This window comes from Pinus tabuliformis, chromosome 5_1, assembly GCF_031772625.1.
Source record: "Pinus tabuliformis cultivar Carrire ecotype Pingquan chromosome 5_1, CPIR1, whole genome shotgun sequence".
Taxonomy (NCBI): Eukaryota; Viridiplantae; Streptophyta; class Pinopsida; order Pinales; family Pinaceae; genus Pinus; species Pinus tabuliformis.
The window spans coordinates 208,415,581-208,487,669 of NC_142305.1; the positions used below are offsets into that span (position 1 = coordinate 208,415,581).

Sequence of the window (72,089 nt, forward strand, 5' to 3'; positions counted from 1 at the left end):
ATTTCTCCAGATCTCCAAAAAGTCATGGACAATCATTCCAAGGTATTTGAGACTCCCAAAGGTCTCCCACATATGCGTGATCATGATCATGCTATTCATCTGATTCCAGGAAGTGTTCCTCCAAACATCAGGCCGTAGAGATATCCCTATGTCGAAAAAAGTGAAATTGAACGTATGGTTGCAGAAATGCTAGAGGTTGGTATAATTCAACTGAGTCAAAGTTCTTTCTCTGCTCCAGTAGTATTGGTGCACAAGAAGGATGGATCATGGTGCATGTGTCCGGATTATAGGGAGCTCAACAAGCTCACTATTAAAGATAAGTTCCCCATTCCTGTCATTGATGAATTACTGGATGAATTGCATGGATCAATTTACTTCACCAAGTTGGATCTTCGTTCAGGATATCATCAAATCAGAATGAAGATTGAAGACATTCCGAAAACGGCATTTAGAACTCATGAGGGTCATTATGAATTTTTGGTCATGCCTTTTGGCCTTACCAATGCACCTTCAACATTTCAAGGTTTGATGAATTCAATTTTCAAACCATTCCTTAGAAAATTTGTGTTAGTATTTTTTGATGATATACTTATCTACAGCAAGTCTTGGAAGGATCATGTTGAACATGTTGACAGGGTGCTACAACTATTGGAGGAGAAACAATTATATGCCAAAAGATCCAAATGTTTTTTTGGAGTCCAGGAGGTGGAATATTTGGGTCATATTGTATCTCATGAAGGAGTTAAGGTAGACCCTAGCAAAATTAAAGCCATTAAGGAATGGAAAATCCCCACATCCATAAAGCATTTGCGCGGATTTCTTGGGTTGACAGGGTATTATCGCAAGTTTGTTAAGAATTATGGGAGAATAGCAGCACCTCTAACGACATTATTGAATAAAGATGCATTTTCATGGACTCCGGAAGCAACAAAGGCCTTTGAACATCTTAAAGAGGCAATGTGCCAAGCACCGGTCTTAGCTACACCGGACTTCACAAAAACCTTTATTGTGGAATGTGATGCTTCAGGAAATGGAATTGGTGTTGTTCTAATGCAAGATGAAAGACCCATTGCTTTTGAAAGTCGTCCAATCAAGGGAAAGTTTCTAAGAAAAGCTATTTATGAGAAGGAAATGTTGGCAATACTCCATGCACTTAAGAAATGGCGACCCTACCTAATGGGAAGACACTTCAAGGTAAAAACGGATCATGATAGCCTTAAATACTTTTTAGAACAAAGATTATCCTCTGAAGAGCAACAAAAGTGGGTCACAAAGATGTTGGGTTATGGCTTTGAAATCATCTACAAAAAAGGGAAGCAAAATGTGATGGCAGATGCACTCTCAAGAAAGGATGAGGATGTGGAAGCATTGTTGTGCGCTATTTCTATCATCCAACCAGATTGGATAAATGAAGCAAGGGAGGAATGGAAGAATGACGAAGAAGTGTGGGAACTTATTCGAAAGCTACAACAAGATTCCAGTACGTCTGATACATTTAGCTAGAAAAATGATTCGTTATGGTACAAAGATCACTTATACCTCTATAAGAATTCCTAGCTAAAACAAAAGATTCTTATGGAATTGCACACTTCTCCCTTAGGAGGGCACTCAGGATTTTTAAAAGCTTACCACAAGGTTAAGAAGGAATTTTTTTGGTATGGCCTTAAATCAGATATTCAAAAGTTTGTGGCAGAATATTTGGTTTTCCAACAAAATAAAGTTGAAACAATTAAGACACCGGGTCTATTACAACCTTTATCCATTCCAAGCCAACGTTGGGAGGAGGTACCAATGGATTTTATCACAGGTTTACCCAAGTCTGAGGGAAAGAGTGTCATCATGGTGGTAGTTGAAAGACTTACCAAGTATGCACACTTTTGTGCATTATCACATCCATTTAGAGCCAGTACAGTTTCTACTGCATTTATGGAAACAATTCAAAAGCTACATGGAAACCCAAAGATTATTGTAAGTGACAGAGATCCCATTTTCACTGGAAATTTTTGGACAGAATTATTTTCTCGTCTTGGTACTTAGTTAGCTCATAGCTCATCCTATCATCCTCAATCTGATGGGCAAACTGAGATAGTAAACAAATGTTTGGAAGGATATCTTCGTTGCTTTGTATCTAATAAATAGACACAATGGGTCAAATGGTTGCCTCTGGCTGAATGGTGGTATAACACTTCCTTTCATACAGCAACAAAAATGACCCAATTTATGGCACTTTATGGGTACCAACCACCATCCATCACATCATATTTAAGAGAAAATTCTAAGGTTCAAGCAGTGGAACATCACATCGAACATCAAAAAAACGTCCTCCAACTCTTAAAGGATAACCTCGTGTTGGCACAGAATAGAATGAAACAACAGGCAGATCAACATCGCAGTGAAAGAAGTTTTGATGTAGGTGATTGGGTATTCCTACGGCTACAACCATATAAGCAAATGTCCCTCAAGCAAGCTAAGAAGGATAATAAATTATCACCAAAGTATTATGGTCCGTACAAGTTGTTGCAAAAGATTGGTACTATGGCATACAAATTGGAGCTTCCTGCAGCTTCTAGGTTGCACCTAGTTTTCCATGTTTCATGCTTAAAGAATTTTATAAGCAACAAGCTCCCAGTTCAAACAATATTTCCAGAACTTGACGAGGAAGGAAAAATTATATTGGAACCGGAAGCAGTTATAGAAACAAGAACTCGACAGCTACGAAATCGATCAATTTCAGAGTACCTTATCAAGTGGAAGAAATTATCCGCTAAAGATTCCACATGGGAGGATGAGAATTTTATGCAGAAATATCCAGAACTACTTAAGCGTTGAGGACAACACTTTTTTGAAGGAGAGGGGCATGTTGGGTCCCTATAATACTAGTGATTACCCCATTACTATTGTAGTTATACCCCTTATTTATATTGTTGTGCCCCCATTGCCCCCATATTGTTATTAATGTGCCCATAGAATCCCTCTATTGTTATTTTTGTGGCTTTATATTATTATTGTTAGGTCGGCTGGATTATATTGTGACTCCTTAGACTCCTATATATAGAAAGGAGGTTTTGTCATTTGAATCATCCAAGAATTGTTCATTTATGTAATGTAAAGGAGGTTGCCCCCTCGAAGAGGCTGAATTCTAAGGCGTTGATCTATCTTTTCTATCTTTTCTTGAGCTGGTTTCATAACATATGGATCGGGATAATGAGACCTGAAATGACTTTCCATTGTATGATCTACTCATCGATTGACTAGATCTAAGTATTGATGCATGTTTTTGTCTTTGAATATTTTGATCTGGGTCTTTATAAAATTGTGAAGAGTTGTGCAATTTTAGGTCAAAATTTGCAGATCTATATGCAGTTTGGTCTCAGTGAAATCGTGTATACATGCGGGTTCATTTCTTCAAAGTCATGTATATAAAGGAATGGTTTCTACTCATAAATGATTGATCAACCTGATCAACGTTAATGTATCTCTGCTGTCCATAAATGATGTCCTTATGTTGATGTGGTTTGAGTGATAATGTCTGAAGTAGAACTGATTGAATGATGAAGTTGAATTTGGTTACATGTTTATTGGTTAAAAATACTATTGATGTTGTTAACTGTGTGAGGATTCTGTAAGCTAACAAAACATTTCAGAATAACTCTGGTCAACTCTATGTCTAATTCAGAATTACTAGTTTTTTGTATATTGAGATATGTACGAAGGTTTCTCTATAGGAAAGTGCATATACACACGGGTTCCCTTAATTGAAGTAGTGTATACATGTTGGCATATGAATGATCAGGGTTACAATTGATTCTTTATGTTGATGTAGTATTATGAGTTCAATTCCATGTTCTTATTACAATGATCTCACTGTTCTATTTGAATTAAGTTGGTGTTTACCTCAGTTGATCTATAAGTTGTCATGTATTAAAGCATATGGATCCATTGTGAAAATTTATGAAACATGGTCCACGAATGTTGCTGAAGGTTGGATCCTTCAATGAGGAAGTCGAAGCTTCCTTCTTGTAGTAGTTGGTAATCAGATCAGGGGGTTAGCACTCCCTTCCAAGTAGGAGGTAGATAACGAGAGAAGGTTGTAGCCTTCAACAGGTGGGTGCCTGTGTATTGGCATGAGTTTGGACTAGTACAAGAATGTAATAATTTTTTTATATTAATAAGTTTTGAATACTGAGACGACAACAACAGTGTTTGTATCCCACATTGGGTTTCCACCTTAAATCAAGGTGTTCATGTAGGTTGCTTATATGTGTTACTTTATTCTGTTCTTACTGCACTTGCTTACTACTTATCATATGCTTGATAGACCTATTAAATTTTGGTTTAAGTTTAAAAGATAAATAATTAGCTATTTTACAAGTTTACTAAGGATACACTAGTTTCTTTTACAATAGTCATGTACATATGCAAGTTGGGTTTAGTAAAGTTGTGTATAATTTTTAGAAAATAAAATTAGTATTATGAGTTTCTAAAATACTGATTCACCCCTCTGAGTACTTTTCCCAACAATTCAAATTAGATCCAGGTCCTTCAAAAGAAGCTTGATCACTTGAAGGAAGATCTCTCAAGATGAGCAATCAAAACAGAATGACATCTATCATACCACCACTCTTCAACGGAAATAATTTAATATATTGGAAGACAAGAACCATATACTATCTTCAGTCCCTTGAAACATATGTTTGGGAAATTGTGGAAGGAGGTTACCATTATCTAGCAACATTTCCCACAGATGCAACAGAAAATAAGTCATATGAAACCAATGCCAAAGTTGTCAATGCATTATTGGGAAGTCTAAAAGAATCATAATTTGTCAAAGTTATGCAGTTCAACATAACAAAAGAAATATGGGACAAAATACTCAAAGTTATGAAGTCGATACCAAGGTAAAAGTTGCTAAACTCCAAACTCTCAAAGTTCAATATGAAACTCTCATAATTCATAATGATGAAAGTATTGCTAGCTTCTTTCCACATATAGATGAGATTGTAAATCACATGAAAAATCTAGATGAAGAAATAAAGGACACCACTTTAGTAGAGAAAATCTTAAGATTGTTAACTCCTAAATTCAATTCAAAAGTGTCTGCCATTGAACGGAAGTGGGATATGGAAAATCTTACTATTGTTCAACGTCATGGGATCCTGACTCCTTTTGAAATGAGGAAAGGAGGTCCCTCAGAAGTTAGAGAAGCCACATTTAAAGCATCTACAAAATGAAAAGAGAAGGAAGAACACAAGGAATCAAGATATGTATCAAAAGAATATGAGGTGGACTTTGTAAAGAAAATTCAACTGGGCACCAAAGGTTCAGAGATAAGCTTCCCTTCAAATGATTTTCTTGTGGTAGAGTTGGTCATTATGTTGCTAAGTGTCCTCATAAAGACAACTGTGACAAAGGGAAGCATACTGAAAAATGTAATAGGAGATGGTTTGACAATACAATAAGTTATTATACTCATGAAGATCATGATGGCTTTTCAAATTGATCCAGGTGGATATTGGTGGCCACCTGCCAAGTCCACCTGGACCCCCACCATTGTCTTTCTCAGCATTTTCAGTTTCCTTAATTGTAGCACAACTTACTATTTTTAGCAGTTTTTCGGGTCCTGAACTTCCGGAGCCGTTTTGAGGCCCTAAACGACTTTTTTTGGGGAATCCAAGGGCAACATGGGGCCCATAGTTTGGCGTTTCATCTCCTAGGGTTAGGTTTTGGAATGTTAAGGGTTTTCCATTGTTTCTCAACAATAAATAGGCCTTTGAGCCTCATTGTAACACAGTTCAGAGGTAGGTAGCCATCACATCTCCTCTCATAGATAAGCTACCATCGCCCTAGCTGGTTTATTTCCATTTCTGATTCTAAGCATATTTCAGTATTTTCCATTAATGAAATGAAGTATTATTTCCGCTGCATCTTTGTGTATATGGGTATTTGTTGCGTTCCTGTTTAAATCCGGATCAGTGGTATCAGAGCGGTCTGCTTTTTCTCTGTTTTTCTTTGCATGTCCCCAACAAGGTCGGGATATAAGGAGTTAGGGCTTGAACTGGTTGAACCTTTGCAAGACCAGCCTCGCAAATCCCGACGGCCTCCCATGGCGGACGAGAAGAAAGACGAGGGGGCAGGAGATCCCATCAAAATCTTGCTCGAAGAAGCCCTCGAGCGACAACGGAACGCGATGATGGACAGCTTTGCTCAGATCCTTCAGCAGCTACCCAGAAGCAACGCATCGGCTTCCAGCAGCTACTCTGGAAACGCCACACCCTTTAAGGTACAAGTTAATTTTGAAATCCCCATATTCGAGGGACAGATAGATGCAGATGCCGTAGATAAATGGTTAAATCTGCTAGAGGGTTATTTTTCTGTTCATGAATTTTCGAGTCTGGAAAAGATTGTTTTTGCTCTCCTCAAAGCAGCCCCCAGGTCAAGGACTGGTGGGAAACCTACTGCGAGCAGAAGGATGAAAGTACTGGCTCACTATTTTCAGCCGCACCGACCTGGGATTCGTTCCGGGATGCCATTAAGGAGCAGTACTACCCTGTCGGGAGCTATGAGGATGAATACATAAAGTGGACCACGCTGCGGCAGGGAATGGACCAAGACGTGCCGGAGTTCACCAATCTTTTCCATACCCTTCGCACAAAGTTGGGTATCAAGGATTCAGAGCAACATTTGATACTCAAATACTGTGGCTGCCTGCACAAGTACATCCAGGAAGAAATACAATTCCTAAACATCCCCTTGCTCGGCGCAGCATACCGGTATGCCGTCAAGGTCGAGCAGAAGTTTAAACAAAAGAAGCGAGACTTTGGATCTGCGAATCCAAAGCAGGGGAAAGGTGCCCCTAAACCACAGAACAAAGGACAAAGCCAAGGCAGGATAGCCCAAGACAACCAGCTGAAGCTGCAAGCAAAGAACAACGCTCCGAAGCCGAGAAAGGACACTGGAAAATGGTGCGAGTTCCATAAGAGCTCCACTCACAACATAAGTGAGTGTCGGGCCAAGCAGTCACTAGTGGCTGAGCTAAAAGTTTCAGAATCAGATGCATGTTCCGACTCTGAGTCAGAACCCGATAAGGGGTATGAAAAAGGGAAGCAGATCATTGATGCGGACCCCAGTGCCACTGTTGCTACCGCAAAGATCCAGAAAAATGAACCCGAAGATCCAGAGGAGGAGGAGCGTCTCTTCCACTCCCAGATGTGGGTAAAGGGCTCCCCGATACAGTTCATTGTTTATAGCGGGAGTCAAAAGAACCTCATTTCGGCAGAGGTCGTGAAGCGGTTGGGCTTACCGACCACAGCACATCCACAACCATACACCATTGGGTGGCTTCACCAAGGACGAGATCTTCGCGTGAGCCAGCAGTGTCGCCTTCCATACAACATCAAGCCCTTCACGGATGAGGTATTGTGTGACATTTCTCCCCTTGAAGTTTGTGATGTATTACTAGGACAACCATACTTGTGGAAGCGACATGCTGTGTATGAATCAAGGCCCCGTGCTGTTATTATTACATTGGGAAATAAGTTGTTCAGGATACCAGAGGTAGCACCACTTGCCGCCCTCTCTTTGATTACTGCAAAACAATGCAGTAAGATCATTTCCAAAACCAGGAAATTTGTTTTCCTAATGATACGCCCTCAAGGAAAGAAGAAGACAGTGGCCACGGCCTCCAAACGGGGCCCCTCTGCACGACAACTACAGATGGACAAGATTGTGGAGGAATACGAGGACATCTTCACCTCCCCGGCAGGGGTTCCTCTACACTGTCAAGTCAAGCACTCCATCGATCTGACCCCAGGTGCGCCGCTACCCAATGGACCAATTTATCGGCGCTCCGTTCTGGAGAACGATGAAATCAAGAGGCAGATTCAAGAGCTCCTGCAGAAAGGTCACATCCGTCCGAGTTCATCGCCCTGTGGGAGCCCGATCGTGTTGGTACAGAAGAAGAATGGGACGTGGAGACTCTGTATTGACTATCAGGCGCTGAACAAGATCACTGTCCGTAATAGGTACCCGATCCCGCGGATTGATGACCTCCTAGACCAACTAAAGGGGGCGAAATATTTCAGCAAGATCGACCTGAAGTCGGGATATCACCAGGTACCAATCGAACCCTCTGATGTGTGGAAGACTGCCTTCAAATCCAAGGAGGGCCTCTTCGAATGGTTGGTCATGCCTTTCGGATTGACGAATGCTCCTGCAACCTTTATGAGGCTAATGGATGACATCTTGCGGCCATTCACCAACTCCTTTGTAGTAGTATACTTGGATGACATTCTGATCTTCAGCCAGAGTTGGGAAGAGCACCTCCACCACATCCGACAGGTCCTCCAAACACTGCGGCAACACAAGCTATGTGCCAATTGGGAGAAATGCACTTTTGGCATGACCCAGGTTCAGTATCTAGGATACATCATTGATGAACAGGGGGTGCATGTCGATCCAGCCAAGATCCAAGTCATTCGGGATTGGCCCTCTCCAACCACTCTAACAGAGCTCCGCAGCTTTCTAGGTCTTGCCAACTTCTACCGCAGGTTTGTGTTGGGGTTTTCTCATATTTCTTGGCCCTTGAGTCAAGTCACCAAGGGCGGGGCGAAAACAAAATTCTTTTGGTCTGAATCTCAACAGAAGGCATTCAGGGAGTTGAAGGATCGCCTCTGCACGGCACCAGTGCTCGCGTTACCAGATTTACAACAACCATTTGAGGTCGAGACAGATGCCTCTGACTATGCTATTGGGGCAGTCCTTACTCAACATGGACATCCAGTGGCATATCACAGTGAAACACTTTCAGACACAGTCCGGAAGTACCCCACTTATGATAAAGAGATGTATTCCATTGTACAGGCCTGTCGACAATGGAAGCATTACATATTGGGGAAGGAAACGGTCATCCACACAGACCGCTGACCTCTGCAGTTCATACAGACCCAAGGGAAATTGCAGAATGATCGCCATCAGAAGTGGTCTACATACCTGCAACAGTTTCACTTGAATATCAAGTATAAAAAGGGCAGCACCAATAATGTTGCAGATTGCCTCAGTCGACCACCAATCATGGCGCTAACCACCGTGCTCAACTCTTGTGGGCACGAGACTTCTGATTGGCCACTTCTCTACAAAAGCGACCCAGAATTCGGCCACACATACCAGACACTCTTGGAGGGTCGGTAGGTTGCAGATTTTCACCTCCAGGATGCCCTTTTATACCACCTCGGTCACCTTTGTGTTCCTTCAAGCGAGCGTGCCAAGATGATTTGGGAAGCACACTACAGTCGGGCTGCTGGGCATTTCGGGGTCAAGAAAACAGTGGCAGTACTGCAAAATTATTTCTATTGGTCGAATCTTCGACAGGATGTTGGGAAGTACATCCGATCATGTACTGCTTGTGCCATTGCCAAACCGGCCATTAAGAAGCACGACCTCTATACCCCGTTGCCTACCCCTAGTCGACCTTGGGAATCCATCTCCAAGGATTACATGTCAGGCCTTCCTTCCACTAAGCATGGAAATGATTGTGTTTTTGTGGTCGTCAACAGGTTCTCGAAGATGGCCATTATGGTGGCCTGCAAGAAGAATATCACAGCAGAAGCCACTGCTAAACTCTTCTTTGAACGAGTGTGGGTGCACTTTGGGATCCCACAGTCTATCATCTCAGATCGGGACAGTCAGTTTCTCATCACATTTTGGTCCAGTCTCTGGTCAATGCTGGACACCAAACTCACGAAGTCCACAGCCTTCCATCCTCAAACTGATGGCCAGACAGAGGTTGTCAATAGGATGATTGTGCACATTCTGTGCATGTATAACTCAAAGCATCCACGCACATGGGACGAGAGCCTCCCCTATGTTCAGCACAGCTACAACCGAGCTCTTCACAGCTCCACTGGCCATAGCCCTTTTCAGGTGGGTTTGGGATTCCAGCCACTATGCCCCATTGATGTGGCCATGCCACTTGCAGCTACTCACATGAATTCAGCTCATGTCCAGTCCGAAACAGATAAGGCCACCAGCTTCATTGAGCACATCCAACATATTCGCCAGCAGGTCCATGACATTCTTGAGAAATCAAATGCCAAGTACAAGCAGCGACATGATCAACATCGGGTGCCACACAAGTTTCAGGTGGGCGACAAAGTCTGGTTGCATTTGCAAAAGGAACGCCTTACTGGAGCCTATCGGAAATTGAGACCACTCCGATATGGTCCTTACACCATTACTAAGGCTATGGGAAACAATGCATTTGAGCTCAGAATTCCCCCATTCCTTGGCCTGCACCCAGTGTTCAATGTGGACCGCCTTCGGCCATACTTTCCACCATTTCTAGACACATCCGACATTGCAGAACAACTCAAACCCACAGAATTAAATCCAGATTGCATGGAACAAGTTGCAACTGATCGGATCATGGACACACAGATCAAGAACACTCGCCAACAGAATATCCAACTGTATCGAGTTGTCAAAGCAGGCCAACTCCTTGAGCAGGGCAAGTGGCTCACCAGGGAACAAGTTCAGCAGAAGTTTCCTCATCTCATGGAAGAACTCAACGCAATGGGGACCATTGCTTCCTAAGGGGGGAGGAATGATCCAGGTGGATATTGGTGGCCACCTGCCAAGTCCACCTGGACCCCCACCATTGTCTTTCTCAGCATTTTCAGTTTCCTTAATTGTAGCACAACTTACTATTTTTAGCAGTTTTTCGGGTCCTGAACTTCCGGAGCCGTTTTGAGGCCCTAAACGACGTTTTTTGGGGAATCCAAGGGCAACATGGGTCCATGGAATGGACCGATGTTGCACGTTCCAACAATGATAGTGCTCAGATAGATCTTTCTAAAGAGCTATTGTACACGTCAAACGGAGATCATGTGCCAAAGTTACGACCCCGGGAAGTTGATGTACCAACTTACCCCCAAACGGGGCCAATAGTTTGGCGTTTCATCTCCTAGGGTTAGGTTTTGGAATGTTAAGGGTTTTCCATTGTTTCTCAACAATAAATAGGCCTTCGAGCGTCATTGTAACACAGTTCAGAGGCAGGTAGCCATCACATCTCTTCTCAGAGATAAGCTACCATCGCCCTAGCTGGTTTATTTCCATTTCTGATTGTAAGCATATTTCAGTATTTTCCATTAATGAAATGAAGTATTATTTCCGCTGCATCTTTGTGTATATGGGTATTTGTTGCGTTCCTGTTTAAATCTGGATCACAAATCGTGAAGAAGGAGAATCTGATCACGACCTTAAATTACTTATGGCTTTTGAGAAAAATATTGATGATTCTAATGATAAATTTTTGGATGCTTTAGAGGAAAAAGATTTCTTTGAAGAAATTACTCAACTCAAAATTTGCTTGGAATAAAACAAAGTAGCCATAGATACTGTTATGCTCCTATACCAATAGGTGTCATAGATCATGATTGACTTCATGAGCTATGTAATATGTTCATACCTTTACTGGTTGCAAAGGTTTTCCATATTTGTAAAAAATCAAAAAATAAAAAGATGTAAAGAGGGTATACCCTAAAAGAAAAATCAAAGAGTAAAAAGATTAAGAGATGGTAAAAAAAATGAAAGAAAATGAACCCTAACAAAAAGAAAAGACCAAGGAAAGTGTGCAAGTCTAAATGCCACTGCTTTTTACTTTTGTATAATAAAAAATTGTGTGCAACTTGTAACCTATGCCACAATCCATGGTAACCAAACAATTTAATCTTGGTTATTCCATGTTCTCAATTTCATGTTTTAGAAATAGAGAATAAAGATCTGACCAAATAGTGTAATTTTGGTAGATAAGTAGATAGGTAGAGTGAATAAAAGGAGCTCAATAGTTTAATTTAAACCCTTGGATGTAATAAGTGTAGACTTAGATAGGAATTGCTATGTAAAAGAAAAGAAAAGTTTGATAAGGGTTTGCCAGTCTAAGTGCACCCAAATAAAGAAGTAAAAATGCTAGGATAATGTAGGTAGGTGTTAGGACTCCAATATGTATCATTTTGTTATATACTTTCATATCATTTTACTCTCAAAACCATAAGCTCCAATGTCTTTTTCATTCACTATATCCTAAGGTATATGGAAACCTTCTCTTTATTATATGATTAATCTGTCTTACATTTAATTCCATAATACTCTTATATTTTATCAATTATTGAAGTGCATTGTTGCTAACACAAGTCAAAGATCGCAGATAATATATGCCTTATTGGGAATGAGCGGTCGTTGCTGAAACAGCTGAAACAGTCAACTCCGTTGCTGAAACAGCTGTCCCGTTGCTGCAACAGCCAACGCAGTTGCTGAAACAACCGTCAAAGCACGCAACTCCCGCTATGCGTTTTGCGATTCTGGAAGAACTTTTTGTGGATAATAGCAGCAGCCAGAAGATACGGTTACCTGAATCATCTTGAAGATAGCATCTCTGTTGTCTCGGTTGTAACAGTATCTCTTTTTAAGAAAGAACAGAATAGTTTTGTTTAGAACAGAATCGAGATCTCCGTTCTTGTGTAAAATTGTAAATGATGCCTCCTCTTTAAAAAGAGGAGACATCATCATTAGAGAGGATCGATCAAATTGTAATTTTTGAGAACAGCATCGTGTGAGACAGGAGCTAGTCTCCTCTTTTGTATGTACCAGTTTTCTAGACAGATGAATAAAGACCTGTTTTGAGCATTCCAGTTTAATTCTTTCTCTTGGGGAATCTTGTGAGAAGGAAAGGGCCCGCCTTCCTCACAAGATTCACCCCTTCATTCCTGTAGTTGTTCATTTCTTATGTATTTGCGTTGTGTTTGGTTCTGTTGCTGAAACACTAGTTACATGGTTTGTGATACTCTGTTTCTTAGCGCTACATGTATTGATTGCACGAGTGGATGATGAGAGCATGTGCTGAAGATCCCGGTACAGAGGGATAGGGTCTTGCTCCATTGATTGCTTTCTTTTACTTGCAGTGTGATTAGAACAGAGAGGCCAAGTGCTGAAGATTCCTGTTCCTGGGAATAGGGTCTTGACCTTTCAAGATTACTTCTTTTGCAGTGTGATTAGTGCCAGGCGGCAGGTGCTGAAGTTCCCACCAAGGAATAGGGTCCTGTTCCTGCTATAGTTGAATGATTTCTTTCTTTATACATTTATTTTCCTTTTGCTGTAACAGAGAAATCGTGTCTGCTATAAGTTAATTGACTTCAGCTTTAATTAAGTAGACTGTAAATTGATAGATTACTGAATTTAACAATTGTGTGTGATTTTCTTTTACTACAACATTGAACTGCTTTTGAAATTGAGCACATACAGTGCGCTATTACCTTTGGAATAAAAAGACCTTCTCGGGTTGACAATTTATGTGGAGCTCGAATTGTGAAAACAATTAAAGCGACCAACATTTTGGCGCCGTTGCCGGGGAAGGTAATTATAGATTTCAAAAAGCATTTATCTATTTTTTTTCTAATGTGCAGGATTGTATGAGAGGACGAGGAAACCAGAAGAAAAATAACCGCGCAGGTGGCAAGGGCTGGGGAGGACGAAAAACGTTTATTGACGAAATTGTATCAAAGGCTGAATCATCACAAAGACTGAGTTCTCGGAAGTCAAAATTTCAGCGTTCCCCTCAGTCAGATTACAGAACAGAAGAAGTTGTGGGTCCTGAACATACAGAAGAAGTTGTGGGTCCTGAAAATACAGAAGAATCAGCAGGCAGCGCTGAAGAGTCAGAGGAAAGTAACAGAATAGAAGAACATATCGAGGAGATAGTAGAAAGCGTTGGACGACCGGTAGGAAATATTGAAGAATCAATAGAGGATTCTGACGATCGAGAAAGTGCAGTAGGAGGACCAACAATGGAAGACAACAATGATAATCTCCTCTTTGGAGGAGGACGTATAGGTCCTGAAGAAGAAAGAAGGGATGAAAATTCTCTTTCTACCTTGGGATTTCCCATCAGTGATCTTCCTGCAGGAACAATGAAAAATATCCCATTGTCTGCCCTACCTAACTTTCATGGTTTATCTACTGAGGATCCTGACGAGTTTCTTTTTGAATTTGATATTTTATGCAGAAGCTATGATTATGTTACTAATGCTCAAAAGTTGAAACTGTTTCCAGCCACCTTAAAAGGAAATGCCTTGAGATGGTTCATGAGCCTTGGGAGCCAGGTAATCACAACATGGGAGCAAATGAAACAAAAATTTCTGCTTAAATATCAGGACTACTGCCGGACAAGAGAGAAGAAGGATGAATTATTCAATATGGCACAAAAATCGGATGAAAGCTTGGAGGACTACATCGAAAGATTGCAATACAACATACAAAGATCCGATCATCCAGATATAAGTAAGGAAATTCGTAAAACAATATTACTTAGAGGGTTAAGGGATGATTGTTTAAATATGTTAAATATGCTTGCTAAGGGAGACATATCTAAAGAATCATATGATGAGATTTGTGAACTTGCTAAAAGATGTTCTAGGGGAGCTGCAAGAAACAGAATAAGAGATTCCACCTATTCAAGGGTACAGAAATCAGCCAATGGAGGAGCAACAAGAGCAGAGATAGGTAATTTGCTTGAAGAATTTAAAACCGAAATGCTAAGTTCTTTTGCTTCGCAGATTGACACTTTGCAGGTTAAGAAGAAGCAGGCTGAGGCAGAAGCAACTCTGGCTGTCTACTGCCCGAAATGTAGAGATAAACATCCACTAAGGGAGTGCCCAAGAGAAAAATTACCAGTTTGCACCCTTTGTGAGAAAGATCATGAGACAGAACAATGTCCATCTCTACCGGGGATAAAAGCAGCGATGCAGCCAATGGAAGAAGAAGCTGAAGCCGTCTACCTGCTAACTCAAAGAAGACAATGGCCATCTAAAGGGCAAGGTACGAATTCTGGTATGCCATTTAATCGTTGGAATAATCATTCAGCTTTTGGCCAAACAAGCTACCCCTCCTTCAACCAAATGCAATATCCACTTTTCAATCAAATGAGCTTCCCACCCATGCAAATGCAAAACCCTCCCTTTGTTGATCCTTCAATGTGGACTCCTTGGCCTCCACAGCAACCACCTCCTTTCAATCCTTGGAACCTAAGTTGGAATAATCAATCATTTCCATACCCAAATCAGATGCCTCAATTCCAACAATCACTCTCTCTACCATCAAATGCCCCACCAAACAACCAAATGAGACCCCAACTACCCGCGCAACCAAATCCTAACCCCAACAATAAAGCTGTGCAAGTTATTGAAATTCAGAATCAGTCTATATCCCCTACTATGCAATGTAATGATATTCATTTGAGATCTGGAAGAGTAGTAGAGCCTATTATTGATGATATAACTGATTCAGATAAAAATGAAACCGAAAAGCAAAAAGAAGCTCAACCACCTTCTAACAAAAATACTGAATCAACAGAACCTCCATTCCCCGAGCGTTTGGTTTTAACCAAAACAACTGAAACTCCTGCTTTTAATTTTATGGGGGAATTGCAAAATTTGTATATTAAGATTCCACTTTTACAAGCATTAAAAGATGTACCAATTTATGCCAAAACATTAAGGGATATTTGTGTGAAGAAACCTGGTAGGAAAACCAAGGATCCCCTTACAGTACATGTGATGGGAGACTTGTCTGCATTAATGTCTGGAAAAACCCCTCCTGTAAAATACGGTGATCCTGGCCATCCTACTGTTACAGTTCAGATTGGTAAAGCAGTAATCCCCCGGGTTTTGGTAGATTTAGGTGCAGCAATTAATATAATGACTCTGGAAACTTCACAATTGCTACAGCTGAATAACACAATCAGAGAAACACCCACCATTTTAGAGTTAGCTGACCGTTCCACAATTAAACCAGAAGGGGTTGTCGAAGACCTGCTCATTTCAGTTGAATCCTGGAAATATCCAGCTGATTTTGTTGTATTGCAAACCAAAACAAAGCTGGGGGGACATCCCTTAATTCTAGGAAGGCCATGGTTGGCCACAGCTGATGCATTTATAAGTTGCAGATCTGGTTCAATGACAATTTCTAATGGTTATGAAACAAAACAGTTAACTCTTTATCCTCACGCTACGCCAGTAGTTAATAATGAAGATTCTTTATGGATGGATTATGATGATAATGCTGTTCAGCCAATTCTAACTATAGGACAAGCTTTAACTCTTAAGGACAATACAGAAGATGAAATAATCAATAATTTTATTTGTGAACCTTCTTCTGTTATTGCTGAAACACACAACCAATTGACTGCAATTTTCGAAACTGATATGCAAGAAAAGATTGAACCTGAAGATTCATCTCAAACTTTAAACACGATCCCATCTAAGAGCGTAACAATTGAGATTGAGCCCGGTAAGACATTAAACATAAATCCTGATTTAACAGACACTGAAACAGAGCAGCTAATGAAGCTATTACACAAATATAAGGAGGCATTTGCCTGGGATTACACGGACATGAAAGGTATTTCTTCTGAATTATGTACTCATAGAATTTACATTAAAGAAGGATGCCGACCTGTTTGTCAACCCCAAAGACGGATGAATCCTAATTTACGAGAAATTGTTAAAGAAGAACTTCAAAAATTGCTTAATGCAGGGTTTATATACCCCATATCTGACAGTGAATGGGTTTCCCCGTTAGTAATTGTTCCTAAGAAAAACGGGAAATGGAGGGTATGTGTTGACTATAGAGCTTTAAACAAAGCTACCCAAAAGGATCACTTTCCCTTACCGTTCATTGATCAGGTGTTGGACAGTCTTGCAGGGAAGAAATTCTTCTCTTTTCTAGACGGATTCAGCGGTTATAATCAGATAAAAATTGCGCCCCAGGATCAAGACAAAACCACTTTCACCAGTCCTTGGGGAACTTTCGCCTATAGAGTTCTCCCATTTGGATTATGCAATGCACCAGCAACCTTTCAAAGAGCTGTTATAGGAATTTTCTCAGATATGCTGAATGACTGTATGGAAATATTTATGGATGATTTTACCCCCTATGGTGTGTCTTTTGAAGAGGGATTACAAAACCTTGAGAAAGTACTAGAAAGATGTATTCAAGCTCACCTTTCCTTAAGTACAGAAAAATGTCACATGATGATGAGTGAGGGAATAGTGCTTGGACATTTTATTTCAGCTCTAGGTATTCAGGTAGATCCATCTAAAATATTAGTCATTCAGAATCTTCCTATTCCTAAAACTCAAACTGATGTGAGAAGTTTTTTAGGACATGCTGGTTATTATAGGAGATTTATTAAAGATTTCTCTAAAATAGCTTCTCCATTGTTTGTATTGCTTATGAAAAATGCTGAATTCAAGTGGAATAGTCTTTGTCAAAAAGCTTTTGAAGAACTGAAGCAGCAGCTGTCTACTGCTCCTATTTTGAGGGGGCCTGACTGGAATCTTCCATTTCACATATCTTCTGATGCTTCAGACAGTGCTATTGGAGCAGTCCTGGGACAAGAGGAAAATCATCTTCCTTATGCTATATACTTTATCAGTAAGAACATGACCTCTGCTGAGCTTAACTATACAGTTACCGAGAAAGAGTTCCTTGCAGTAATCTATGCCATTAATAAATTCAGACACTATATTACTGGTTATCCTACGTTTGTGCACACTGATCATTCAGCTATTAAATACTTAATGAACAAATCTGTCACAAATGCTAGAGTTACCAGATGGCTATTACTATTGCAGGAATTTGATATTACAATTATAGATCGGCCTGGTAAAGAAAATGTGGTGGCTGACTTTCTTTCACGGTTAAAAACTGATAATAATATTCCAGTAGATGATAGTTTTCCTGACGAATATTTGTTTGCAGTTTCTGCTCATTCCCCATGGTATGCAGATATTGCTAACTACTTGGTTGCAGGAAAACTACCAGCACACCTGTCATACAGGGAAAAAAGAAGAATTGTTCAACAAAGTGCCAGGTATAGCTGGATCAGCGGATGTCTCTTCTATACTGGGCTTGATCAGGAGATTCGAAGATGCATTAGAGAAGATGAAGTGTATGACATACTCAAAGCTTGTCATGATGGTCCTTGCGGAGGCCATTTTGCTGATAAAAGAACAGCGCATAAAATTCTGAGGATGGGCTACTATTGGCCCTCATTATTCAGAGATGCAAAGAAGTATGTAAGAGCTTGTGATAGCTGCCAGAGAATGGGTCAACCCAATCATAGAGACCAAATGCCACTAAACCCCCAGGTAGTTTCTGAACCATTTGAAAGATGGGCCTTGGACTTCATAGGACCCATTAACCCTCCATCCAATCAAAGAACCTATATATTAGTCTGCACAGACTATATGACTAAGTGGGTGGAAGCCAAAGCACTTATTAGAGCCAATGAAGAGGCTGTTTTGTCTTTCTTGTTTGAAGATATTTTCACTAGATTTGGAATCCCCAGAGAGCTAGTTACTGATGGAGGACCTCCATTCAATTCTCATGGTTTCAAATCTACTCTCCACAAATATCATATTCAACATAGAATGACCACACCATACCACCCCCAGGCCAATGGGCAGGTGGAAAGCACAAACAAAGTTTTAGAGGCCATTCTAACTAAAACAGTCAAGGACAACCGAAAGGATTGGTCCCAAAGGCTCCCTGAGGCATTATGGGCTTACAGGACTACTTGGAGAAACACTACCGGTTTTTCTCCCTATGAATTGGTTTATGGTAAAAATGCTATTTTTCCTGTGGAATTTGAAATTAAAACTTTAAAGACTGCCTTAGCTGTTAATCTTGATTTGAATGATGTGCAGACAGCTAGATTGCAGCAACTTTTGGAGTTGGATGAAAAGAGATTGGATGCCATTCACCAAACAAACATGATTCAACAACAAAGAACGAAATGGCATGACAAAATTATCAAACACAAGCAGTTCCAAAAAGGTAATTGGGCCTTGCTGTATGATTCTCGGTTTGAAAATTTTCAGGGAAAGCTACGTACACGTTGGCTTGGACCATATGAAGTAGAAGATGTCTTTCCAAACGGAACGGTAAGACTTGTAACAATTGATGATGCTAAAACACCTCTACTAGTCAATGGCCATAGGCTCCGTTTATATGAACGCCCTGTTTCTAAAGAAGATTTCAAGACTGCTTGCATGACTGATATTCATTATCTTTTTCCAGGGGAGTCTTCTGCTCCTCACAGCACTTAATTTTCTGCACTATATTTTTTTTTTTTAGTAGTAGATTAGATTTAGCACTAATAATCCCTGTCAAGGATTGGCATATTACAATTGAATTTTGCAGATTCTGGAAAGGCAATAAGAAGGACAGATTCATCCTGAGAAGATCTGGAGTTTTAATCAAGAAGCTCTTCCATTCATTTTACCCCTTTTTCCTAAAAAGGCAATATTCCCCCATACCCACATTATTTCTATCACTCCCACCACTCCTGAAACATCCTCCTTCAGTCAGTATTTTCCACTCCTTACTGCTGAAATAATCCCTTACCATTCACAGACCTAAGTCAGTTATCCCAATTCTCTGAGTTTTCCCGTTGCTGAAACACCTGTTTCAGCAACGTAACACCAGAGTTTTCCCGTTGCTGAAACACCTGTTTCAGCAACGTAACACCAGATTTTTCCCGTGCTAAAACACCAGATTTTTCCCATTGCTGAAACACCTGTTTCAGCAACATATCATTGATTCCACTCGTTGCTGAAACACCTGGTTTAGCAATACATGATCAATTTCTCCGGTTGCTGAAACACTTACCTCAGCAATGCATTGTTCATTTTTCAGTTGCTTAAATAACAGTTTCAGCAATTGATTATCATCAAAGTAATATCCCTTCTGGTTCTTACAGAAGCTTTCTGGTTCTTCACAATACTCCTGGTGAAAATTATTTGTCATATGCCAGACTCAGTTACACCTTCAATCCACAGACCCTTCCATGATCACGCAAGGCTATTGCAACCGACACTTCGAATTATTAATTAAAGGTAAAGTATAAGGTATATGGTTTTATGTAATTCGGTTAAATCATATTAAAGGAGAGGATTTCATTTCATAATGATTGCATATCTCCCCACGTCCAATCATAATTATACCATACGTAAGGGGGGAATTCCAAAAATGGAATGATTATTTCGCATGCACCAACCTGCCGCCTGTTATCGTATCCATTTTTGCCGTCATTTAGACTTCGCAGCCATTGTTGCAACAACTAAGTCTGATCAGGGTCTGAGAATACTGAACTGTGCCTCTGCGGAAAAACTCAGAGCTTTAGCCATGGGAAAGGCGGCCATTAGAAGTGAGCCCGGCTCCATAAGTCTTCTACAGTTCTTTCCGGAAGCATATCAGATCTTCCAACAAGCAGGGTGGACAGCATATTTTGAAAGGTTGGGAGATTTTAACGCAGAAGAAGTATTAGAATTCGCACAGAACTTTGAAGGCAATTTCTCAGTGGTCCGGGGGGTTCGCATTTCAGTGACAGAGGATGACATAGTTCAGGTATCAGGGTTGCCAGCTGAGGGCATTCGCTGGTTCAGCAGGAAGACGGTCGTTCTTAACGCCCAACAAGACTTTTTGCGCCCGGACGAGCAAGTGGAATCTAGAGGCCGCGGGGTCAGTCTGCATTCACTTCCTCAACCATGGCCATCAGTGGCAGAATTCGTCAAACACTACCTCACATGCGAAGGGCGTTATCAGGTAGTGTACAACCACGACTTTGTTCTGCTGAATCATTTGAGAAATGGAAGATTGGTTAATATCCCTTATTATCTGCTTGGTTGTATTAAGAACATGTCGTATTATTGTAAGCAAGCCAAAACTCCCATGACATCCCTTACCCACCATCGCTTATGTCAGCTGCTAATACAGAGGGGTTTTGCTCAGCAAAATCCTCCTCTGCAGGCCCTACCTGAAATTCCTTCGCAGGCCCCACCTGAAGTCCCTTTGCAAACCCCACCCGAAACTCCTCAACAAGAGAAAACGTCCCAATTGTCTGAAAATCCTCATGAAGAACAACAGGAGGAAATCCTGAATTCTCCCGTCAACCCAATCCCGAGCTCGCCACAGTTAGCAGAGCTAACACCCTCTATTATTCCTGTCCCTAGTGACGACTCTCCAACACCCCCTTCTTCACCCATCAAAAAAAAAGGAAAACCCCAGCAGTCACAAGTTCCAAACCACGGACAAGGTCCACATCCCAAATTCCTACCTCTCCGCAAAACCCTGTCCTGAAGAAAAAGCACTCCCATTCAAGAAAAAGGAAAGGCAGCGATTTTGCTGCCTTCCTACCAAAAAGAAAGAGGACAAAGACTGTTGAGGCAGAATCTACCTCCATTTTCCCTAACCCTGCCACTATTGTATTGAAACCCTTACCCCCATCCCGAACTCCTCAGCCGGCTTCATCCGAGGACACAGTCCCACAAAAATCAGTACCTCGGGATAATACGACAATGATTCTGGATCAAGAAGTGACTGCTCCACAAGAACCAGTCACTTGCCCCGCGACTGTAACACAAGAACCAGTCACTAAGGAAGAAGAATACACCAAGCAGGTTGATGAGGGGAAACGCCCAGTGACTGTCCCACAAGAACCAGTCACTGAAACAGAGGAATTTACGAAGCAGATTGTTAGTGAAGAATGTCCAGTGACTGTCCCACAAGAACCAGTCACTGAGGCAGCAGAATTTACAGAGCAGGTTGTTAGTGAGGAATGTCCAGTGACTGCCCCACAAGAACCAGTCACTGAAACAGAGGAATTTACGGAGCAGATTGTTAGTGAAGAATGTCCAGTGACTGTCCCACAAGAACCAGTCACTGAGACAGCAGAATTTACAGAGCAGGTTGTTAGTGAAGAATGTCCAGTGACTGCCCCACAAGAACCAGTCACTGAAGCAGAGGAATTTACGGAGCAGATTGTTAGTGAAGAATGTCCAGTGACTGTCCCACAAGAACCAGTCACTAAGGCAGAAGAATTCACAGAGCAGATCAATACTGAAGAATGCCCAGTGACTGTTCCACAAGAACCAGTCACTAAGTCACAAGAACACAACAAGCAAGATGATAGTCGGAAATGCCCAGAGATTCAAATGTCAGAACTAGTAGCTGAGGAACAAGGATTCATTCCTGACAGAGCACGAGGACTATTTACTGTGGTATCAGAACTAGTTTCTGACAAACAAGAATCCATTCCTGGCATAATGGATGAAACACCAGAGGCACCCATTGTGGTGCAGCAACCAGCCACCACTATGCACCACCAAAATATTCCAGCAGAAACAACTAGCATACAAGGCCCACATACAATGGCATCCCTACTACAGGAAAATGAATCCCTGAAGACTGAAATAGAAGCCTACAAAGCTGAGTTAGCCATGGCTCGAGAAGCTTTTGAAAAAGAACTCAATCTCCATACATTAGCACAAGTAGCCTCAATGCAGAACAGGGAAACATGTATAGAATATATGTGCAAAGAGTGTGGCATTATTTATCAGAATGCAGGCTATAAAATAGTTGAAATTTCACTCCCTGAGACAATTATGACAAAGGAAACACAGGAGGAATGCCCCACTGCTCCACAAGAACCAGTGGGACCTCCTGCGGCGCAAGAAGAAGAAGAAGAAACCGAACAAGAGATATCTCATCCCTTGGGGACAGATGCAGCAATCCCGGCAGAAGAAACACTGCCAGAGCACACCACTATTGATTTAGATATTCCACAAGAAGCAACATTGCCAGAACACATGATTACTGATTCAGATATTCCAGCTGAGGAAACATCACCAGAGCATACTACTACTGAAACAGCTGTTTCGGCAGAAGAGACACTGCCTCAGCACACTACTGGTGCAAGAATTCCAACAGAAGAAATAATGCCTCAGTGCATTTCTTCTGAGGCAGCCACACAAACAGAGGAAATAGCGCCCAAGCCTACTACTTCTGTTAAAAAGACACAGACTCGACCATGGGACCCATTGGAACAATTCAACAGATGGAAGAAGGAACATGCCGAGAACCAGGATGTAATACTACAACAGCATAAGTTGCAATGGCAAAACTTTGTATACACTAACTGGGAGAATTTGGAACAATTACTGCAAGAGCACAGGGAATATAAGAAGGAAGCCAGACGGTCTAAGGAACGGATAGCCCTGATATTTTCATTGGTGCGGAAGTTGATGGTTACACGGAAACCTTCTGTAAACTATGCTCTTTTTCTTGCTGAACGATTAGCTTACTTTCAAATTAAATCAATTGCACATGGTAGACCACATGAAGTACTGACTTCAGAAAAATTTGTTGAGACCTTCAAGGAGGCCCCTGAAAGCGACCAGCATCTGCTGTGCGAACTCTACTTGCATAATGAAGCCATGCCTGAAGAAAGAAGAGTTAATCTTACTCCAATTGCAGGAGATATACAAATAAGGGCATTCGCTTCATTCTTGTCTAATCAGCTCACTTGGCAGACTGCGTTCAATACAAGCAGTCATAATGAGGAGAATAAACTCCTGTGGATTAGGCCAGAGCCGGTAAGCCCAGCCATGTTCATAGCACAGTACTATGAATACTTGCAGAAGCCAGGTATGAGCGAGCACATAGAACAATTACAGGCTTCCATCCTTTTTAATTGTCAAGAGCATATTCGACTGAAGGGTCCTGCTGCACTGAAGGCCAATGATCTCTTTTGGCAGCAATCAGATAAGGAAAGACAGGATTATCATCCTCTTAACCCTCTCAATTTTCACGCTGCATTGTATAGAGTCCCTAAGTATGTCAACTGCATTCAGCATTGCGGAGTCAACTGGATTGGGTATCATTTCCGTTTTCCCATCTTATGGCTGCCGTCAGAGAAATATCAAAATCATTACCCGTTGACTGACGAAGAGGAAGCCTCGGCATGGCAACGGTTACAGCTCAACAACGGATTCCGAGCTCCTACAGACGCCACTTTCTCCAGCTACTGCTTGAGTAATCTGCATTGCCAGTCCCAGTACTCAGACTCTGATTCAGACGAAGGGGTTGCCTGAGGACATGCAACATTTTTAGCTGGGGGGGATGTTAGGACTCCAATATGTATCATTTTGTTATATACTTTCATATCATTTTACTCTCAAAACCATAAGCTCCAATGTCTTTTTCATTCACTATATCCTAAGGTATATGGAAACCTTCTCTTTATTATATGATTAATCTGTCTTACATTTAATTCCATAATACTCTTATATTTTATCAATTATTGAAGTGCATTGTTGCTAACACAAGTCAAAGATCGCAGATAATATATGCCTTATTGGGAATGAGCGGTCGTTGCTGAAACAGCTGAAACAGTCAACTCCGTTGCTGAAACAGCTGTCCCGTTGCTGCAACAGCCAACGCAGTTGCTGAAACAACCGTCAAAGCACGCAACTCCCGCTATGCGTTTTGCGATTCTGGAAGAACTTTTTGTGGATAATAGCAGCAGCCAGAAGATACGGTTACCTGAATCATCTTGAAGATAGCATCTCTGTTGTCTCGGTTGTAACAGTATCTCTTTTTAAGAAAGAACAGAATAGTTTTGTTTAGAACAGAATCGAGATCTCCGTTCTTGTGTAAAATTGTAAATGATGCCTCCTCTTTAAAAAGAGGAGACATCATCATTAGAGAGGATCGATCAAATTGTAATTTTTGAGAACAGCATCGTGTGAGACAGGAGCTAGTCTCCTCTTTTGTATGTACCAGTTTTCTAGACAGATGAATAAAGACCTGTTTTGAGCATTCCAGTTTAATTCTTTCTCTTGGGGAATCTTGTGAGAAGGAAAGGGCCCGCCTTCCTCACAAGATTCACCCCTTCATTCCTGTAGTTGTTCATTTCTTATGTATTTGCGTTGTGTTTGGTTCTGTTGCTGAAACACTAGTTACATGGTTTGTGATACTCTGTTTCTTAGCGCTACATGTATTGATTGCACGAGTGGATGATGAGAGCATGTGCTGAAGATCCCGGTACAGAGGGATAGGGTCTTGCTCCATTGATTGCTTTCTTTTACTTGCAGTGTGATTAGAACAGAGAGGCCAAGTGCTGAAGATTCCTGTTCCTGGGAATAGGGTCTTGACCTTTCAAGATTACTTCTTTTGCAGTGTGATTAGTGCCAGGCGGCAGGTGCTGAAGTTCCCACCAAGGAATAGGGTCCTGTTCCTGCTATAGTTGAATGATTTCTTTCTTTATACATTTATTTTCCTTTTGCTGTAACAGAGAAATCGTGTCTGCTATAAGTTAATTGACTTCAGCTTTAATTAAGTAGACTGTAAATTGATAGATTACTGAATTTAACAATTGTGTGTGATTTTCTTTTACTACAACATTGAACTGCTTTTGAAATTGAGCACATACAGTGCGCTATTACCTTTGGAATAAAAAGACCTTCTCGGGTTGACAATTTATGTGGAGCTCGAATTGTGAAAACAATTAAAGCGACCAACAGTAGGGTAAGTAGATGATGGTTGCAGAATAGATGTGTGGTGAATTGTTAAGTTTAATGCTTAAATCTTTTGCTTTCATCACTTGGACAAAGAACAACTCACATTGGAGACAACACATCAAGGAGACAAAGTCAAACTAATTAACTTCATTACTCCATTTTTCCCAAAAAATTCATTAATTTCCCCTAAGTGCTAAAGGTACCTATAAACAAGTTAGGGGGTCCCAGAGCATTTCTCTGACTTTTGGAGGGACCGGACCCTCAGCTCAATAATTTGAAATACCTAAAGCACTTAAATCCCCTTCATCAATATTCACCCCTTCATAACATCACTCACTCTCTTTATAAAGCTTTTCCTAAGTAAAATCCTATTTTACATAGGAAAATTAAAAACATTCTATCTACATGAAACCCTCATATATCATTAGCCTAAGGTATAAGTGTTGTATGATGAAATGCATTTTCAGAAAACGTTAAACTTAGCGCTTTCCCATTCATTTCGTCATATTAGCCACTAATGTTATTATTATGTAATTCTTGAATAAAACAACATTAGCCACACCCGTATCATTATATTATACAAAACGCCAAATTTTTACATATCCCACCATGATGGTTAAAGATAACCATAATACATCTTTGATCAGGATTAATTAGTTAATCAGTAACCAATTAACAACCCTTAATCCCTTGTCGTATTAATGAATGATTAATTAACCCTCACGGTTAATTAACAGCCTCCTGGTCCAATCCCGTCAACCCCGATATAATTAATTAATCCTTAAATGTATTGAGGCCACCTCCATTATATCCCCATCACCTCAGAGCCCTGACAGTCGTCCGATCAGGTCCCCGAGATCTAACTGCTGTTATACATATCGCACGACCCTTTGTGACTGTGTGTTAGCACGCGATCACAAAGTGGTTTTTGCACAGTGCCTCTACCATGCATCGAACTCTCTATGGGATTGCTAGCCCAACGCTAAATACCACCTTTCCCCATAAGCGGTGTGATAGAAACCACTTACCGCCTTCTACTAAACAACAAAATTTCTGATCATTCAGTTTCTGCCAATTGTCATTTTCATTCACCTACCAATAGCAACCATTTACCCGTTTAAACACAAAAACACCAGTTTCGCTCGTTTTCACCTAATTATGTAGTAAAACCCTATGTAACCCAACTACACCACCTAAATCCTCTGTTAACCGATTCAAGCATGGTTTACCTCCTGAAAAGCATTCTGGACTCACTCCACAGACCCCTCAAGCTCAAAGGAAACCTTTTCGACCTCCCTTGTAAACCAATGCTTTCTTAATAGTTCGTTTTGTTTAAGCAGTCTTAATACTAGTCACAAGACCTTTTTACTCCAAGATTTTATCAGATCGATTCAAACATATATGGAAAATAAAACATACAATAAAAAGACAAGCAAAGGAAGCAGGAAATGAAATGATTTACTGTTGAAATAGACAGTAAAAACCTAAACTGCACATTGAAGGTAAAAGGACATAGTAAAGAACAATCAAAGTGTATCAGGATTAAAGAGTATCAGATTAAAGGCCAAGTGAAGTAAATCATCTATCACGAAGATAAAGAGTAGGGCAGACAGTTACAAAACAGAGTATACAAATTCATGTCGAAAGTAAAGACAGATGAAGAAACAAAGCGGTAAAAGTAAAAAGTAAACCGTAAACAGTAAAAGTAAACATGAAGACATTAAGGGTTAAATAAAGATGACAACACTTTCACCAGCTACAATGAACTTTATCCAAAGTAAAAGTGAAAAACAGTCAAAAGAAGTTTAAGGTTAAAAGATGAAATTAGAGCAAAAATGGTACGTTCTTCAGAAATTTCCTGTTTAAGTCATAGTTTTCCAGAAACTATTGTGGCCAATCCAAGAAGTATTTCAAGAAACTAAAGCAGTTTTTTGTTCCTAATAGGCCAGTCTACAAAAACCTATCTCACTATTTACACAGGTATTACCAAGAGGGAGATAAGTGCGTGTCTTCACAACTTATTTTTCAGTTTCTGCAATGCCCTATTTTTGACATCCTTTTGCAGAGAATATGGTGAATAGCTGGAGATGAATTTTGGGAAACTGAGAGAGTTTTATCTCAAAACCATTATTATCTATGAAAACCACTTTCAATTTTTACATATCTATCACGGATTGAGATATACAAGCGTATCATTGGACCCCAAGTTTGCAGAATTTCTCGGGCAGAATGCACAAAGGAAGGATGCAGTTAGTGACTGGGATGCCTCATCATCAACTAAGAGTTGCTATCAAATTAGAATTTCTCTTCTTTGTCACCATTAATCCATAGAAATAGTGGAAAATAGATTCATTAGTTTTGAATGTCCTTTATTTAAGTTCTATTAATGTAAACAGTTGGAGATATTTGTGAAACTAATCTTGATATTTTTTTCAAGATATTTTTAGTTTACAATTAGTATAAATACTTCTTCATTTGAATTATTTTGGGTGGATTCTTATACATTGCTGTAATACTGATTACTTTGGAATAAAGTGCTATTGGAAAAATTTTGTATGTCTAGTTGGATGAAGAATTAATGCAACGGACTTTTCACAGGATTCATGAGTCAGACACCGATCAATAAGTATTTTAGATCTCATGTTTTAAAGTTTTTCTATTTATTATATCAACTATGTTTCATATCTAAATGATAAACGTAAAAGAATAATTCAAAAAATGCTTGAGTGCATTCTGTTTTCAATCGTTTTTATTCTTAATGTTTTCCTCTGAACTAGCATAAACAGTGAATTCCTAATTGCTCTTGTTTCCTAGTTTACTCACTTTTATTATTTAGTAAAGAATTCTTAATTGCCCTTTATTGGTAATCATCCAAGTTCCCTCTTTTAAAATATGTTGAAGGATTCTTAATTTCCCTTCATCCTTTTTGAGTCCATTCCATCTATTTTAAGTCTCTATTTGTTCCCTGTTTAGCTACCTTACCCTGTGAAACCATCCCTTGTTGAGAAACCAAATCTAGTTGAGCCATCTTCTTTGACTCCATTAGCCGAATGGCCTAAACTATTCAGTCCTACCCCTCTACTATTGAATTTCACCACCAAAACACAATCAAAACCTATAAACTTTCATAACTAGCCTAGTATATTTCGAAACAAAGCTAAAACTTAAAGAGAGAGCCCTCTTTGGGTACAGATTGGCTAGATTTTGTACCTAAAAGCTGGTTTGTAGAGAGCCCTCTCTGGGTACAGATTGACTAGATTATGTACCTAGAAGTTGGTTTGTGGTTACCTCAGACCCCTTTCCTCTTCCCAACAACTTCAAGGAAAATTTGAGTGACAACATAGTGGCGACTCCACTAGGGACGAAAAGTTTGTTTGTTTGTTATTATTGTTTGCTTTATAAACTCCAGACGGAACCTGAAGTTACCCAGGTAGCCTTTGAACTACTCTTGCTCTGCAAGTGCATAGTAGATGAATGTTGCTTCAGTCAATCTTTGGTTTAGTTTATGAATTGAACATCTGGTTTCCAAACATTCGACTAGTCCCTCATGTCAAATAAATATTTAAGAAAGTTTAAATCTCATATCTAAAGCCTCTTAAAGAAATCATAGAAGTTGTTTTGAAAATTCATAAAAAAGAAAAATAATCATAAAATACTCAAAATTTGGTTTCCTGGAGAACTAACTTTTTCTTCAAAATTGTTTTATAGGTTTAGATCTGATCTATGATGGTGGATAGGGATCAAACACACAAAGGTTAAAATCATCCACCTTGCGACTCCAAAATCAATTCTACAATAAAGACTCCACTAGAGGAATGAACCTGAAAGAACTATGTGAAAAGATCAGACTTTTAACTTGGATTGCTAACCAAGACATTATGTTCTTTCTCATTGATAAAGTTTTTCAATGTATATTGTATTTTAGAGATGTTTTTAGATTAAATTTTTATTATTTGCCTTTGAAAAATGTAGATATAAATTCTCCTTAGACATTTGAGGAGCAATCTTCTAACTCTTATGAAGATCGTTTTCTAATTGAGGAAAATCAAAAAATTAAGACTAAGCATACAATCCCTGTACATATTCCAGTACCTCATAAAGTTCCTAATAGATATAAGCCACTCATTTTACCTCCTACACTCCATGCTTTCCCTAACGATTATCCCACGTATCTCCCTAGGTTTGATGGAGAGAACAGTATCAGTGGCCAAAAAAATATTCAAGATTTTGAGGATTATCTTAACTTATTTGAAGTAGAAGAAGAGGATGTCAGTATTAGGCTTTTTACTCTTTTTTTGCAAGACAAAGTCAAGAGTTGGTTCAAAACCCTGCCTGAGGCAAGCATCTCAAATCTTGAGCAGTTTCTCAAACTCTTCCTTGATAGATAGATAATCAATGTCAATTTTATTATAATCATAGAAGAATATAATCAGTTAAAAAGACATCCAGATGAAACAATACAACAACTTTCAGACAGATTTAATCAAGCCTATTATTCAATACCATTAAATATAAGACCTCCCCCTGATTTAGCTCTTTTGCATTACCCAAGAGCATTTGATTTAGAGATAGAATTTCATATAAGAGAAAGAAACCCCTCAACAATGGAATAGATGCAGAACATGGCAGTAGATGTAAAAGTTAATCTAAAAATTAGAAGAGAAAAGTGGAAAGTAGAAAAAGAGGAAAAACTTGACATTTTGATAAAGAAAGCAAAGGAAATGATTCATAAGATCACAATGAAAGTTGAATGTTTTGTTAAAAATAACCATGACACATCTATTTCACAAAAGTAAAAGGTTGATATTCATGAACGAATTCCTACCAACTCAATCTACCATAGATCAGAAGATAGATTCATAGAACCATATGTGGAGAGGCAATCTGCTGATCTAATGTGTATGTTTGATGAAATTACTTCTTTTGATGATTTTCCCAAATATGATCAGTATGATGATAATTAAGTTCTTCAAATCCAAACTAACTTTACAGAGCAATCAAAGGCTAGTTTGGTGAATAAGGAAGTTCAGGTTCAGCAACTTGAAAATAGTGATCAGCTTGTTCATTTCAGCTATGAGAATGAGGAGGAAACTGCAGAAAATTTTGAAATCACTGAAACAACTTTACCATTTTGTTTTGCTTCGTTTCAGTTTATCAGAGATAACTATCATGAAATTAGAAATCAAATGTCAACAAGTCTTGATATTAACTATCTAGAGGGCAATCAAATATTTGTTCAAGACTTCTCATATATAGATTTGCAGCCCCAAATCGCCATTGAATGTCAGGTTGCAGAAGAAGACTTGGAAGCTGGAACATATGATAAAATGATCCAAGATGATTCCTTGCCTCTTTGTTTTGAATCATTTCAATTTTTTAAGGAAATGTGGTATAAAAATTTTAAAGAAAAGGAGGAGGAGCTTGTAGAAATCTATGAAGTTCCATTTGAACCTATATGTAATAAGTTACAGCAATCCTTCCAAGTTATTTATGATCCAATAGCTAATAGGTTGAATGATGAATGCAATCAGAATTTTTCTCCATTAATATACTATGAGAGTCAAAATCAAGATGATAATGGTTTCACCAGACAAACATTACAATCAGTAGAAATATCATCACAAAGAGCAGTTGAAAACATGTAGGGTGTTAAAGATGAAGGCATTATTCCAGTTTCATGGCATGTAAGTAACACACAATAGATCTACAATTGTTTGAATCAGTTGAAGAATAGTGTATATATGTTACAAGATCCTTTTGTACAGTTTCTAGATCCAACAAAGGAGATCAGGAATTTCCTTATCTTCTCAAAGGTTAACAAAGCTATATTTGATTTTAAGATCTCAATCTTAACCGCAAACAAGCCCAAGCAGCAAAATCCATCAATATATATACTGCTTGAGTGGTTGCATTGGTTGTTTCATTTTACCTAGCCAACAGTCAGAAAGTTGATTAGAGTAAGAAGGTAGAATACAGGTTTGGTGTTGATTGGATGGTAAACTTGTTGAGTTGAAGCCCAAAGAGAAGGCCCTAAGCTTCAGGAGTATCACTGTCATACATACAATAAAGAAACAATAAAAATAAGATTTCATAGTGCAGTCAAAATCATTCAGAGGCCATCTCATCTGTTGTCCTTGACTTTCCACCAGAAAAAGTCATCCCCAAGTGGAGCCACTATTATGCCCCTGTACCAATAGCTGTCATATATCATGATTGACTTGATGAGCTATGTAATAAGTTCATACCTTTACTTGTTGCAAAGGTTTTCCATATTTGTAAAAAATCAAAAAATTAAAAAATGTAAAGAGGGTATACCCTAAAAGAAAAATAAAAGGGTAAAAAGAATAAAATATGGTCAAGAAAATGAAAGAAAATGAACCCCAACAAAAAGAAAATACCAAGGGAAGTGTGCAAGTCTAAATGCCACTTCTTTTTACTTTTGTATAATAAACAATTGTGTGCAACTTGTAACCTATGCCACAATTGTTATAGCTCCAAATATCACTCCTATGGTTTGTGATGTTGTACTCATGGCCTAGGGCAACCCCTCCTTCCAGACCTGGTCCTAAAATTTAAAAAACAGTGTTTTATCCCTTATACGCGACATTGCCCTGAGTTAAACACGTGCATACGTGGGTCTGTGTATATCCAACCTGCGTGTATGTATTAAAACACTTAAAAAAATATAAAACTCCTTATTTTCAGGCAGAGATCGCGGGTTTTACCTGCTGATCACCTGTTAGTGCCCATGGCCCAACTGTTCCCAACCAACTCCTAACTAAAAAACTGCTTTGGAGATGGTATAAAAAGACCTAAAAGGGAAGGCCTAAGGGAGGAGAGAAGAGAGAGAAAGGTTATTATGCTGAGATTTTTCCCTTGACCAGGTCTGAAGTCCCTTGTGCCTTCTGCACTTTCCCCATTTTGTACAGGAAACCTTTGTTTCCTTGTGTGTTGATGTTCATCCACCATTTATGACATCATGGAGAGAGTCATGGAAGGAGTTTGTTAGAGGCTTGAGGCTGGAACGGATCCGGAAGGAAGCTTTGCTTGGAGCCTGCTGAAGGTGACTCAGGTGAAAAGATTCCTTTCGGATCCATTCCAGCCTCAAGCCTCTAACAAACTCCTTCACTGACCGCCGTGGTACATTTCTACACCATGGGAATAAATGATCTGAAGTCGACCATGTGAGAAATCGTTTGATTATCGGTCATTGATGTGTATCGTTAACAAACGCGAGACTACTCACAGATAATGATAATGAGCGTCAAGGTACCCAGTACAGTCTAATAAGTGTGAATAGATGAGCTGGAGTCGAACACCTGTAAGAATCTATCAATCGGGAGACAATGATGGTTTCCCACTGTCGATAGCGAAGGATCTGCCACTAATGACTGCAAACCCCAAGGTACTGCCAAATGGACTCTAGATCTTTGCCCCAGAGCAATAACTCGGAGTCGATAGGGAAATATCCGCTAGAAGGAAGGAATTAAGTCATTCTTCATCAATCTAGCACGAGTGTAACCTGTAGGCCAATAATGTGGAAGGAATCGGACGAAAACGATGTAGTAACCCAACCAAAGTACGTTTCAGGCATACACAGGATGTGGCTAGCGCACGGCAGAAACCCTCTGAACCAACCAATAATGAAAGCTAACACAGAGGTGAGGTATCTACCAATAGGGTCAAATGGAAACCAAGGTACTGCACGAATCCCAATGTGTGATAATGTAAGCTGACGTCGAACACAAGGGAAACCACTCAGTCAAAGACCCATGATACTGATCGATGTTGAGCACAAGGCAACCTATCAATAATGAAAATAGGGCTAGGGTGTGGCTCTAGGCCTGTCCTCAGAGCAAGATGTCGTCGTCGATAAGGACAAGACCCGCGAGCAAGAAGTCAATGGGGACCTTCTCAAACCGGCACGAGTAAAGGAACAATATAACTGATGTGATAATAGACATGACACTGACAACCAGGGATGGTCGACTGAAAAATGAGTCAAGAGACACCGCAGAGAGGCCGACTCAGACTAACTTCCCTTGAACAAAAGCACGACTCAATGTGACTATGTGGCAACATATGGTGACTCTGCATAAGTTTGCCATGGAGGAGGCACGAACGAACCCTCCATATGATTGGAAGAGATAACCAATCGGGGGAGAACTGACTCAATAACAAGGTTATGGCGTACCTAAGTCAAACTAAATCCCACCCATGTGAAGGAGACTTTTTTTTGAGTGCTTTGTTCAAGGGCGACATGACTGACTCTAGCTGCCAACAATAAATGGAAGCAATGTCTCGTTCCCGCTCTTTTTGGAATATTTAATTTTTTTGTCTTTTTCTGTTAAGTTGGAAAAAGAATAAAAGAATGTTATGGTACAGTGGAAAGAACAAGCGTCAGTGAAACAGATGATCTAGTTCCTGGGAAGGGAACATTCCTATGCTCAATGCAAGGAGGTGAAAACTGGTCAGTGACACTCAAAGGTATGTTCCTTCCACGGGTCAAAGTGTGTCAAGCTGCAGAAGTCAAAGGTATGCAAGGTTGATTTTGCAGATGTCATGGTCAAAAGTTGGCTTAAACACGAGTCCAAGTGAAGCCGGCTCTAGGCCAAAAGGTGCAAGTGGTCAACATGCAATGCAGTAGTACAACTCAACACAAAGGAGCCTCTAGGGTATAAGGCCATAACAAAGCGGAGAAGCTAAGAGGAATGAGTCTTCAATGCATAAGTCATGACGGGACTACAGAGGACTCCCAAGCCTACTCAAATCGGAGCAGCATGGGCAACAAACATCAGTGAGGTGCTAACTAGGATACCCATGTAAACGATGGCTCTACCATTGTGTCATGATTTAAAGAATCGGTGAGTGAAGATGGCTTACGAACCATAACATGATGGGATTGACCCTATGGCAGATGTATCGGCAAATGGAGGCTAGTATGCATAATGCAACAGAAAAATGATGTCCCTAACCTATATGCCAGTGAGAAAACCATACCTACCATGATGGGTCAATAGTCTTGGAACTGTCTCGAAACTGAAAATCGTCCAAAATGTCCTGAAAAATAGACCAATCTCGACATTTCAAGCTCCCAAGTTAAAAGTCACATGAGGCCAAACAAAATAAAATTTTGAAAAAAAATTGCATTTTCAAAACTTATAAAAAGCATTTTGGACTCACCATTTTTACCATTTGAGTTTGAGAGCAAAGGATTTGGAGCAAAAGGAGCAAACTTCCCACAGCCAGATTCAACCGTTCAAATTAGTCGAAAACCTCCATGTAACTCTTATACTTAGCTTGCAATTGATTGTGATAGGTTTCAAGATTTTTGATTGATGTTTCATTGTTGAACTTTTGTCAAAAATTTGCCCACGGCATATACGCGGGTTGGTAATATTTAACCCGCGTACACGCGGGCCCTATACGCTACTGTGTGCATAGGGACCCGCGTATACGCCGCGAATCATTTTTATACAAAAACTAATGGTTTTAAATCAATTTTTTCTCAGGATGCCTGTCACGTGGCGTGAAAGAGAGCATGCAACGGTAGACAATAAAGTTATGAACAGTATAGAAGCATTAGATGTGCTATGGGGATGTAGTTTGATTAAATTTTTCAAACTGCCGAATATAAAAGCGAACACGCGTCTGCTTGAGATGCTCATTGATTATTGGGATGTCGATGAGGAAGCCTTTATAATCGATCAGATGCCGCTCAGGGTAGAAGTGGAGGATATCTATTTTATCACGGGGCTTTCCCGAAGGGGAGAGGTAGTACACTCCCGAGGCAGGACACGGAGTAGCCTCTCGATAGAGGACTATGTACAGGTATACTGCCCGGGACATCCCAAGAAGGTTGGGAGCCAGATTTCCATCACACATGTGGCGTGTTTATCACTTAGGATTATCATGTTCACCATGGCTCGAGTGAACAGATCATCCTCTCTGCATCAGGCGTCACGGCTAAACATGAGCATGGCAGTTGATTGTCTCACTATTGTGTTCGACTGGTGTACTCCTCTTCTGGCCAACATGAACAGCCACCTCACTTCTATCAGGAGGGGTCAGACCAAGAAATTTTGATATGGGACTATCCTGTGTACTTTCTTTTCCGAGAAGGTTCCCGCACTCCGCCCTAGGGTAGTAGTTTCCATCAGCACCCCACGCGATCCACGCATGGGCCGGTGGGCTGATCTGATGAAACGTCTGGGGGTGGGGAGGTCCCAAGGACTTCCTTCGACGATGACTTCTTCACCTGGTGGGATCAGCAGATCATCACTGTGGATGACTACCCCTATACTGGGCTGGATTTCCGAGGAAATCCTGATCTAGCGTTACCACCGAATGCAGCATGGGGCGAGATTGGTAAGATTTTTTGATTTTATAATTTTTTTTTGGATTTTTCAAATATAATGATGAATTTTGAAAAATATTTTTGATGAGATTCAAATGACTGATATGATGATCATCTTCCAAACATCGGGCCAGTACGACCAGATGGATTCCCGCGGCATGGACGGCGCGGCCGAGGAGCCGAAGAGGCGGTTGCTGATACAGAACGGACTCTAAACAACGTCCAGCAACACTTGGCGAGACTGAGTTGCCGAGTACCGATGGCTGTCATAGAGGACCTTCCTGAGGATATGCAGCATCATGTGGTTGGCATGCCATGTGACTGGGTTCGCATTTTACGGTGTGTGGCCAATGCTATAGTTACATACTTAGACGCTCATCCTGAGCCGAAGCATTAGATATGCTGGACATGATTATGGGCATTTTAGTCCCAATTTTGTATATTTTTTGGACACACATATGTACACTCGAGACGCTTTACGATATATATATATATATATATATATATATATATATATATATATATATATATATATATATATATATATAGATATAGATATATATATACCTTCCTGAGGATATGCAGCATCATGTGGTTGGCATGCCACGTGACTGGGTTCGCATTTTTCGGTGTGTGGCCAATGCTATAGTTACATACTTAGACGCTCATCCTGAGCCGAGGCATTAGATATGCTGGACATGATTATGGGCATTTTAGTCCCAATTTTGTATATTTTTTGGACACACATATGTACACTCGAGACGCTTTACGATATATATATATATATATATCTATATATATATATATATATATATATATATATATACAGTTTGACTTTTTTATGCTTGATTTTATTATGATGAATGATTGATGTGCCAGTCTAATCCCTGATTAGCGATAGAATCAGCTAACCAATTATGAGATCTTGGAATGTGCAAATAATTAATATAAGTAAATGATCTTTGCAACAACCTCACCCTTCAATACTGGCGATATAAAGATGGATCCCATACCTGATAAATGTTATTTAATTGAGACACTATCAATTGAGAATCAAGATACACTACCAATGAGTCGATCCCATGAGAGATTACCTCGGATAATAAATTAATAACAGTAGTATACTCGGCCATATTGTTTGAAGCAGGATCGATGCACATGCCTCTTGATGCCATCAATTGACCAGTTGGATAATAGAGTACCCAAGCTGCGGAAGCAAGATTCCGAGTGTGACGACTAGCACCATCGGCAAACCCGAAATAGACCAAATCATCCATCAACACCTGCCACAGCAGACCAAAAAGTGTTGATATCAGAAAACTCTCAATGATATATGTACAAATATACATAAAATACAAAGAAGCCATTTCCTGGCCAAAACTAAGCAAAGTACTTCTTTAGGTAGAGCCCATTTCGGGGCTCTGCCAGCTTGTTTCCTTCAAAGTCGATTAACTCATACGACCCTTTTTATAAAACTCGTTTAATAATGAAAGGACCGTACCACATAGGCTTAAATTTTCCTGCTCCCAAGGTGTCTTTATCTTGGTCATAGACCAAGACAAGGTCACCTTCAGTAAAGACTCAAGGACGGACATACTTATCATACTGCGTTTTAACCCTTTTCTTATGAGCCTCATTCATCGTGGCGGCATCTCGACACTGCTCATCGAGATGTTCCAAGTGAACTAGGTGCTCTTCGAGACTCGAAGTCTTAGGAAGGAGCTCAACAACTAACTTAAGGGATGGAATTTCACATTCAACTGGAAAGATAGTTTCCATCCCATAAACCAACTGAAAAGGTGTAAAACCAGTAGCCGTTTTGACGGAGGTTCGATATGCCCAAAGAGCCGAATACAACATAATGTGCCAATTGGACCGATTTTTATCGATTGTCCGTTGGAGTATTGTCTTAAGAGTTTTATTGACTGTCTCGACCTGTCGATTAGCCTGAGGATAATAAGAGGATGAATGCTCCTGGCAGAAACCTAATTTAAGAGCCAATTCGGACATCAGTTGATTATGGAAATGACTGCCATGGTCAGTGACAATCTCTCTTGGGATACCGAATATTGAGATAACCTAATTGAAAAGAAATAATGCTGCCGTGTCACTATCGTTCTTATAGGTAGGCATGGCCTCAGCCCACTTCGTAAAGTAGTCTACAGCCACGATAATGTACTTGTGATTCGCCGCTGAAGGCGTATTACAAGTTGTAAAATCAATACCCCACTTAGTAAAGGGACCAACGGTGACAACGGGAAAAGGAGGAGCTGGATGTGCACGCATCTTCTGAGTAAAAATTTGACAAGGGTGATAGCGTTTGACTGCTTCCACACAGTCTTTAAAGAGTGAAGGCCAAAAATAGCTGGCACGTAAGATGCATTGGGCTGTAGCAAGCCCTGATAGATGACCACCACAAGCTCCACTGTGGCAGTCATTGAGCATTGACTCTACTTCCTCTAAGGTTAAACAACGCCGAAGGATTGAATCAACCCCTCGACAGTATAATGTGTCACCAATGATAACATAGTTTTTAGCCAGGTGACGTAATTTTCGACGTTCATCCTTGGAGAAAGTAGAGGGAAACTTCGAAGTCTGGAGATAAACAATGATATCTCCATACCAAGGGTCGAGTGAAGAGATGAGGAATAAATTTTCGTCGGGAAAACTTTCCTCATAAACAGTATCCTCTCCACAGGGTAGCTCAGAAAGTAGCTCCGCGAAAACCATGGATTTCTTATACTTGGCAGACAAGAACTCAAGATCGAATTCTTGCAAAATGACTATCCATCTATTATATTTGCCCCCAATCACTCGCCTACTGAGGACAAATTGAAATGGATTGACCGCCGCTAAGACAAAAGTTTTGCATACCAGGATATAATGACGGAGCCTCTGGACAGTGTGGACAGCTACCAAGGCCAATTTCTCAACTAGAGAATAGCAAAGTTCAGGACCTTGGTTTCCATTTGACCCTATTGGTGGATACCTCGCCTCTATGTCAGCTTCCATTATTGGTTGGTTTATAGGGTTTCTACCGTGCGCTAGCCACATCTTGTTTACACCGGAAACATACTTCAGTTGGGTTACTACATCTTTTTCGTCTGATTCCTTCCACATTATTGGCCTATGGGTTACACTCGCGCTAGATTGATGAAGGATGCCTTAATGCCTTCCTTCTAGCGGATCTTTCCCTATCGACTCCGACTTATTGCTCTGGGGCAAAGATCTACAGTCCATTTGGCAATACCTTGGGGTTTACAGTCATTAGTGGTAGATCCTTCGCTATCGATAGTGGGAAACCATCATTGTCTCCCAATTGATAGATTCTTACAGGTGTTCGACTCCAGCTCATCTATTCACACTTGTTATATTGTACTAGGTACCTTGATGCTCATTATCATTATCGGTGAGTAGTCTCGCGTTTGTTAACGGTATACATCAATGACCGGTAATACATGGTCAACTTCAGATCATTTATTCCCATGGTGTAGAAATGTACCACGGTGGTCGGTGAAGACCTCAGGTTGTATCAGCATTCATTGGTTCACTTTACAGTTGCTCCTGTTGATGCTAGTTGATACCACTCCACTTTATATGTTGCAGTCAGTCATGGCGAGATTTTATATGCTGGCACCTGAGTTTGTAGTGTAGTACCATCCTATTCCATCATGTTCAGTTGGTACCTTTTGGGATCAGCCTCTGATATCAGTGATCCATTGTATCTTTCAGCATCATTGACAATCTTATATGTGATATTCAGACATGTACTTGTTCATTATGATCAGATGATCCATTATGTATCTTTCAGTCATTTATACTTGTATACTTAGTGGATCTGCTTGTACTTCATATGCAGACATGCTTTACTTTTTCTGAGCATGGGTATGCCCACCTCAGACAGTGTTTCTTTCTGATCTCCTTTGGTGGCTTGGCAGGCTGAATTATGGTGAAGTCCTCCTCGGTTTTTGACAGACTTCCTTTCCATGTACTTGCATAATATATTTCGGCCATCATGTACCCCTTCTGACTTCATATATTAGGGGGCATCTGTTATAACTCCAAATCTCACTCCTATGGTTTGTGATGCTGTACTCATGGCCTAGGGTAACCCCTCCTTCCAGACCTGGTCCTAAAATTTAAAAAAGAGTGTTTTATCCCTTATACGCGACATTGCCCTAAGTTAAACGTGTGTATACGCGGGTCTGTGTATATCCAACACGCATGTATGTATTAAAACACTTAAAAAAATATAAAACTCCTTATTTTCGGGCGGAGATCGTGGGTTTTACCTGTTGATCACCTGTTAGTGCCGTGGCCCAACTGTTCCCAACCAACTCCTAAATAAAAAGCTACTTTGGAGATGGTATAAAAAGACCTAAAAGGGAAGGCCTGATGGAGGAGAGAAGAGAGAGAAAGGTTATTATGCTAAGATTTTTCCATTGGCCAGGTCTGAAGTCCCTTGTGCCTTCTACACTTCCCCCATTTTGTACAGGAAACCTTTGTTTCCTTGTGTGTTGATGTTCATCCACCATTTATGACATCATGGAGAGAGTCATGGAAGGAGTTTGTTAGAGGCTTGAGGCTGGAATGGATCCAGAAGGAAGCTTTGCTTGGAGCTTGCTGAAGGTGACTCAGGTGAAAATATTCCTTTTTATGTACATTATTTGTCTATAATAAAAGAAACACATGTCTTGGTTCCCGAAATGAATCTTCTTTATGTTAATGATATTCATGTTTAGAATTCATATGTAAATGGTTGTTTGGATTTCATAACTAACTACCTTTCTTTATAACATGAAGATGGCTTCTTTATAAGTTTTTGTCCATGTACTGTTGTGTTCTTTGAATTGTTTGTTCTGCAGGACAAAAGAGAAGAAGGGAACTCCAAGAAGGGTTTGGACCCTAAGGGCCTTCTCAAACGTAGGACCAAAGGTACGTACCCTTATCATAGAATTTGCTTACAATAGCATAATGGTTGTGTGAATGCATGTTTCTTTGAATAGATAACTTTCAGTCTGCTAGGGTTTCAACCCAAAAAGCCCTAGGGGAACTTTTCCCACTATCAACAATCCATGGTAACCAAACAATTTAATCTTGGTTATTCCATGTTTTCAATTTCATGTTTTAGAAATAGAGAATAAAGATCTGACCAAACAGTGTAATCTTGGCAGATAAGTAGATAGGTAGAGTGAATAAAAGGAGTTCAAAAGTTTAATCTGAGCCCTTGGATGTAATAAGTGTAGACTTAGATAGGCATTGCCATGTAAAAGAAAAGAGAAGTTTGATAAGGGCTTGCTAGTTTAAGTGCACCCAAATAAAGAAGTAAAAATGCTAGGATAACATAGATAGGGTAAGTAGATGATGGTTGCAGAATAGATGTGTAGTGAATGGCTAGGTTTAATGCTTAAATATTTTGCTGTCATCACTTGGACAAAGCACGACTCACATTGGAGACAACACATCAAGGAGACAATTTCAAAATAATTAACTTCCTTACTCCATTTTTCCCAAAAAATTCATTGATTTCCCTTAAGTCCTAAAGGTACCTATAAACAAGTTAGGGGGGCTTAGAGAATTTATCTGACTTTTGGAGGGACCAGACCCTCGGCCCAATAATTTGAAATACCTAAAACACTTAAATCCCCTTCATCAATATTCACCCCTTCATAAAGTCACTCATTCTCTTTATAAATCTTTTCCTAACTAAAATCTTAATTTACTTAGGAAAATTAAAAACATTCTATCTACATGAAACCCTCATATATCATTAGCCTAAGGTATAAGTGTTGTAGGATGAAATGCATTTTCAGAAAACATTAAACTTAGCGCTTTCCCATTCATTTGGTCATATTAACCACTAATGTTATTATTATGTAATTCCTAAATAAAACAACATTACCCATGCTTGTATTATTATATTATACAAAACGCAAAATTTTTACATATCCCACCTTGATGGTTAAATATAACCATAATACATCCTTGATCGAGATTAATTAGTTAATCAGTAACTAATTAAGAACCCTTAATCCCTCGCTGCATTAATAAGGGATTAATTAACCCTCACAGTTAATTAACAGCCTCCCCGCCCAATCTCGTCAACCCCATTATAATTAATTAATCCTTAAATGTATCGAGGCCGCCTCCATTATACCCCATCACCTCAGAGCCCCGACAGTCATCTGATTAGGTCTCCGAGATCTAATGGCTATTATACATGCATGACCCTTTGTGACTATGTGTTAGTGCACGATCACAAAGCGGTTTTTGCACAGTGCCTCCACCATGTGTCGAACGCTATGTGGAATCACTATCCCAATGCTAAATACCACCTTTCACCATAATCGATGTGATAGAAACCACTTACTACCTTCTACTAAATGATAAAATGTCTCATCATTCAGTTTCCGCCAATTGTCATTTTCATTCACCTGCCAATACCAACCATTTACCCGTTTAAACACAAAAACCCCGGTTTTGTTCGTTTTCACCTAATTATGCAGTAAAACCTTATGTAACCCAGCTACACCACCCGAAGTCTCTATCAACCAATTCAAGCATGGTTTACCTCCTGAAAATAATTCTGGACTCACTCCACAGACCTCTCAAGCTCAAATGAAACTTTTTAAACCTCCCCTACAAACCAATGCTTTCTTAACAATTCATTTTGTTGTACAGGTGATCAGAAGACCACAACCTTGGATAAGCAGTCTTAATACTAGTCATAAGACCTGTTTACTCAAAGATTATTATCAAATCTATTCAAATAAATATGGAAGATAAAACATACAATAAAAATACAAGCAAAGGAAACAGGAAATTAAACGATTTACTGTTGAAATAGACAGTAAAAACCTAAACTACACATTGAAGGTAAAAGGACACAATAAAGAACAGTCAAAGCGTATTAGGATTAAAGAGTATCAGATTAAAGACCAAATCAAGTAAATCATCTATCATGAAGATAAAAAGAAGGGAAGACAGTTACAAAACAAAGTATACAAATTCATGTCAAAGTGAAGACAGATGAAAAAACAGAGCGGTAAAAGTAAAAAGTAAACAGTAAACAGTAAAAGTAAACATGAAGACATTAAGGGTTAAACAAAGATGAAAACACTTTCACCAGCTACAATGAAGTTTATCCAAAGTAAAAGTGAAAAACAGTCAAAATAAGTTTAAGGTTAAAAGATGAAATTAGAGCAAAAATGGTACATTCTTCAGAAATTTCCTGTTTAAGTCATAGTTTTGCAGAAACTATTGTGGCCAATCCAAGAAGTATTTCGAGAAATGGGAGGAGGTTTTTGTTCCTAACAGGCCAATCTACAAAAACTTATCTCACTTTTTACACAAGTATTACCAAGAGGGAGATAAGTGCATGTCTTCACAACCTTTTTTTTTTGCAGAGAATATTGTGAAGAGCAGGAGATGAATTTTGGGAAACTGAGAGAGGTTTATCTCAAAGGCATTATTATATACGAACACCACTTTCAATTTTTACATATCTATCATGGATAGATATATACAAGCATATCATTGGACCCTAAGTTTGCATAATTTCTGAGGTAGAATGCATAAAGGAAGGATGTAGTTAGTGACTGGGATGCCTCATTATCAACTAAGAGTTGCTATCAAATTCGGCTTTCTCTTCTTTTTCAACATTAATCCATAGAAATAGTGGCAAATAGATTCATTAGTTTTGAATGTCCTTTATTTAAGTTCTATTAATGTAAATAGTTGGAGATATTTGTGAAACTAATCTTGATATTTTTTTCAAGATATTTTCAGTTTACAATTAGCCTAAATACTTCCTCATTTGAAGTATTTTGTGTGGATTCTTAGACATTGCTATAATACTGATTACTTTGGAATAAAGTGCTATTGGAAAAATTTTGTATGGCTATCTAGATGAAGAATTAATGCAAAGGACTTTTCATAGGATTCATGTGTCAGACACGGGATCAATAAGTATTCTATATCTCATGTTTTAAAGTTTTCTTGTTTATTATATCAATTGTGTTTCATATCTGAATGATAAACGTAAAAGAATAATTCAGGAAGTGCTTGAGTGCAATCTATTTTCAATAGTTTTTCTTCTTAATGTTTTCCTCTAAACTAGCATAAACAGTGAATTCTTAATTGCTCTTGTTTCCTAGTTTACTCGCTTTGATTATTTAGTAAATAATTCTTAATTTCTCTTTATTGGTAATCATCCAAGTTCCCTCTTTTAAAATATGTTGAAGGATTCTTAATTTCTCTTCATCCTTTCTGAGTCCATTCCATCTATTTTAAGTCTATATTTGTTCCCTGTTTAGCTACCTTGCCCTATGAAACCATCCCTTGTTGAGAAACTGAATCCAGTTGAGCCATCTTCTTTGACTCCATTAGCCCAATGGCCTAAACTATTCAGTCCTACCCCTCTACTATTGAATTTCACCACCAAAACACAATCAAAACGTATAAAATTTCATAACTAGCCTAATATCTTTCAAAGAAAAGCTAAAACTTAAAGAGAGAGCCCTCTCTGGGTACAAATTGGCTAGATTCTGTACCTAAAAGTTGGTTTTTGGTTACCTTAGACCCCTTTCCTCTTCCCAACAACTTCAAGGAAAATATGAGTGATACAAATACATTGAAGCATCAACTCATAGAAGAGGAAAATCATAATGAGAAGTTAGAATGTGGAGTAGTAAGTCAAAGAAAGGAACTTGAGAAAATAAAAACTCTAAATCTTATATTTGCTAAAGGATTTGAAACCTTAGATGAGATTATCAAGGTTCAATGCTCTTCCCTTATGAAGACATGTCTTGGATACACTGGAGAAACATCTTAAACATAAAAGTCTTCAGCTGCCACTGGAAGCTATCTAAATGCTGCAAAAGCTAGTAAGCAAATCTTTTGTCCTCAACAAAAGAATAAAGGAATTCCACAGGCAAATCATATTCACTCTAATCTAAGGATGGACAACAATAGAAGCATAGTTCAAAAGGTAAACAACACCAGAAGATTCTATGATCACAAATATTATTCTTTAATGGAAAATGTTTCTCATGTCATAATTTTGGTCATAAGGCTTCTCAATGTGTTTCATACAAAACCATCATGACTAGAGAAGCAAGAAAACAAAGGAATGACACAGGAGTCTAGAAGAACACTTATAATAACTTATCACCTCTTAAGTACGAAATTGAATGATCATTTTTCAATAACTTTGTACATGAAGAATCTAAATGTAGGAGAAAATTACAACCAACATCTCAAAAAGAGAAAATATCAACAAATTCTAAGGTATGGAAAAGGAAGGAGTTACAGTCTGAAAGATGTGGCATAGTTTTGTTTGCAAAAGGACAAGAAATTAATAGTACATTGATAGTGGATGCTCAAAATACATGATAAGTAATAAAGATAAACTTATTTCATCCAATGCTTTAGAGAAAGAAAAGAATGTCACTTTTGGAAATGACTCACCTATTATCATTAAGGGTAAAAGTTTCATTTTTCTAAAAGAAAACGTTAAAGCTATTAATGTTATGTATGTTGATGGATTAAAGTGTAACTTATTGAGTGTTAGAAAAATGTGTGAATAAGGAAATGAGGTGGTATTCCGATCAAAATAATGCATGGTTCGTGAAATTAACACAGGAAAGACCATAATAAAAGGAACAGGAACCCTGAGCAATCTATATATATTGAAAGGCGGCCAAGAACAAGGTTACCTAGGCAAGGCAGAGGAAAAATAGTTAAGGCACAAAAGGTTGGGACATCTAAGCTTCTCTCAAATAAGAAAATCAAGTAAGCTTAAAGTTGTTTATGATACACAACATCACCCTACTAGAACGTACCATATGTAAGTCATGTCAATTCGGTAAGAAAACTAGAGTTCAATTCAACGCCAAAGAAGGATCAACAGGTAAGCCTCTTGAACTTATATATACTAATTTGTGTGGACCAGTAAGGAAAAGGTCACCTTGTGGAGAAAAATACTATATCTTATTCATTGATGACTTTTCTAGAATGTGCTGGATCATTTTATTGAAACACAAAGATGAAGTATTTGATAAATTTAAAGTCTTCAAAGCATTAGTTGAAAATGAATTAGACCTAAAAATCAAATGTTTCAAATCTGACCGAGGAGAATACATATCAGATTAATTCTTTGATTTTTCTGAAAAACATGGCATAAAAAGACAATTTTCTGTAGCTAAAACTCCTCAACAAAATGACGTGGTAGAAACAATGAATATAACTATTCAACAAATGGCTCGTGTTATGCTTGATGAGTCTGGAACTCCTGAAACCTTCTGGGTGAAGCTGCACATACCGTAGTAAATATTCTCAACAAGGCTCATGTTCATGTGAATAGTGATAAAACTCCGTATGAACTTTGTTATGGTAAGCCTCCCACTGTAAAGCATTTTAGATTTTTTGGAAGAAAATGTTTCATAAAAAATAATGATGAAAAACTTAGTAAGTTTGAAGCTAGAGAATATGAAGGAATACTTCTTGGTTACTCATCTAGAAGAAAAGGATAAAAATCTTACAATAAGAGACTTCGAAAAATTGTTGGATGCATTGATGTCGTGATTGATGAAGAATGCACAGATCCCAAAAAGATAACATCAAAAAAAGAGGATGATGATGATGAATGATTTCCCACATCAAATCGAAATGATATAGAAGAAGAAAATAATGAAGCAGTAGAAGAAGACACATCAGAAAACGAAAGGCCCAATCCATGTATGTTCAAAATAATCATCCGAAAACTTAAGTCCTAGGAGAAAAGGAATCTAGGGTACAAACAAGAAGAACCCTTGTAGGATCTCTTATTCATCTAGCTTTATTATCCACCATTGAACCACAAAATGTAAATAAAGCTAGTAAAGATGAATGTTGGGTTAAGGAAATGAATGAATAAATTTATCAAATTGAAAATAATGATATTTGGGAATTAGTTCCAAGGCATCATGAAAAAAATGTTATTGGGGAAAAATGGATATTCAAAAACAAGTTGAATGAAAATGGAGAGGTCATTAGGAACATAGCTAGACTTGTTTGCAAAGGTTATGCTCAACAAGAAGGTATAGGATTTGAAGAAACATTTTCACCGGTAGCTAGACTTGAATCCATAAGAATGTTTCTTGAACTTTCAAGTTTTCGACATTTCAAAGTTTATCAAATGGTTGTAAAATATGCTTTCCTTAATGGAGATCTAGAATAAGGGGTATATATTGAACAACTGGAAGGATTCATTTTGGGGGATGATGAAAAACTTGTATGCAAACTAAAAAAGGCTTTATATGGGCTTAAACAAGTTTCGCGGGCATGTTATTATCATCTTGACAAATATCTTCAACAACAAGATTTCACAAAAGGATCCGCAAACAACAACTTGTATACAAAAATTGAGGATGATAAAATTCTAATTATTGGTGATTATGTTGACAATAACATATTTGGCAGTAATGAAGAATCTATCAGTCAAAACTTTGCTTCTATTATGCAACAAGAATTTGAAATGTCTTTACTTGGGGAACTAACCTATTTTTTTGGTCTACAAGTGCAACAAGCAAAAGATGGCATATATCTCTCACAAACAAAATATCTCAAGCAGATTCTGAAGAAGTATGGGATGGAATATTGCAAACTTATATGTACTCCCATGATGACAGGATGTAGCCTTAGTTCTAATGATGATTCTCTCATAGTAAACCAACCAGAGTACAGATCTACGATTGGAACTCCATTTTATCTAAAAGGTACCATACCAGATATCACGCATGCAATTGGGATTGTTGGAAGTTTCCAAACCAATCCAAAGGAATCACATCTTCAGGCAGTAAAGAGAATATTCAAATATCTCCAAGGAACCCAATACTTTGGTCTATGGTATCCTAAAGATGCAGATATTACCCTTCATGCATACACATATGCGAATTGGGATGGAAATGTTGATGACTGGAAAATAACTAGTGGAGGTGCATTTTACATGGGGTCCCGATTGGTATCTTGGTTCAATAAGAAACAAAGTTCCATTGCCTTATCTAAAATGGAAGAAGAATATGTGGCTCCTACATCTTGTTGCACACAATTTCTCTGGATGGCACAAACATTACAAGACATAAAAATCAAATGTTCTCCACCCATCTCCATCCTATGTGATAATACAAGTGCTATTAGTATTTCAAAAAATCATGTTATGCACTCCAAGACTAAGCACATTCCAATTATCACTTTCTACGAGAACAAGTGCTTGAGAAAAATGTTAAATTGGAGTATGTTCCCTCCAAAGAAAAAGTTGCTGATATATTAACTCAACCTCTTCCAAAAGAATCATTTGAATATCACGAAAAATGGGAGTTGTCTCTACCTCATTTTGATTTAAATCTAGTTTGCTCAGTCTACAAGTAAAAATTCAAAAGGTTTCTTTCTATACGTGGGTTTAATGAAGTATAGTCGTGTATATATGTGAGTGTCTTTGCAAACAGTCGCATACGTTTTTCTTTGATAGAAAAATAGTGGTACAAACTCAAGATCATCCTATGAGATGCTACTTCCAGCTATGATTTGATTTTTATTGGTTTGTTGTTGATGGGTATAGTTTGATGATATGGTATTGAGTTATGTTTTTCTCATTAATATATATCTGATTGATGAATATTCCTTGATGAATGAGTTGTTGACAATGAACATGTAGTATAGGTTCAGGGGAAACATTAGCCGTGCAGAATATAATCCACTGTTGGCATTATGGTTTCTGAATTGTGATACTATTAAGATATTTTGGTCTCAATTATTAATGTCATATATGTCATTTGATGTAAAGGTCATGTGGAGACCTATGCTATAATAATTTCATATTCAGTCATGTGTGGACTTTTGAGGTCATGTAAAATTTGTAATCCCACTTGGTCGGGTGGTGTTGAAGGCTCAGAATGTCCTTGCCTCAACATCGAGGAAACCACCTGGTCAGGAACTTGAACACTGTTCCTTTTCCCTCTTGGGATAATGGTTGCAATTGGGGATATAGGGACCAATTTCCTATTCAAATATATAACGAACTTTGGTGTGTGATATAGATGGGGTGAAAACTATTTGATACATTAAATATGACTGAAAATAAATAAATCTATATCTATCTATCTAATTCCCTGGATATAACTAACTTTTCATATGCAATTTCATAAATATTTATTTATAAATTAAAGACAATATATATCATCAAACATTTAAAAGAGTTAAAACAAATTAAAGATAATTAAATTGATTAAATAGTTATTCAATTTAATTACTAAACACATATCACATAAAAATTATACCATTTCATACATACAACTAAAGATAACGATTAATACACTTTCCAATAGTGAAACAATTCTTATTTGAGTTGTGATATTCTATATAATAAAACAATGATAAAACTTAAAAAAAGTTTAAACATAAAACGTAGAATTAATAAAAGATAATAGTACCACATATATCAATGCTCCGCTTATGAAAGTAGATAGTCTCTTGCCGAGCCTTTCTATTAAAATTATCAAAGAAATACAATAGTGAAAGTTCCTTGAGTCTTCTTACAAAAATTCTGAACCTCTTCTTCTGAGAGTACTGGTGCCACTTCATCTAGCACTAATACACAATCTACCACTTCTTCCACACACTCACCTTCTACATCCACCTTTAACCAAACTCCAATAATGGCTAGAAGGCAACCTCTAGTCAGATGTCTACTCAGAGGATAATGAGGTGGTCCTTTACTTCTTGTACTTAAAGGTAAAGTTTCATGTTCTTATTCAACGTCAGAAGTAGGGAGGATAAATTCCCAAAGCCCATGAACTTCTACAAATACTTCATCTTGAGAATCTTCAACAAACATATTTATCTCTTCTTCATCGTCATTTTCATCTGATTCTACGTTCGATATGACATTTGGGGATTGGTAGGTCGAAGTTTGAGTTCTTCTAAAGGGTTTGAAACATTTCTTTGAAGTTTTAGGCACTTGTTTTTTAATCTCAACCATTTCGTTAGACATAGTTTTGAGGAATTTTTGTAGTCCTTCGAGATCAAAAGGATCTTTTGGAGATTTATTCCTTGACTCATCCTTAAATGTAACCTTTTTGGCTTTTCTTTCATCCTCTGCAATTTTTTTCGAAAGCAAGTATTCTTTTCTGAACTACTAATGCTTCTTTCATGTTTTCTACTAGAGTTATTTTACTATCCCTATCGACAAAAATGTGATATTTGAAGGTGTTATCACAAAATCAAGCACTGAAGGGCTGCTGATCAGGTAGACTCTGTGTAACTGTTTCAGACCAAGCTTTTGACTAAGGATTAGCCTCCCTAGCCTGAGAGGGCTCTCTCAAGAAAAAGTTATTGATTTTGAATGTTGATAAGAGGGCTAACTCTTGTACAATAGATTTAATGAACTTGCTGGCTGGACAAATATACAAATACATCCATTGGGCTTATGGAGTCAAACATGCTACAGCAGAAATGATATTTCCTCTACATAGAAATCAGGGCATGTTACATTTAAATGTTCAAAATATAACCTTTAGAAAACCACAGTTCATAGAAGAGTACAGGAAGTCAGAGCAACACATGTGAATTCTGAGTGATTACTCCTCTAAGCAACTGAAAAAAGACATGAAGGACAAAGTAGAACAATACATCTTGAACATTGAAATGCTATATGAATCCTGAGAAGAAAGGTATATATCTTATATTACTGCAAACTGTCTTTTACACAAGCCAAAAATAGCACTCCGTTTTCATAAAATATCCAACCCCTTTTACATTCATCTTTCAGCTCTATATAGAATGCTTACTCTACCTGATTCGAGCTCCCTCCTCCAACGTGAAGGGAGCTCAATAATTACTTATGATGACACCTACTAACTTTTAACTAACTAATAATTACAGCTGACCACTAATTGGCAGCGCTGGAATCCTAAAACAATTAAAACTCTAATTCTACATCATGCTGGAAATAGCATTTATTACAACCAGGATGGTGCTCCTACGAAAAGAAGGAGAAAACAGGCTCATTCTCTGACAAATGGCTTCTTTTAGTTTGGCTGTGATAGGTGTCCGTAGTTGCTTACTGGCTTTTAATGTAACATGTTTTCCAATACCCTGAAATATAGGAAACTGCTCCTGTTTGTCGGTCCTTGGTTTGCCTCAAAATATTCGAATCCAAAGAAGTATGCTTTTAACCTTTAATTACCAGGTTTCCACGTCCATGATGTGCTGGCCATTTTTATGTGTGAAGACAACACCTTTTAAAGATTTGCTGATTTGTCAATCATAATGATTGGCTCAACTAAAACATGCAGCTACAGCAGTTTCGTAGCGCGCTACGAAACTGCTGTGTAATTTCATCATACACAGTCTCATCACTTCTCTGCATTCTTGCTATCTTCTCCCCATAGCAGCTGCTTCTAACAACACTGAAGCCACTACTGTATAGCTAATGCAATGACCAAGATACCAATAATGTACTCTAAAGCATATTAAGAAAACTCTGTATATCTCAGTCACAAACAAGACAGCAAATCGACTTTTGAGAAGCTCAAAGCCATATAATCATGCTTCAATACCCACTTCAATACCATCCACATAAACAAACTTATAAGACCTCCGGACATACTCATCTACCTCTAGGCCTGCTCCATGAAAAAAAACAATCCATAACATGTGTGTCTCTGTCCATTTTCAAGAGTCCTTCATCAAAAGTCTTTAGATGTTTGATCTGTACATTTGTACCATCTTTGCTATAAACTTCAGGAAAGGACATGCCGAAGCATGTTATAGACAAGGCAGTAGAAGCAGTGAAGCTGGATTTAGTTGCATAAAATGATGCCACAGATAAAAGGTCTTTGATTACCAACATGGCACCCTTCAACTCACTGATATTATATTTATCTGCAGAGCCAACCTGTGTGCAATATAAATCTTATCATCTTCGCCCTCATAGATGTAGTTCATGGCTAGCAAGCGATTTTGACCAGCATTCCGAGAGTCTGGATCAATTTGCAAACACCGTTTATATGCCTCTATCGCAAGCATGATATTACCTGCATCCCTGTGCAAAATCCCTAGATTATTATAAGCTTCTGTATATGCAGGATTTTCCATTATAGCCTTTTCAATCATGCTTGCAGCAGCATCCATTTTACCTTGGACAGTGTAGACCACACCAAGATTATTAAGAGACTGTGAAAAGCTAGGTTTGATCGACAAAGCCATCTGGTAGCACTCCACAGCTTTGTCAAGATTATCCCTGTCTTTATAAATGACTCCTAAATTATTGCATGCTTCCGCACAATTTGGATTGAAGTGCAGGGCAAGCTCATACATCGCAATTGCCATGTCAAATTTTAGTAGTTCACCATATGCGACACCAAGATTATACATAGCATTTGTATAGTGCCAATTATAAAGCAATGCCTTCTTGTAATGAGCTATACCCTGATGTATATCTCCTTCAAGCTTCACCTTTGTACCAAGGTCTGTAAGGGCTGTAGCCATGTTATTCTTAGCAATTTCAAAATTTGGAGATATAGCCAAACACCTCTCATAACACGCAATGGCTGCATCCAAATCTCTACGGTTCTTATATATCACACCCATGTTGCAATATGCTTCAGCATACATAGGCCTTTGCAATGCAGCTTTTTCATAGCAATTAAGTGCCATATCACATTGCATCATTTCCGAATAAACCACCCCCAAATTATAATAAGCAAGAGCATAGCGGCTATCTGCTTTTAGAGCTTCATAGTACTTCTGAATTCCTTCATGGACATTTCCTGCAAGTTTCAAACTGGTCCCAAGATCTGTCAAGACAATTGCCAAGTACTCCGTAGCAAGCTTGTATGTAGGATCCACTACAAGAGCCTTCTGATATGCCTCTGCTGCTTCTAGCAAGTGCCCTTCATCCTTGTACAAAACTCCACAGCGCGTGAGAGCACAAGCATTCTGAGGATCAAGCGCAATAGCTTCTGCAAAGCATTCAAATGCCTTCGGAATAACACTTTGCATTTGGAGACAAATTCCTTTTCCAATGTGAGCCTCGACATTGGTAGGCTTCATTGTAAGATTTCCTTCAAAAGTTTTATGGATTGTGATGCGATACACATTTATATCATCCACAAACAATATAATTTGGTTGCTGAAAATCTCTCCATAGTTTTGAGATGACAAATACGGTTCTGTTGGCTCTGAAGAATAAGGTTGCAGGCCCTTTCTTATGCACTCCCTTAACACATACAAGGCAGGATTTGACTTCATTATTTTATTCATAGCTTGGGCCAAAAGAGGCTTTGAACCAGGAAACCAATTACCAAATGTAGAATGTAAATTGTAAGCAAGATCGATTGCAATCATAACACCAGTGGGTGATGTATAAATTGACATATTATCTGTTGTATAGTCTAAGAATTTGGCTCTCGTATACCGCTCACGGTCATGAGAATCATAGTCTTCCCACCGAAGTTGCACATCAATCCAATATTTATTACTTGCCTTCTGATCAAAAACATCCTTAGACTCTGCCACAAGCCTGGGCTTGCATTCTCCAGAAGACCGAAGGAATTGTCAATCAAAACATGCCACTACGCTCCCTGCCAATCATTCTGCGCACTGAAATTAGCACCATTTCCATTTCCTTGAGGATCCAATCCATCAAGATACCGACTATGTGGATGCATATAGATCAACCAAATGGGCAACCCTATCTCCTCCAGCGCCATTTGTATTATCACTTATGTTGGTGCCATACAAACGACCTGGAATTGCGGTTCCTATTAAAAAGTGCATTATGTCCACTTCATGACCACCGCAACTTTTGCTTGTACAACTGTCAACCGTCTCTTTGCAAGCACCCATATTATGACATGTTGCATTACCGCCACCTTGGTACATGAGTGATACAGAAGGGCAGCTCATTTCCATTCCTTACACATAACGATATTCCCCCGGTACTTTTAGCAGAAAATGTTGGCCGAATGCTCTTCCTTTCCTAGAATATCTTGCTAAAAATCTTGATCTTGGAAGTACTTTCTCGAACTGCATATTCTCCATCTGAGGCCCAAACAAATTCAAGTGCAGATCCAAAGGATCTATTCCTCCATGCCAGTGCCGTATAAATTATGTATTCACCATCACCACATACAACAACAAATCTTCCATTTGGATTAATGTTACCAAAAGGGTCTAAATTTTCCCATCAGAGATTGGAGTAAGGCGAAATATATCATTAAGGACACTAGACCTGTTCTTCCAGCAATTCCAAACTGCTCACATGCATTTATAGTAAATGACACTGCTCGCAAGGCTGGTGGCAAAAATGGCATATATCTCAACATAACTTGGTTGAACTCAATGAGTCTTTCCATTGGCCAGTTTGGATCAACACAGGAATGCCCCTCCAGTTTTTTCGGAAAAATATCCATGTACTGCTGTACTCTCTCAACTAAAATCATTTCCTTCTTTACCTTCAGATATTTCAGTTGCACATTGAACTAATAGTTGTTTGGAAGAGCTCCCTGTATGAACATTATCTTGCCGGTGACCAGTTGATGCGTATGCTTCTTGTGAGATTCTCACTAGATGCTGATTTCTTGAGGGTAACAGAACTCTGTTCAATAGGCATGCTAGGATTTTGACCTCTACTGAAAACTCGAACAAATCCCCAATTTCGTAGCACGCTATGAAACCACCTAAACATGTAGCGCTGCGAAACTGCTAAAAAGGATTCATGCGCTGCGGAAACACTTTGTCCTAAAGCTAGTCTGAAAAATTTTGGCAACAGAATTTTCAGTGATAACAGTGGCTCCACTTGGGATAGTGTGCCCTTGTGGTACACTAAGAACCTGCAGTTCCAGTGTCTTATAATTTTTTTTTTTTTTGACAAACAGAAATTTGCTTGATCAGCATGACTGTAGGAGAAAGAAAGCTATTTCTACTGAAAGATGCCCAGTTGACCTTGAGCTTATTTTGCATTTACCTACCTACCTACCCTAACAATTTCAACTTCTTCCTGCTCAATCAATGTGAAATTTCCAATATAGCCAATCCTTTATCTTATCTGACATTTGAGTCCTTTGGCTGTGCTTGAAACAAAAATAAACCAGATACTGAAGTAACCGAAGCAGCATGAGGTGTAACTGTTCTTCAACATGAAAATATAACTGGAAGCCGCCTGAACAGTAAATCTTTTCCATGTATTCAGCTATAGGGTCAAAAAACACATGGTTAGTTTGCTGATTCTCAAAACTTTCTGTATCTTCAAACAACTGATCCTCAGCCACACCAAATTTATTTGATATGCTATCCAACTGCCTTTCTAAATGATGCTCACAAACAATGTAATTTTCCTCACTATTATGATCATTATTTGAAGTAAGTTGCTGCAAGGAATTACAAAATGGAACAAGCTTTTCCTCTGCCTGAGGGTCATAGAAAATCTCCTCCAGTATTTCTTCTTGCTGGGTGTAATCATTTTCATCTTCTTTATGGTTCGAGGACTGAGAGATCTGCTGCATCTCTACATTCATATCTAAGGATAAAACATGGTTTTCACAAGTAAACCCCTGCTGCTCTTCATGCTGCGTTTCATGGGATGTGATACTGTCTCCTTGGTGCTGGAATGCATTGTTATGAAGAGCCTCTAAAATTTCTTCATCCATAAATTCATCATCATCATAACAATCTTCCAAGTACTGAAAAAGACTTAAAGAATGTCTACAACAATCTTTGAGAAACAATAAGGAAGGATGCCCTTCTTTATACATTTCACAGAATTCATCATGAAAACTGGCAAGCGAATATATTGAACCATTTTCCAGGCCTTTATACCAAGACCATGCTTTTCCTTCTAAAGTGGTCATAAACATTTTCATGAGACAATCTTCAGGGAAATGAACCTTAAGACTGCGTACATGCATATGGAATTTAACCAAATGGAGAGCAACATTATCCTTCTTTTCATCTTTGAATATTGGAAGATCATCTAACCAATCAACCTTTGGCATAGGATTTGGAAAACCAGGGATATGAGACCGATCCATAGGAGCATACCTGGCATTCATTCTTGCAGTAGAATCCATCTTGAAACTTCATCAAGCTACTGATCTTCTAGCAGTGGAGTCACCTTATTCTATGTGTGGAGTCGCCAAGGTAGTTTTGCAGCCTCAAAAGATGTCTGAGCTCTTGCTACCTTCAGAAGTTCAACCATTGATTTCGGGAATGAGTAATCTTCAGACTCCCGGCAGACGCACCAAAATGTTATCACAAAATCGAGCACTGAAGGGCTGCTGATCAGGTAGACTCTGTGTAACTATTTCAGACCAAGCTTTTGACTAAGGATTAGCCTCCCTAGCCTGAGAGGGCTCTCTCAAGAAAAAGTTATTGATTTTGAATGTTGATAAGAGGGCTAACTCTTGTACAATAGATTTAATGAACTTGCTGGCTGGACAAATATACAAATACATCCATTGGGCTTATGGAGTCAAACATGCTACAGCAGAAATGATATTTCCTCTACATAGAAATCAGAGCATGTTACATTTAAATGTTCAAAATATAACCTTTAGAAAACCACAGTTCATAGAAGAGTACAGGAAGTCAGAGCAACACATGTGAATTCTGAGTGATTACTCCTCTAAGCAACTGAAAAAAGACATGAAGGACAAAGTAGAACAATACATCTTGAACATTGAAATGCTATATGAATCCTGAGAAGAAAGGTATATATCTTATATTACTGCAAACTGTCTTTTACACAAGCCAAAAATAGCACTCCGTTTTCATAAAATATCCAACCCCTTTTACATTCATCTTTCAGCTCTATATAGAATGCTTACTCTACCTGATTCGAGCTCCCTCCTCCAACGTGAAGGGAGCTCAATAATTACTTATGATGACACCTACTAACTTTTAACTAACTAATAATTACAGCTGACCACTAATTGGCAGCGCTGGAATCCTAAAACAATTAAAACTCTAATTCTACATCATGCTGGAAATAGCATTTATTACAACCAGGATGGTGCTCCTACGAAAAGAAGGAGAAAACAGGCTCATTCTCTGACAAATGGCTTCTTTTAGTTTGGCTGTGATAGGTGTCCGTAGTTGCTTACTGGCCTTTAATGTAACATGTTTTCCAATACCCTGAAATATAGGAAACTGCTCCTATTTGTCGGTCCTTGGTTTGCCTCAAAATATTCGAATCCAAAGAAGTAAGCTTTTAACCTTTAATTACCAGGTTTCCACGTCCATGATGTGCTGGCCATTTTTATGTGTGAAGACAACACCTTTTAAAGATTTGTTGATTTGTCAATCATAATGATTGGCTCAACTGAAACATGCAGCTACAGCAGTTTCGTAGCGCACTACGAAACTGCTGTGTAATTTCATCATACACAGTCTCATCACTTCTCTGCATTCTTGCTATCTTCTCCCCATAGCAGCTGCTTCTAACAACACTGAAGCCACTACTGTATAGCTAATGCAATGACCAAGATACCAATAATGTACTCTAAAGCATATTAAGAAAACTCTGTATATCTCAGTCACAAACAAGACAGCAAATCGACTTTTGAGAAGCTCAAAGCCATATAATCATGCTTCAATACCCACTTCAATACCATCCACATAAACAAACTTATAAGACCTTCGGACATACTCATCTACCTCTAGGCCTGCTCCATGAAAAAAAACAATCCATAACATGTGTGTCTCTGTCCATTTTCAAGAGTCCTTCATCAAAAGTCTTTAGATGTTTGATCTGTACATTTGTACCATCTTTGCTATAAACTTCAGGAAAGGACATGCCGAAGCATGTTATAGACAAGGCAGTAGAAGCTGTGAAGCTGGATTTAGTTGCATAAAATGATGCCACAGATAAAAGGTCTTTGATTACCAACATGGCATCCTTCAACTCACTGATATTATATTTATCTGCAGAGCCAACCTGTGTGCAATATAAAGCTTATCATCTTCGCCCTCATAGATGTAGTTCATGGCTAGCAAGCGATTTTGACCAGCATTCCGAGAGTCTGGATCAATTTGCAAACACCGTTTATATGCCTCTATCGCAAGCATGATATTACCTGCATCCCTGTGCAAAATCCCTAGATTATTATAAGCTTCTGTATATGCAGGATTTGCCATTATAGCCTTTTCAATCATGCTTGCAGCAGCATCCATTTTACCCTGGACAGTGTAGACCACACCAAGATTATTAAGAGACTGTGAAAAACTAGGTTTGATCGACAAAGCCATCTGGTAGCACTCCACAGCTTTGTCAAGATTATCCCTGTCTTTATAAATGACTCCTAAATTATTGCATGCTTCCGCACAATGTGGATTGAAGTGCAGGGCAAGCTCATACATCGCAATTGCCATGTCAAATTTTAGTAGTTCACCATATGCGACACCAAGATTATACATAGCATCTGTATAGTGCCAATTATAAAGCAATGCCTTCTTGTAATGAGCTATACCCTGATGTATATCTCCTTCAAGCTTCACCTTTGTACCAAGGTCTGTAAGGGCTATAGCCATGTTATTCTTAGCAATTTCAAAATTTGGAGATACAGCCAAACACCTCTCATAACACGCAATGGCTGCATCCAAATCTCCACGGTTCTTATATATCACACCCATGTTGCAATATGCTTCAGCATACATAGGCCTTTGCAATGCAGCTTTTTCATAGCAATTAAGTGCCATATCATATTGCATCATTTCCGAATAAACCACCCCCAAATTATAATAAGCAAGAGCATAGCGGCTATCTGCTTTTAGAGCTTCATAGTACTTCTGAATTCCTTCATGGACATTTCCTGCAAGTTTCAAACTGGTCCCAAGATCTGTCAAGACAATTGCCAAGTACTCCGCAGCAAGCTTGTATGTAGGATCCACTACAAGAGCCTTCTGATATGCCTCTGCTGCTTCTAGCAAGTGCCCTTCATCCTTGTACAAAACTCCACAGCGCGTGAGAGCACAAGCATTCTGAGGATCAAGCGCAATAGCTTCTGCAAAGCATTCAAATGCCTTCGGAATAACACTTTGCATTTGGAGACAAATTCCTTTTCCAATGTGAGCCTCGACATTGGTAGGCTTCGTTGTAAGATTTCCTTCAAAAGTTTTATGGATTGTGATACGATACACATTTATATCATCCACAAACCATATAATTTGGTTGCTGAAAATCTCTCCATAGTTTTGAGATGACAAATACGGTTCTGTTGGCTCTGAAGAATAAGGTTGCAGGCCCTTTCTTATGCGCTCCCTTAACACATACAAGGCAGGATTTGACTTCATTATTTTATTCATAGCTTGGGCCAAAAGAGGCTTTGAACTAGGAAACCAATTACCAAATGCAGAATGTAAATTGTAAGCAAGATCAATTGCAATCATAACACCAGTGGGTGATGTATAAATTGACATATTATCTGTTGTATAGTCTAAGAATTTGGCTCTCGTATACTGCTCACGGTCATGAGAATCATAGTCTTCCCACCGAAGTTGCACATCAATCCAATATTTATTACTTGCCTTCTGATCAAAAACATCCTTAGACTCTGCCACAAGGCTGGGCTTGCATTCTCCAGAAGACCGAAGGAATTGTCAATCAAAACATGCCACTACGCTCCCTGCCAATCATTCTGCGCACTGAAATTAGCACCATTTCCATTTCCTTGAGGATCCAATCCATCAAGGTACCGACTATGTGGATGCATATAGATCAACCAAATGGGCAACCCTATCTCCTCCAGCTCCATTTGTATTATCACTTATGTTAGTGCCATACAAACGACCTGGAATTGCGGTTCCTATTAAAAAGTGCATTATGTCCACTTCATGACCACCGCAACTTTTGTTTGTACAACTGTCAACCGTCTCTTTGCAAGCACCCATATTATGACATGTTGCATTACCGCCACCTTGGTACATGAGTGATACAGAAGGGCAGCTCATTTCCATTCCTTACACATAACGATATTCCCCTGGTACTTTTAGCAGAAAATGTTGGCCGAATGCTCTTCCTTTCCTGGAATATCTTGCTAAAATTCTTGATCTTGGAAGTACTTTCTCGAACTGCATATTCTCCATCTGAGGCCCAAACAAATTCGAGTGTAGATCCAAAGGATCTATTCCTCCATGCCAGTGCCGTATAAATTATGTATTCACCATCACCACATACAACAACAAATCTTCCATTTGGATTAATGTTACCAAAAGTGTCTAAAATTTCCCATCAGAGATTGGAGTAAGGCGAAATATATCATTAAGGACACTAGACCTGTTCTTCCAACAATTCCAAACTACTCACATGTATTTATAGTAAATGACACTGCTCGCAAGGTTGGTGGAAAAAATGGCATATATCTCAACATAACTTGGTTGAACTCAATGAATCTTTCCATTGGCCAGTTTGGATCAACACAGGAATGCCCCTCCAGTTTTTTCGGAAAAATATCCATGTACTGCTGTACTCTCTCAACTAAAATCATTTCCTTCTTTACCTTCAGATATTTCAGTTGCACATTGAACTAACAGCTGTTTGGAAGAGCTCCCTGTATGAACATTATCTTGCCGGTGACCAGTTGATGCGTATGCTTCTTGTGAGATTCTCACTAGATGCTGATTTCTTGAGGGTAACAGAACTCTGTTCAATAGGCATGCTAGGATTTTGACCTCTACTGAAAACTCGAACAAATCCCCAATTTCGTAGCACGCTACGAAACCACCTAAACATGTAGCGCTGCGAAACTGCTAAAAAGGATTCATGCCCTGCGGAAACACTTTGTCCTTAAGCTAGTCTGAAAAATTTTGGCAACAGAATTTTCAGTGATAACAGAAGGTAAGGAAGATTATACCACTCGTTCTATACGCCAACACTAGGTTTGGATGTATCTAGGATATTATTGAATAGTTTATTAAATCTAGAATTAAAATGCTTGATTTTTTCATTGGTACTAGCTTTAAGATTGGAGAGATCTTTAATAAAAGTGGAGGTAGTGTGATCATCACCAAACTTAGACAAGAATTATTCTTCGAATATATCCTAGCTAGTAATGGACCTTGATGGTAATGAAAAATACCATGAACCTACAGATCCTTCCAAATTGTATGGAAATAATCTTATTACACAGTCCTATTCAACAAATCCATTCAAATTAATGGCCAACATATAATTATGAAGATGTTCTTAGTAGGAAGTCTATCATCGGGATTAAATTTTGGTAGCCATCTTTCAGGATGTTTAGGTAGAGCATGAAGAGGTGTTGTCATTTTCACAGCTCTGGATTGGCCCATGGTCTGATTGGAGGTTATCTTCCAGCCATTATTGGAGTTTGGGTAAAGGTGGATGTAGAAGGTGATTGCGTGGAAGAAAAGGAAGATTTTGTATTATTGCTAGATGAACTGGCACCAATACTCTGAGAAGAAGTGGCTCAAAATTTTTGTTAGAAGATTGGAGGTTGTCTTCCAGCAATTACTAGAGTTTGGGTAAAGGTGGATGTAGAAGGTGATTGTGTGGAAGAAGTCGAAGATTGTGTATTAGTGCTAGATGAACTGGCACCAATACTCTGAGAAGAAGGGGTTCAAACTTTTTGTAAGAAGACTTAAGGAACTTGCACTATTGTATTTCTTTGATAATTTTAATAGAAAGGTTGGGCCAGAGACTGTCTTGTTTCATAAGCAGAGCATTGATATATGTGGTAATATTATATTTTATTAATCGTATGTTTTATGTTTAAAAGTCAATTAAGTTTTATCACTATTTTATTATATACTCTCTTACAGGACCTTTAATGAAAGTAATTGAACACAACAAGATTGTGGAATTTTGAACTGGGATTTTTATTATATGGATGCAGATATTACATAGGAGAAATCTCCTTACAGAGATTGACTGTCTACGCGTTTACCAGACTTTATACCATTCCCAAGGAACAAGTGTCACCGGAGGCTACCTGGCAATAGACAGACTCTGCCTCAGAGATTACAGACAAACTCTCAGACTTTCCTATTGGTTCAGCCACTTTAGGTTCTCACCAGTGCCGAGCACACTGATGCGCAGGCTTCCAAACCAGACTCTAAGACTTATCAAACTCTTCGTGATGCAAGCAGATCAGACACAAGTGTCCGCAAATGCAGAGCAGGAAAAGTTTTTTACTCTAAACTCTCTCGACCCGAATGAGTCTTACTTCGCAGCTAACTCTTATTTATAAGCTGGAAGGGAACAAACATTCATGAGTGCGCTATTTACAGACTGATGACTCGAAAACACAAGTACTCAGACAGATCTGAGTGGATCGCTCAAGGTAAGATTCGGGCATAGGACAATATCGTCCTATGTTATCTCATCCCTACTCTTTATCAGAGAGCCCGAGGCATGTGGGGACCGAATCTTAGTACCAACAGACTATTTACACAGAGGAAATTCATAAGTGAACCCTCGAAAGACTAAAATGACATAAATATGAGATTTGCAAATCTTATGGTTTGTACAAAGTGGAGATTCTAGAGCGAGGGAATCCACGAAAGCTCGTCCGGCACCATAGTTGGCCAGAAAGACGTCACTCAATCCATAGTATAGTATTCTATCTGAGGATGTGTATAATGCTGATATCTGAATCTTTCGGTTAGAGAATTATTAAAGTATTGCACTCTTATTTCTTTCTCTGATTCCCACATTTGTGAAATATTTTGGTTGGGTGGTTCCAAAAAGTTGATAGGTTGGAAAGGATTTGATGTGATATCAACCTGATGGTGGAAATCTTCATAATTAGTACTATGGGATATCATCCTTGCCTTGTACTGATTTGTTACAAACCATCTGATATGACCACAGCGTCGGATTTCTTGTAGAAAAGATAGATCACTGATGTCGGCAACATTTTCAACATCTTTGTAAACAATTCCATTCATATGGGAAAATGGTTCACTGAAACCAGGGATTTTAAGCATATGGAGTGTATACGGCTTGATGATTAGAGCTGAAAGGCCATATATCTGCCACCACTCAATGAACCATTCTGGTGTAGGATCTTCTTGTTCCAAGGCTTCTGCTGACATGCCTTCAAATAAAAATTAGGACTGTATAGAATAAAATAAATTGGCTGAGAAATTTTGGAGATTCATAGCTGTATAGAAACATTCTTTTTGCCTGTCAGGGTCATAGTTTTCTCTGTGAAGAGGGTTATCAAACCTTCTCAGTGTGATGTGGCAGCTCGTCATCCGATCATCATCCTCATAATCTCTCTCAAGAGTATAGTGTATGCTGTCAATGTATTCCAAATATTCCAGAGCATCCACTGCTTCTTGATTCATTTCATCTTGCATTGTTTCTGTCCATAGATAAGGAATATCTTCTCGATGTATAATTTCTTTGATTGGGTACCAATCTACATCATGGATAAGTACTGGAGTTTCAAGCATATAACTTACCCATCCATTTGGTGTTTCTATTTCAACAGTACTTTCCCTTCTCCTGATATAATTGCAATGTAGACTTAAAATTGAATGTTCTGACAGAAATTCTCTACTCAGCATATCTGCAAAATTGTTCTTATCACCTTTAACAAATTCAACATCAAAATTGTACTGGCTTAACTGCATCATCCACCTGACCATAGCAGCATCCTCAAAATCACATTTATGAATTGCAAATTTCAATGCCTGGCAGTCTGTCTTAACAGTAAATTTGGTGTAGATAACAAAATCCCTGAATTTTTCTATTCCTAAGCAAACTGCTCTGAGTTCTTTCTTCAAACTCGACCAATTCAATTGATTTTTTGCCCATAATCCAGATGCATATTGGCAGATTTCAATCTCACTTTTACTGCTGGGATTCTTCTGACATAAAACTGCTCCCCATCCTTCATAACTGGCATCTGTCATAATGATTTTCTCCCATTCTTCTCTGATAGGGGAGAGTAGCTGAATATTTCTGACTTTTTCTTTTATCGCCTTGACTGCTCGTGTGCAATCATTATTCCATGGAATTGGATCCTTTTGGAGCCTTTTGTTCAATAATTTCCTCTCGTGTGCACAATGCTTCAGAAACTTAGAAATGTAATTCAAACTTCCCAAAAACCTTTGCAGTTGAGTTTTATCCTTGATTTCATCAGGAAAGTGATCAACAAAATTTAAACTTCTTTGGATTACAGTATAGGATCCGTACTGTATATTGTAACCCAAAAAGTCTATCATTGGCCGGAATAGCTTCATCTTGGATTCTGATAATACTATACCCATTTCTTTGACCCTGCTAAGAAATATTTTCAAATGTTTAACATGGTCAACAATATTATCAGAATGAATCAATAAATCATCAATATATTTTTTCAGGAATTCTTCCATTCCTTCAAAAGTTTCATCCATTATTCTCTGAAAAGCCGAAGGAGCATTGATCAAACCAAATGGCATGATATTCCACTCATAATGCCCCCCAGGTACATAGAATGCAGTCTTCCATTTGTCTTCTTCCTTGATCCCTACTTGCCAAAAACCAGATTTGAGATAAAATTTAGAGAATATCTTGGCTCTTGATATCTGGGCGAGTATGGAGGATGGTTTTGGCAAAGGATATGCATCATAATCCAGAATATTATTCAGAGGTTTATAATTTACAACCAACCTTGGTTTTCCTCTGGCTATTTCAGCATGTTTATTAACATAAAATGCAAAACATGCTATGGGGCTCTTACTCTTCCTGATAAGCCCTTTCTTCAAAAGATCTTTAATTTCTTCTCTGCAGAGTTTCATTTGTTCTTCATTCATTGCCACTGCTTTAGCCCTTCTTAATTTTCCACTGAAGTCTTTCTTGAGAGGAAGTTCTACCTCTTGTTTCTTAATATGCCAAAAGGCATTTGGATCATCTGAACAACATTCTTTGAACTGGGAAGTGAGCTTTGCTATCTCAGAAGCATACTTTCCGTTATCCAGATGTTCTTCTGTTTTCAATACTTCCCTTTTTACTTCCATCTTTGCCAAAAGATTTTCCATCCTTTCAATTCTCTTGATCCTCATTGGAGAATTAGAATTGATAAATGGGAAAAAGACTTCCTTATTATCAAAATTAATAAAATATCCATACCTCTGGGATTTTTCATCAAATTTTGCTCCATGCATGCTAAAATTCTGAAAGAATGGTGTCGCGAGGTACATTGCACAATCCAGTCCTGGAACAATAGGACAAACTAGATGAACTCTAATTTTTTCTGTAAGCAGAACATCAATTTCTGCTTCATGCTTTGTAGGGATGTCACCACTTGCAGTGATTACCCTTGGACATGTTGTTGGTCTTCTATGATGCATGCCAACCACTGTATCACTTACAATATTTAGCCTGGAACCAGTATCCATAAGAACTTTCCAGAACTCATACTGGTGTCCAATCTTTACCTTCATTTTGACACAATACATGACATCTCTATTCATGCTATTGCATCCAAAATCTGTTCTTGCTACCTCTTCTTCTTCTTCTTCTTCTTCTTTTTCTTTGTTATATTGCTGTTGAACTGGCCCTATATGATAGGTCCAGTTTTCTGTCTTCCCTGAAATAGGATCTTGTGATGAAGAAGCAAAAGGAGCTTGTGCATTTAACATCTTTAGGCTTAACTCATTGTGCCTTCAACACACAATTTTCTATTCTCTTTGATTGTTTTTCTTAATTCTTTTATTGCCTGATGCACTGCAGGTAAAGTTTGTGGCAAGTCTTCTCCAAAATCTTCATTCTTAAACTGTCTGGTTAAGGCTTCAACAAAAAAAAGAGTAGCAGGAGGCACATACCCTTGATTTGGAGAATTCTTTGAAGTAGAGGGTGCTTTCTTCAAATGTTCTATCAGCAAAGATCTGTACATTTCTTTCATTTGCGGATCTGTAGCAGCCATCATTTGTGCAAAAATATTCTTACTGATTTCATCATAATCAGTCATCATCATCCTGACTGCATTGCATGTACAAATATCAGGATCATCACAATCACAGTATTTACATTCTGTACAATGGGGATCATTACAGAATTCTTCATCAGATGATTCATCTAAATCAACAAAATTAAATTCATTTTCAAATTCTGAATCAGAAGATACCAATTCATCACAGCTACTAGGAAGATAGAATGAATTTATCTTTCCTTTCTTATTTCTATACTGGACTTTCTTTTTAGAAGAGTCTTTCTTTTTATTTGGACAATTTGGAGCTGTGTGACCTTTTTTGTTACAGTTGTAACAAATTATTTCTCTATCCTTAGAAAACATCTTTGTATGCTTGTAAGGTTTTGCTTTGTAATGTTTTCTTTTTGGCTTATCTTGGGAGATCTGGGAATTTTTCTTGAAATGTCTTTTTCTCCTATTATTCCCCTCAGAATTTCCAGCTTTACCAAGATGCCATTGTTTGCAGAGCTGTTGATATCCATGTGGCTTTTTCGGGTTGGTTGCTGCTCTTGCAATTTTCATTTGTGAGCACAATTCTACAATGATTGCTTTTACAGCTTGTCTGATTATGCCAAATTTATAGTCCCCAACCTTCCCTGGTAATTTATTGACAATAGCTGAAGAGACCCATTGGGGAAGGGATGCAACAAAAATTTCCTTCCATTTTGGCTCAAGAATGAGATCTGGAGTCAATGTATGCAGTCTGTGAAGGAATTCATTAAAATATTCATCAAAATGTTGCATATTATGCAACTTCATGGCCAGCAAAGTAATGGTTGTAATATCATTGGTTATCTGAGGAAAACCAATTAAATTGACTGTAATAGCATAAAGAAGCTTTCCTATCATATTGCTGATAGGCAAACTAGTGACAGGATCTATGTGAGTAGATCCATCTTCATTTTGGACGACTGCTTGTTCCCATCCTGCAAGGAGACTAGGATCTTTTAATGTCTCATGTTTTAGCCAAGAATCCAATGTTCCTTCAAATCCTCCTATTATCCTCCTTGTTGCATTAATAGGTCCAATATCATCAGGAAGATAAGTCCTATAACATACAAGCATGGAATGTAAAACAGACATAATTTCAGCCTCTGTGCAATTATCAATATTCCATGAGTAGGTAGAATTTGTAGACCAATCCTTATGGTATTCAGATTTCATAAGATCTCTTCTATCAGGAGCAGGGTTCCAAGTAGTCTCCCATCTTGACCTAGATGATGTAGCATTGACTTGATCCTCATTATCAGGTTGCTCCTGGTCTTGATCTGTCAAAGATAAGTTATTGATACAGGTTTCAAGCTCTTCAATTTGAGGTTCTTCTTCTATCTTGTGAAGAGTCATATCCCCGAAGGATGTTTCTGTCTTATGGAAACTTGTATCAAAACTTTCTTCTTCTTCTCTAGTGTAAGAATCTTCAGACATGAAATTAGAAGATTCCAGTTTGCTGGATCCTTCAGTTTCTTTGGATTGCTTTATGGCAGGATGTGGACTAAAGAAACTGGGATTTGCAAACAGAGAATATGGATGAGAGGAAGTCGGCGGTGGAAAGGTTATAGAGTTGGGTGTTCTAATAAGGCTTTCCACAGAAGGAGTAATAGAATATGGAACAGAAGTCTTGGGTTCTGAAAATATAGTTGCAGATTTATAGGCCTCAACCCTAGGCTTCTTCTTCAAGGATTCTATTCCTTGAGTTACTTCCCATACTTGCTTTTTTACAATATCCAAAGAATTACTAATCTTTACAATTTCTTTTCCATGAGCAGTGGTAGCATCATGGGTTTTCTTATCTATTTGTCCTGTTTGTAAAGATAGTCTGTCAAGACTCTTGGCTAGAGCCTTATCATTTTCTGCCAAAGTTGTAACACTGTTGTTCAAACATACTGTATTGTAATCTTGTTTTCTAAGAATACTTTCTAGCATGGTCTTCATCTCAGAATTAGCAGTTTCAATATTTTCAAATTTAGAGCTGACAAATTTCTCAAGACTGGATAAAGCTAAATTTGTCCAATTAGTAGCAGCCACAGCATCTCTTGCTACTAGGTTAGAATCATCAACATGAGATGGAAGTAATTTGTACAATTTTCCATCTTGGTTTCTTATCACAAAATTTTTCCAAGGAGGAAACTCTGTGTCTGTTTCTAAAAGGCTCCCATCAAGGAGTTCCCACTTGTGCTTATTTGGGGTCCCAGTCCTCATCATGTTTACTTGGAACTGAGAACAAATCTTTCTTAATAGTTTTTCTCCTTCAATTTGAACAACAATCAGAGATCTGGGAATATTTGGCTTATTTAGCATACCCTGAATTTTTTGCTGGAAAACATGTGCTTTCAAGGGAGGAGGAATTACTACTGGATTTTCTTTCATCTTTTCTTCTACAAATTTTTCTGGATCCTTGATACTTTTCTGTTTAGCCTGGTTCCTGAATTGTTTCATCAAGGAATGTTCTATTATATTTGCAGAAGGATAATACCATTCATAGAATGATATCCATTGATTTTTTGCCTTCATCCATTCTTTCCATTTCCCAACATTTTGTCTATTGAAGACAGGATGATCATCTTTTGGAAGAAGCATTACTTCTTCAAAATACAAATGTTCTTTTTCATGTGTAAACATATCCCAATTGAACATTTTCTTTTTCCATTGATCATCAGGATCATATGGACTGATTCCTTTAGAAGTCTTTAGAAAGGCAATTATCTCTGAATCAGAAGGAATTTCTACATGTCTTGGAATCTTATCAATGGGATTTCTTCTGTATTCAGGAATAGGTGAAGAATCAACATAACCTAAACCATAGGTAGAAGAACTGGATACAGTATGTACAAGTAGTTCTTCTTGTGGATTAAAAAATACAACCTTTTTGTAATTTTCTTCAGATGAGTCAGATGAAGGAGTGAATCTGATCATGTTTATCCTATGACACTCTGATGACTCCCCATGTGGAGTTGGTGGTTCTGAAGAAAATTGACAGAAGGTCTTGGAGCAGTGTGGATGGTCACAGACTGAGCTAAATGGCTGAGATGAGCTTGGTTGTGAAAAAATTCTTCTGATAGAATCATACACTGCTTGGTCTATTACAAACTGTGGGGGTGCAGGAGACTGTCCAGGATTTAATTGACTGATTGTAGTAGGAATTGCAGAGACAGAAGTAGAGGTTCCTTCATTCTGAAATGTGTTAACTCTGGGAAATCTTGTGGTAACCTTTCCATCTATCTCTGTTATTATTGATTGTGCAGCAGCAACAGGTTTCTTCGTGGGTTTTCCCAAATTAGTTACCCAATCATCAAGCGGACATAAGTCATATCTGGAGACATAGACCGGTGCTACTGGATTACAAGATGAATCATACTGGATAAGAGTGACTCGGCCTTCATCTTTATCAGGGGTATGCAAAACAGCAGCGATTGTTGTATCATAAAATCTAACATAGGTAATATAAAAAATGGCCAAATTTTTTGATTTTGCTTTGAAATTTTGATACCCAGCAGTCTGGATACCTAAGGTTAGGCATTGCAGGACATTTGGGTCGTCAAGTGCAACAGAGAAATCTGGAAAAACATCATACTGAACAGGGCCTTCAGCAAGGCTTGTTTCAATGCCACCTATCATGGCCTGGGTGAATGTGGTCCATCGATTATCAAATAGGGCTGAGAACACATAAGCTTTTTGTCCTTTTCTATGTAATGCATTCAGTCCTATCCTCACCATCTCCAGATGGACATACTGGTAACCAGCTTTGAGAGCGGATTTGATATGTTTGGTTTCCAGGAGAGATATAGTTAACATAGTATTCAAAGTTAAATCTGCTTTGATGGATTTTTCTTTGATTTTGATCTGACTAAGGGCACGAAAATTAAAAGAGGATAAATTTCTGTATACATCATGCGGAGATACTGGTGGAAGTTTCCAATTAACAGAGGGATCTGTTTCTTATTGTTCTATGATAGCAGAATTACCAGAAGTAGATTCAGATCTACATAACCCTTCTAATGCAGATTTTGACTTTTCTTCATCTTTCATAGTTCTAAAGTGCTTAGATCCAAAAATAGAGTCAGAAGATTCAGCTGAAGAATGTCTAGGAGCATCCATTTTAGAATAGATAAATACCCGATCAAAAAGTCTTGCAGAAAATGATGAGAAGAATTGCGGTCTTCTTCTGAAGGAGAAATTGCGGCAAATTCTCGTCCAACGTCTTCAACACTCTCCAACGCCAACACTGGCTACAACGAGCTTGAACGCTATTCAGGACTCAAGCGAATTTTTTCACAATATCACATCTCAATAAAGCATTATTTCACTATTAGAAAGTGTATAAATTGTTATTTTTTGTTGTATGTATGAAATGCTATCATTTTTATGTGACACGTGATTAAATTGATTAACTATTTAATCAATTTAATTATCTTTAATTTGTTTTAACTCTTTTAAATGTCTTGTGATCTATATTGTCTTTCATTTATAAAGACATATTTATGAAAACACTTATGAAAAGTTAGTTATATCTCAGGAATTAGAGAGATAGATATTTATTTATTTTTTTCATTCATATTTACTCTATAAATAGTTTTCACCCCATCTATATCACACTCCAAACTCCGTTATATATTTGAACAGGAAACTCGTCCCTATATCCCAAGTCAGAAGTGATATCCCAAATGGCAAAAGGAATAGTATTCAAGTTCCCAACTAGATGGTTTCCTCGATGTTAACGCAAGGACATTTTGAGCCTTTAGTAGGCGGTTGAGTCAAATATGTATTCCCACTTAGTTGGGTGATTAATGTAAGTATGAATCTTGGGTAATAGGATGGTCATGTACTCAGTAGAGTTATAGAGTCTTTTTCTTCATTTGAAAATATTTTTGAAGATTCGGCATGCGCTCAGGGGGAGCATGCATAGTATAGTGCAAATCAAATCCAAAGGGGAAGTTTTAGTCCACCATTTTCCCTTGATGTCAAAGGGGGAGAGTATCTTGGTGTTTGAATAATAGCTATTTGATGTATCTAATAGGTTTCTACAGGTTGAGGTTATCAACACCAACATGGTTTCCATCAAGTCCAAATGGGGAGATTGTTGACATTATGATGTATGTGTTATCCTTGATGGAAACTCACTTATAATAGAACACCTATATGGTAAATGGATGAATCCACATATTAGTTCAGAGGTGATAGAGTGATGGAACAAAATAACAGAATTATGGGACAAAGGTTTACAAGACAAAATCAAAATTTTGATGGAGGTGAATATTTAAATATCTATACGTAGGTTCGTCTAGGACAAGTCACGTATACACACGAGTTTAAAGAAGAAAATGCGCGTACATTTTCCACATCATGATATTATAAATACCAAGGTTACTTACCATGGTATTTCCCTGTGGTATTGAGCCAAACAACAGTTGTTTTGATCCCATCTAAGAAAACCATTGGTTGGAGTATGGTTTCTCCCCGTGGTATTGAAAAAGGCTAAACTATATAAGGAGGTGAAGATCAAAGTGCTAAGTGTTCATGTGAAAGGGTTTTTGATGAATACTTAAATTTGAAGTATATTTTCATTGAAGGGCCATAGTTGACACATAAATCTAAAATAATTATGCACCCATGAATACAATCATGGATCAAGAACATGAGACCGAAAATGACTTTCCATTGTATGATCTACTCATGGATTGAGTAGATCTAAGTATTGATGCATGTTTTTATCTCTAAATATTATGATTTGGGTCTTTCTGAAGTTCTGAAGAGCTACGTAAATTTAGGTCAAAATTTCTAGATCCATATGCAGGTTTGTCTTGGTGAAGTCGTTTATACACGTAGGTTCATTTCTTCAAAGTTGTGTATATAAAGGAAGAGTTTTCATTCATAAATGACTGATCAATGTGATCAGTGTTGCTATATCTATGATGTTTATCAATGATGTTCTCATGCTGATCTGGGTTGAGTGTGTTAGGAAAAATACTAGGGGGGTGTGAATCAGTATTTTCAAATCAATAACTTTTACATTTCATAATCGGATTTCTATATGTGACATTATTGAAAGGAACATGTGTGTGTACATGATTGTTATTAAGATAATTATCGTATATCCAATGAACTTATGATTCATTTAATTCATCTTATGTTTTTCTTTAGACAATGCATCAGTACTTTATTAAACATTAGATAAACAGTAACCATGTTCTATAATAAAAATACCATCACACGTAAGCAACACACATGAACACCAAGATTTAAGGTGGAAACCCAATGCCGGAGAAAACGACCTGTTTCTATCCTCTCTGTCTTCTTTTTAATATAAACAAGTTGTTTACAATCTTGTACTAGTGTAGACTCATGCCAATATGCAGGAAACCACCTGTGGAA

At 38.5% G+C, this 72,089-nt stretch overlaps 1 protein-coding gene and 1 pseudogene across 1 annotated transcript; both read right to left on the reverse strand.

Moving 5' to 3' along the window:
- Positions 1 to 23,390: 23,390 nt before the first annotated feature.
- On the reverse strand, positions 23,391 to 53,718 carry LOC149164113 (putative UDP-N-acetylglucosamine--peptide N-acetylglucosaminyltransferase SPINDLY). The gene is made up of 4 exons (XM_089429375.1): positions 53,485 to 53,718; positions 51,701 to 53,331; positions 46,478 to 46,501; positions 23,391 to 23,421 (listed from the first exon to the last, which is right to left on the reverse strand). Exons 1-4 carry the CDS (start codon positions 53,716 to 53,718, stop codon positions 23,391 to 23,393), a joined length of 1,920 nt encoding a protein of 639 aa, XP_089285501.1.
- A 3,984-nt stretch (positions 53,719 to 57,702) lies between these two features.
- Positions 57,703 to 59,220, reverse strand: LOC149164114 (putative UDP-N-acetylglucosamine--peptide N-acetylglucosaminyltransferase SPINDLY pseudogene; annotated as a pseudogene).
- Between the last annotated feature and the right edge of the window lie 12,869 nt (positions 59,221 to 72,089).

Coding starts and splice junctions, on each gene's coding strand:
- LOC149164113 (XM_089429375.1), bottom strand. CDS start 53,718: ATGGAAATGAGCTGCCCTTCTGTATCACTCATGTACCAAGGTGGCGGT. Junction 53,332..53,484: donor GAGATAGGGTTGCCCATTTG/GTTGATCTATAT, acceptor GGAGAATGCAAG/CCCAGGCTTGTGGCAGAGTC. Junction 46,502..51,700: donor AAGATTTATATTGCACACAG/GTTGGCTCTGCA, acceptor TTGAACATACAT/GGATTGGGCCTTTCGTTTTC.